Source organism: Myripristis murdjan, chromosome 24, assembly GCF_902150065.1.
Source record: "Myripristis murdjan chromosome 24, fMyrMur1.1, whole genome shotgun sequence".
NCBI lineage: Eukaryota > Metazoa > Chordata > Actinopteri > Holocentriformes > Holocentridae > Myripristis > Myripristis murdjan.
Window position 1 is genome coordinate 20,377,559 of NC_044003.1, and position 61,800 is coordinate 20,439,358.

Below are 61,800 nucleotides of genomic sequence, written 5' to 3' on the forward strand. Positions count from 1 at the left end.
CCAACAGAGCCATTCATAATGAGGCAAAGGAGAAAAAAATAAATAAATAAAAGAGATGAGGGAAAAGAGAGGACTGACAATGAGGGAAGGGAAGGCGAAAGGACAAGAGGAGGAGGAGGAGGAGGGAGAGGAAGGGAAGGGGGGGGGGGTGTTGAGATGGAGAGAGCAGGGGAGGGTGACTCAGAGGATGGGGGAGGGAGCACGACAGAGGAGATGAGAGGGGAGAAAAGGAGTGGGAGGAGAAGACGAGGGCTTTTCTAGCACAATCAGTGGCGTGCAGGTTAGAGGGAGTAAACAAGGCCGCTGGCTCCGAGTGCCAGGCGGTCGGAGGGCTGTGACGCAGTGTGTCTGTCAGGGCGTGGGCTTGGGCTTATATGGTCATGCAGTATGCGTGCACGTGTGTGTGTGTGTGTGTGTGCAGTCATAGATTGTTTGTATCAGATTTTGTGTCCCCATATTTACAGATTTTAATTTGTGATGTTGCTCTGGACGTCTGGGTTTTTGTGCATGTGCAAGGCCATTGCAGTGTTTTGGGTATTTATGTGTGTGTGTGTGTGTGTGTGTGTGAGAATGTGTGTGTGTGTGTGTGTGTTTGTATGTATGTGTGTAGGTGTGTATGTGAGCATGTGTGTGTGTGTGTGTGTGTATGTGTGTAGGTGTGTGTGTGCATGTGTGTGTATGTGTTGCGGGGGTGGACTATATACTGTGCGTATGGTCCTGTAAGGAGAAGTGCTAATTTTCCAATTTTTTCATGTTGGTGTAGCCTACCTATTTGTTTATATGTGTTTTGTGTGTGTGTGTGTGTGTGTGTGTGTGTGTGTGTTTTCATATCTGAGCACATGAGCTGGGCTACGTTTGTTTGTATGTAGATACACCCTATTACTGTTCATCTATCAAACATAATAGGGGTGTTTGTTCCCCTTTTGAAGCCATCCCTGCCATTTGTAGCACTATTCTCTTCTCCTCCTCCTCCTCCTCCTCTCCTCTTCTCTCCTCCTTCTCTCCTCTCGTCTCCTCTCCTCCCCCGCTGTGTGTCGGTCTGAGCTCAGATCGGAGTGTGATGCTGCCAGCAGCACTGCAGTCTCCCAGCTCTGCTCCTGCACTGCTTACTCAGCACTCGGCGCTGCAACCCTTCACTTCCCAAAACAACCCGGTGGGACGGCTCACAAACACACAAACATACACACACATCCACACAAACACACACAGACACACACACACACAATCAACATAATTCTGTGACAGAGATGTTACCCAGATTGCCATGTTTTCAGTGTTTCTTTTCTCCAAAGAGGCCGTAACTACAAGTAACTGCAGTATGGAGGTAATAATTTTGTACATTTAAGGCTCCCATCACTCACAAATCCAGTCTCATTCATTTTTAATTCAATCGGTTGAATCACTGATTGAGCAGAGCACACACTGTGTCCATGTCTTAATAGGGTGGATGACAAAAAAGCTTCACAGTTGGAGGTTTGAAGATGATCCATCCCCTGAGTTGATGGTAAAGTGGGTCCTGTCCCTCTGTATCTGCTTCCCACAGCACCCATAACTGTAAACACAGCAGCAGAGGTATGGAAACGCTGCGTCTGGGAAAAACAATGGTGCAGTTGTACAGATCCTGGTTTACCATCCATTATTGATGAGGGAGTCATGTTTCAGATCAGCGTGACTGACAGCGCCTGACACGACAGGACTGCGTGCATGTGTGCAGATGCATGTGCACATACCTGTGTGTGCATGTTATTTTTTTCTTCATGACTGTTTTTGTCATTGCGTGTGCATGATCGAATTTTCATGCATGTGTGTTTGTGTATGTGCATGTGTGCGTGTGTATGTGTAGGCATGTGTGTGTACATATGTGTTTGGGTGTATATATCGCAGTGATTCATCATTAATTAGTGCAGGCTTGGCAGTCCCAGAGATCTCTTTTGCTTTCCCAGCTATAGATTCCAATTTGCTGCAGGCCTGGGACTTTTATTATGAGGGTATTGATTTGAATTTCATAGTGAGACCAATAACGCTGGGTGGTAAACAGAGCAGTGGCTCTTGGCTCAGGAAAACACTTGAATACTTGGGAAAGAGACCAAAAGGAGAGATATCTCACAGGATAGATTACAGCTGCGGTTTTCTACTGTAACACAGGTAACACAGAAAGGATTCAAGCGAGTTTTAGGATTTCAAAAGGGCTTTTGTAGAGAAAGATCATCACAGATCATCAACTCTGATGTGGGACAAAAACACTTAAATATACTGGTGTCATGTTACATCCAGTTTTTATTGAGCTATATACTGCAGGATCACCTCATACCATAATGTAACCACAGGTATAGATACAGATACATGACAAACTGAAGGTTTATCCAGTCTTTTATGTTGACAGCTATGCAGTTCCTGCAAAATAGATTTGTAAGTGATAACTTGGTTCTTTTTCCCCCTAAACTGTTGGGTTTTGCTTTTTACATTGTAGGTACAAATTTTCTGTTGCTGCCGTGAAACCATCTCCTTAGCATTGTTGACATTTATTAAAATCAGGGGGGTGCCAAAACTCAAGCTAGTTTGCTTGTTTCCGTTTGATTTTCAATAAAGACTACTAAATTCACGATATAATTTTACACTTTAGTGCCATCTAGTGGCCACTGCCATCCATATCTGTTTACAGACTCAAGAGGTCAGGAGTTTTAAGAGAACTACCATTTCAGTTATTATTATAACAGCAAATAATCCTGTTAAAAATAATAATTAATCCCACAGTACAAGGTTTACACATCAGATTAAAACTGTAAAAAGAAGCTTCAAGTAACATCAGATTAAGCAACGGCCACAGGAAACAAGGCAAACATATATTTTAGGCAACATGTATGCTGCAACTAGTCGTAATGCTCTGCTATTACCAGCATCAAGAAGGATGATAGTGAAGGACAGCGGTAAGAGTAGCCTGTGTTGACTGGTATTGATCAACAGCACTTGTAAACCCTGCTGATAATTTGCATATTTGAGCAAGTTATTTATTACATATTGTGCCTTGAACATCATTTAACAACATTTGGCACTGTGCGGCATCTACAGCAGTCATACAGAACATGGGCTTTTCCCTTCAGTAACAGTGGTTCCATCCTGTTGTCATGCAAATTTTATGCACATCTGCAATTTTGCAAAAAATTGTATCAAGATTATTTGTCTTCCAGCATGAGATATAAACATTCTTTCAAAAAATCTATCAGTTGTCAGTTGTTGTTGCCCTGCTGGCCGTAGTTCATGCTTTCCTTTGGAGACAAAAGCACAGAAAGGCACTTGGAAATATTGTAATGCACACACTAAAAGCCAAATAACCACAGTGGGTGCCTAAACATGGACGTGATGGTTTGTCTGACATTTCTTTCTAATGCCACTTGTGAACTGCTGTGGAATAAGAGTGAATCATTCATCAGTCACATCATGCCAAACCCAGGTCTGTATTTGACCAATACATTTAGACTATTTAACACACATTACACAATGAGTAAAAGCTTTTCTTTTTGCGCAGTATTTCACAATATTTAATTTCATGAACTTTTGCCATTTTCATTCATAATTTCTAATTCAATACATATTACTTTGCCAAAAAGGAAAACATAAAGGCTGACAAAGGTTGTTGGGAAAGCAGACCGTCAGGTCAGGTTGTTCTTCTAACAAGGACACAGTGTCATAGATGCGAGTCGCTACTTCATGCTCTGAAAAGCAAAATAAAACGCAGCCTCTCTGTTCATTACAGTGAGTCAAGGCACACCTCCAGGGAACACCGACGAGTGATGCTGGCGTCTGCGGAGATACGTGCACTGGGAGGCAGATTGACTAGAGTGAAGCTCCACTGGAACTGCTGGCAAAATGAGCAGAGAAAAGAACAAGAAACTGAACAGAGAACTGAACTGTGCATGCAGGCAGTTTGACGGCTCAACTGTAGCTGCAGTGAAGACGCAGGGTGGATTAAGTTTGCTTCCCAAATCACTGGTTTTACCGACCTGCCTTGATTGCACACATTATAGCTAAATCATGGGGACATTGTCAATGGATCACCTTCACAATGCTTGCAGAGGCACAATGATATTTTTTTAAGTTTGACATTCATGAAGAGTCAATAATGGTTAATTTATTGTTTGTTTACACAGCTACAGTTACACAAGTCGAGTAACAGCCAGTAGCCACTACAGCTCAGCCCACACCCCTTTGAAATGGTTTGCTCCACCCTCGCTGCTACACAAGTGTCCCAATAGAGCACACTTATAGCTCACCGAGGTCCCGTGAGTGAGTGTTGTTATCGCCCAAAGAGGTGCTTCACATCTAACAAAAAAAAAAATAACTAACACTAACAACTACATGTTAACCTTTGCAGTTCAGTTTATCATGATGTATATGAGCTTGTAGGTTAAACATTCACACGGCCATTCAGACATTCAAAATGTCAACGTCTCCCCTCAGGCTGCAGAACAGAAAAGTTTGTCAGAGTCAAGCTGTTATTCTGAGTTTGCATTTGGCTCCGTTACACTGCAGTATCAGCTGCTGCTTCCCCAAGCTGTCTCCATCAGTCGTTCAGAATAGAAGGGGAAGGAGAGATGGGCTCCAAGTCTCTCTCTCTCTCTCTCACACTCACACACACACACACACACACAGATTTGCGCACACACACCCTGCCTGTTGACAATGGTCTCCTCTGTGACCGGTGTCTCACCAGCAGTCAGGCTTCTGAGCAACACAGACACTTTAATCAAACATCACGCAGGAAAAACAGTCATGAAATATTAACGTCATATAAGGAATTGTCGACAGGCCTTTCCGATAAGCCTATAAATAATACAGAAGAATGTTATGTAAAAAAGGGAGGGTGGTGAGAAAAGAGATCAGATGTTTTGTAAGAGTGAGACCACAAGATAGGTCATACCTACAATAATCACAAACTAATCTCTTGGAGTTTTGCTTTCATGCTGGCATTTTTTTTTTTTTTTTTGCCAGAGTAGGTGGTAAATATTTCAATAATGGATATCTCATTTTAGGGAAAAAAAAACACTCTTTTCCCTCTTTCTTCTCTTGCATTTCACTGATATATTCCTCTTGTGTCTCAATGAAAAAAAAACATCTTATGGTCGAGTGACTACTCCAAAAAAGGGCCTCTTTTTCTATTTCTCTCTTTCTCCCTCCTTTTTTGTCGCTTGTGATTTTATTTCTCATTAACTTCACTTCCCTTAAAGCTGTGCACATCACATTTAGCATTCTCACTGTATTCTTTCACTGTGTGTTAATGATGCCGCAGCTGCACAGATGCAGCATGCAGGCGGAATAGCAAAGGAAAACATCAAACGAGCACCAAAATAATCGGTGTATCCTGGTGCTATCATGTAAGCCTGTGAACAGGAGAAACAAGGAAGTAGTGCAAGGTGATGAGACAAACAACAGGTAAAGGTTTCTCCCATGAGAGGATTGAGAGGAGCTGAAGTGCAGAGAGGAGGAGGAGGAGGAGAGTGAGGTGACTGAGAACGAAGGCAGATCCGCATGAGGGGTCGTGGGAGGTTAAGAGAGAGGAGGGCATTGTTTTTCAAGGCAGACACCAACAGGCTTAAGGTGAGAGGAGCGAAAGAAAAAGCGACAGAGGAGGTGAAAAGGTTTGTGGAAGGGAGGGATTCAGTCGGAGTCAGAGGTGACGGTGAGAGATTTTGAGAAAAACACAGAGATGAAACAGCACGGGCAACAGAAAAGAGATAAATGCAAATAGTTAAGAAATATCAAGACTAAGAGAAGCAAAAGCAAAGGAGGGAGGGAGAGAAAATGGGTGACAGGGAAGGGATGCTTTGATCTGGAGATGAAGGATGGGTGGAAAGGAGTTGCTGGAGGGTGGGGGTTTTTTGTAGAGGAGTGGATGGAGGAGTGGGGAAAAAAATAATAGAGGGGTGTTTTCCCAAAGCCAGGGAGCAGCCACTGCAGAGCCTGATGCGGAGTTGATTCTTGCCAGAGTTTTGTGCTGCTGCTGCTGCTGCTGCACCACAGAATTGATCAGGAGGAGAGCGGAGAGGAGAAAGGGGAGGAGAGTCAGACAGGTTGGGGGACAGGAGTTCTGTTCCACTGCAGTGGTGACTCTTTGCCCTCCCCCCACCTTTCTTTCACTTTCACAGACCCCCCGTATCTCTCCCTCTCCTGCTGTCTCTCTCACCAGTGTCTCCATCTATCTCTGTCTGCAAAGTTCATCCTTGTCTTTGACTCTCTCTCTCTCTCCCTCTCTTTGTGTCTGTCTCTCATCCTTAATTCTCCCCCGGCCGGGGATGTGTTTTCTGATACCTGGCGCCCCGCTGTCCAAAACTAATCTGGCATCCTCGCTGGGTGAAGTTGTCTCAGAGCTTTGCTGTTTTCAGGTTGCGCACAGCTAGCCAAAGACCCACACTTTTCCTTATTAGCTGCATCAGCGTCTGCCAAACAGTAACTTGCCACAATTGCGCCAGGCTCCTCTCCGGGTTTGTCTGCGATGCAGTTTTGAGGCAGTGGGGCTTGTTTGTTTGTGTATGTGTGGTACAGAGAGCGGTGGACTTTGCTCTCGTATTGTACAAGCCGGAAATTGTGCCATGTCACACCTGCTGCCCATATGGGTCACTGTCCTCAACCCCACTGATAATGAGTAATCGCTTCCTTTTGGTATCCGCCACTCTGTTTTTCATGTCTAATTCATAAGGAATGACACATCTGTTGGAAGCATGAACACCCATTCATCAAAGCTCAGCTAATTTTGTATACGTACATCGCAGATGAGCAGTAGTACAGTGCAGGACAGGATGTGTGCCAGTGAAATTACGCCTAGTTGTATGTGTCATGGTTTATTTTTAGCTTACCCCTATATTACGTCTTATTAATTCATGCAATCAACAGGGCACATTAGAGCTGTGGTTTGTGTCTATACTGTTGTCTGTGTGTGTGTGTGTGTGTGTGCGTGTGTGTGTGTGTGTGTGTTGCTGTTTCAATGGCAAAAGGAGGAGAGATACAGACAGTGAATCAGGGTGAGAGAGAGAGAGAGAGAGGGAGAGAGAGGAGCAGGAAACCAGACCAAACATGGGCACAGGTGACGCACAGAGGATGCCCAGTTTCCATAGCAACAGGCAGGTGCAAGGCAGTGGCAGCTTATCTCGCGCTCGATCTGCTGAGATGAAACATTTACATGCACATAGCGGCGCGAGCAGCAACACACACACACACACACACACACACGCACGCACGCACGCACACACACACACACACACACATGCACACACACACACACACACACACACACACACACACATGCACGCGCACACACACACTAAGACAAAGGCAGAGCTATGTAGCATGATGCACACAGGCCCATACACACACATGAAGAACAGCACTAAGATAAATGGTGAAAACACAAGCCATGACCAGAGCATGGCCGTGCACGCACACACACACACACACACACACACACACACACACAGAGGACTTGATTGGCCAACCAGAACCCTGACCTCGCTGACCCGACACACCGGGAAACACTTGACACTTGATGTTACAGGGGATACAGAGGGAGATGCATGACGGGAAGAGGTGATACAGGGGAGAAGGAGCAGAGGGGGGAGGGGTGGCATGGTGAGGGGACAGCAGAGGAAACGAAAAGGGTCAAGAGGAGGGAACAAGGGAATAGGGAGTGTAATGGAGGAGCAAAGGAGAAGGAAGGGGGTAGAAGGAGGAAATGGAAGCCCAGAAGAGGAGATAATGAGAGGGGAAGAGGAGAAAATGGGGCAAAGGAGAATGAAAGGGGGGTGAAATGCAACAGGGACAAGGATCAGAGAGGAAGGAGGTGAGGCAAAAGAGGTTTGTAGAGGAGGAGAGGCTAAGTGGGAAGAAAAAAGAAAAAGGAGAATGGAGAGTAAAATGGGTGGGAGATGAGAAAGGGAGGACTGGAGGTGAAGAAGAAATCAGTGAAGATGAATAAGAAGGGAGGAGAGGATTGTTTTAAACAAAACAAAAATAGAGAAGGAAAGCCCTGCAAACAAAAACTAAATTAGTTCCTCTTTATCCACCTCTGCTGCTCTCTGTTACTGATACAATTAACCGTCGTTTACCTCGACTCAGTGATGCTCTCTTGGGTCCAAATTGTCATAAAAAACAACGGAAGTGATATTTTTGTCCATCTTGACAGAGAACTCATTGCATTTCTCTGCTCATTGGGCAAATCAGAGCTAGTCGTGCATGCAGCAGGGCAATCTCAGCTGTTCAAACAGTCTCACACACACACACACACACACACACACACACACACACACGTATGTTAAGCACTCGTACACATATGCACATATGGCAGATTGAGAATGCGCACATTTTGTGTTCAGACGGCAGTAATGTGCCACTTCCTGTGAGCTAGCCAGGAGGGACGTTGGGTTCTGGGCCAGTGCACCGCGGCAACTCCTGTCCTGCTCTGTTCTGTTCTGTTTCCAACACAAATCCACTCCACCTACAGAGTCCACTGCAGCTGTACGACTGTGCAGAGTTACAGGTGAATCGCATCGTGCTCTGAGGGTTGCATGCTTTGGATGCAATACTTGATACTCAGTGGTGTCAGAATGACAGGAAAATTAGTAATGCATTTAAATTAGAGCTGTCACATGATACAATTTTAAAATAGCACTTAACTTCAGAATTTCAATAGTTAGTTGTATCTTTAATTGGATGCTTAATATGCCATATTGTTTTTATGTATAGTAGCTGAAACAGTTTATATATATATATATATATATATATATATATATATATATATATATGGCCCATTTCTTGAAATTTTGCTCCATTTCCCAGAACACTAACAAAAATGCAAAACAGCACACTCATCACTTCAAATTTCTATGTCAAAACCAAGCTCCCCTCTCAAAACCATATAATCCTCCATCTAAACCAAACTTTGCCTTCAGACATCACACACAAGCCATTAAATACATCATCAATACAAAATTTCAAGAATTCTGCCCCTTTTCACCTTTTTACACGATGAGCACAATATAAAAACAATACATGTTTACATTTTCAAAATGTGTACTGTAGTACAATGAACTGAAATTGTGTCAAAAAGTAAATGTACTGTAAAAATATGCAACTGACAAAGACCAGAGTAAAATAATTTACAAGTACTTAGTGATATAAACTAATGGAAAACAAACAAACAAAACAAAACACACACACACACACACACACACACACACACACACACACACAGACATACACATACACACACAGAAAAACACGTTATCCATAAAGACAGAAATGACATCTACTCTGCATCATCATCCTGTTTGTGGACTGGGTCACGACTGACAGTCTCATCAACATCACAAGTGATTTTGGACTAGTGAAACCTGCACTTGAACATTTCAGGGTAATGGTGTAGTTGATGGACACCTACATTAATTTGCATTTTATCCAATTTTCAAAATGCACTTAAAATATGTGAAACATTTTGGATGGAAACCCAGCTACCTGATGCAGCCTCACATTACTTTATGTTGCATCATGTAATGCTCTGCTCTCTCCTCTGCTCAGTTTCGCTGCTCACCGTCTCCTGCTCATCTCTGCTGATTCACAAATCCCACACATCAGCCTAACTCTGCTTTATGTCCGACACTGGTGAGGAGAGGAGAGGAAAGGAAAACAGGTCAAGTGCAAATAATGGCAGCAAAGAAATGAAAACAGTGAGGAACATGAAGGGATTGAGCACAGAGAAGAGGAGAGGAGAGGAGAGAAGAGAGGAGAAATTTTAGGAAAAGAAGCGAAAAAGGAGGCCAATGAGGTGTAGAGTTACAGACTGATGAGAATCGATTCTCCCTCTGACAACCATCCTCACCATCGGATACAAGACCTTCAGTCCCACACTTATCAACGTCGCCACTCACTCCGATCTATCAATACCTCAATTATCAGATTGAATATCTCTCTCCCCAGTGGGCAGGGTGAGACTGAAAGCTATTCTTCTTGCATAGCTCTGTTGATATACATTTGCTCACAGTTCAGTGCCTCTGCAAAGGCAAAACAACACATGAACCCTGTTGGTAATGAGAACGAATGAAGCACAGATCACCGAGGAGGGAATGCAGGGCCTTGAATATGTGAGTCGTGCATGTGAATCAGGCTTGCACAAGCATGAATTCACATTTAGAAAGAAAAAAGAAAAAGAAAAAAAAAATACAAAACTTGAATGTATACATGCACACCAATAAACTGTTACTATTCTGGATATTTGAGGATATTCACATGTTTTAATTTGGTAAACAAATTTGTGAAACACACAGTAAAAAGACTCATTAGGATAGTAACTTTTTATTTAAAAAAAAAAATGGTTTGTGCTATGACATACATTTATACTTAAGTGAAAAAACACACTATAATATAATATAATAGCAAAATAAAATGTGAATAAACCCACTGAACAAAAAACACATATAATCCAGTTTAGTACCTTTTTTCCAATTGCAAATTATGTCCCAAAAGGAAAACTTTGTCAACATGTGTTTTATCTAATAAGATAAAGTTTTCAGTTTGTTCTTGTCACTTACGTCATTTTATTGCCACAAAATGGGATTGTCAAGCAGACAGACGGACCAACACTGCTATCATAAATGTAGCATCAATACTTGGCGCCATTGTATCGATACAATATTGTCATGCAAAATATCACAATAATACACTGTATTGATTTTTTTCCCCCAGCCCAAACGTTTACATTGAACTCTGCTCCAGGGCGTCAGTCTGCTTGGTTGGCCTCTCAGCCTGCAGCGGACTGTGGTGTTGTTGATATGTACCGTCCCTATGAGTAACATTATCATGAACATTTGAAGCCGCTCGGAGTCAGTGTTATCATTCAGTGTTTGTGGCTAGCATCATGAAAAACCAAGTTACTGAAATGATGAAATCTCCCCTACAGAAAAATTTCATTTTCTTCAGACTGCTGGGACGATGCCAGTCTGAACCTACAATGCCACACAAGTGAGTGCCTGTTATCTGTTTACTTTCTGATTATCGTAAGACATTAGAGCAGACATTACACCATTAGTCACTACATGCTTCTGTAATAATGTGTGATTCAATGCGAGAGGAACAACTGACATTTATATGCACAACACAGCAACAACAAAAAATGATTTTTTGTTCATGTAAGTATTTCACAGTTGGAATTGCAAGAGTGGCAGCGCCTTAGCATCCTTAACTGAGGAACACACCTCTGCATCTAAGGAGGAGACCTTACACTCCCATAGGTGAACATCTAGTTGGCCACTTCCAGCTGTTTATAAAACTCAGTTGATGTTGATGAACTGGGAAGTGCTTTCAGCTTTGGCATGAATGAAGTCACATGTACAGCAAAGAGGTTGAACTTACTTGGAAAGATCCTTCACTGATGCATATGAGCTGCTAAACTGCGGGTCAGCATCATCTTCGCAGTTCTTTAGAGAACAGAAGATGATGTCCAGGCGGTCCGTCTTCTCCGAAACCCTATGAATAGCACCCAACACACACTGCTCAGTGCACCAGGGTTTACTGATGTGGTCATTCAGTTTCACCATGTGGATACTCCTCCTGTTAGAGCGAGACAAGCACTTGAAAGATCTGAAAGAGGACAATGAACGTACACGGTTTCAAATAACAACATACTACATCTTCCCAGTCCAGGTGTACAGCTTGGATCTAAGATTACTTCTCTATTATGTTACATCATCGCTGCATACTGAGATCAAAACAAGAGGACATATCAACAAACGTGGTCTTTCTGTCTGCCAGTAGCTTTACAAGCCAAGCCTGGGATGCTGTTTATAGCAGGAATCTAACATTAACAAACATCAGACTGATCATCAGAACATCAGACAATGTTAGTCGGCTGGGTACGGTTAGAAAATGCTTAATTCAGCTAACATTAGCATGGTGTGACACAATAAAGCATACTTACTTCAAAAAAAAAAAAAAAATGTGAGCAGAGTCACTGGATTACCCGCTAGTTTATCTGAACTCAAGATAACAAGAGATTTTGTTGAGCAAATTGTTATTATCGCTCCTCGGATCAACACCACTAGCTGTTGTTCAGGCTGACTTCCCTTTTGAATGACAGGTGGGCCAGACAGTGACCTGTCAATCTAAAGGTAGCCACACCTCAAATGCATACCCCACTTTAGTTTTTTTTTTTTTTTTTTTTTTTTTTTTAGCTCTAACTAGGGTAATAATTTTCAAATGATCATATTCCATTACCTGAAAAGAACACCTGAAAATAGCAATTTAGTTTCACATTTAATTGATTATCATTCAAAAGTTTAATTATTTGACACCTTTGAAATGCATCTTAATTACTAATTTAATAAACTGTTTGACTTACTTCACTTTTAATTAATCAGTTATATTGAAATAGCTCAATGAGAGCTCTACAGCGATGACTGTTAGTGTGTGCTTTAAATAAAAGAGTTGTCTAATGTTTAAGTAAGGTCCGAAATGAATTGTGCAAAGGAAAAAGAATAAGAAAGTGAATGAGCGAAGGAAGAAATGCAAGGTAAATTTTAAATGTCTTTTTAAATATCACTGTGTAAATCAATTTCTAAATTCAGTCTTTTTTTGTACATTTAATTGTTTAAATTGTTTAACTGTTGTATAGTCAAATAGTTTAGTAGATTGCTAATTTAAAAGTATTTCAATTAATCACTGTATAAATTGTTTAACTTAATTACTGATGATTAACAACTGTATTAGCCTATGATTTTTCAAGCAGAGTCCCCAGGCTCCACTTTGGAAACCACTGAGTTAGATAATCAGACAATGAGCCTATACACCTACATGTTTTGTAATGTGGGGTTTTGCACTGTGGGAAAGCTCGGTTTCCATGGCATCAGCAGGCTTATCTGGAATGTTCTTTGTAGTCATATAATATACACTGTAATATTTGCAATATGACACATAAACACAGCTTTTTTTTCTGAATGAAAAAGGCTGTGCTTCACTATTACCAAGGGGAAAAAAAAATACATTTAACCGAGGGAAATGCACATTTAATCCAACAGAACACGAGACCTTTTCAACACGACAGCCTAATCATATAGAACATGGTGTCGTGATAAGCTCTCCCGGTGATGAGAAACACTCTAATAGTGTGTTTGGTGGGATGACTAAGGGCTGACAACAGGGGGAGAAGAGGAGAGAAGAGAGAAGAAAAGAGAAGAGAAGAGAAGAGAAGAGAAGAGAAGAGAAGAGAAGAGAAGAGAAGAGAAGAGAAGAGAAGAGAAGAGAAGACAGAAAAGGAGAGGAGAGGAGAGGAGAGGAGAGGCAGATTTTAGTGCTGAGTCACAGCAAGTCTGCTGCTGCTGCTGCAGCACCCTCCCCCACGCTGAAGCACCCAGCCTGGCTGAATCTCTCATCCTGTCCTGCTTCTCTCTGTCTCTCTCTTTCTCTTTTTCTCTTTCACACACACTCATCAACTCCCTCTCTGTCAGTCTTACAGAGTGCGTTCCCTCTCTATCTATCCATCTCATGCACCCTCAGCCTATCCTAATCTTTTATCTTGTACTTCAGTCACAGTATATTTTTCCTCTCCCTTGCTCAGCCCTTTGCACCTTCTCCTCCTGACTACTGCTTTTCACATTGTCACTCTCTCACAATTTAACCCCCCCACATTTCCTTCACCTCTTCCAGCCACCCCCCACCCCCCACCACCACCTTCCATGTGAAGATTAATTAGAGAGAGAGAGAGAGAGAGAGAGAGAGAGAGAGAGAGATCAGAGTGCACCAGCTTGTCTAGTAGAGTTGATAATGCTGCGGCTAATCTTCTCCTCCACTTGCTGTATTTTGCTCTTTGACCACAAGACGAAGCACCACTAAGTCAAGCTCTCCATTCCCCCTGCACTCGAGACACTACAGACACATGCACACACACACACACACACACACACACACACACACACACACACACACATATACACACACGACCCCATTTGAGAAGTTAGACATTCTCTTTAATCTCTGTGAAAAGCGAAAATGCAACAAACTTTGAAAGAAAAGTGAAGAAAAGATGAGTTGTTCAGCACTCTTGTTACATTCACCCAATGGCAATATTCACTTTCTCTCTCTTTGTCTTAATTTGAACTATCAGCATCTTGGTATACACTTGAAATAGGTAGTTTTTGTGCTCATCCCATTGCTTGCTCTGTGATTATAAAAACATTATGTTGACTATCAGTGCAGACATGGAGCAACACACTCTGCTTGATAGTGCAGAATAAGTGAGTATGATATGACAGGGGACATAAATTATATTCTAAATAAAAAATATGGTGTAAGACAGTTGGGATCTGGGAAGATGTATGACTCACTCCGAACGCCAGGAACATAAGACTTGAACCAAAAGTATTAAGATGTCATTGAAATGTTAAATCTGAAGCTGCTATATTAACAATGAACTGGAAAAGATGACTAGCAAAAGTGACAAGGGCACTAACAGGAATTTTCCGGAAGAAAAGGCTACTTTGCCTGGTTCTGATAACCCTGCAAGAGAACAGATAATGTTAATCCGTAGTTTGAATAGGAATAATGAGAATAACATAAGGATTAATATAAATAAGTTCTCACATTCAGTGATGTTTTTCTCGCTCGTGTCTGCATGGGACTCAGCTGGCAGAAACGAGGACCAGATTTTTGGACAAATATGCTGAGTCACTGGAGGACACATTCAGTGATAAAAGAAATACATTAAAAAACGAATATAGCTGAGACATACAAAATCCTGGGCTATAGAGATATCTTCTGTTCTATTCTGTTCTATTCTATTCTATTCTGGACAGTTTTACATAGCTCTAGTTGGTTTTAAAAAATAATGTTTGGCATAACTGCATGGAAAACCTTTATTATAGAATGAATGAATGAATGTTCTTGTTCATGTCCCCATCATAACACAGCAATATAAAGAGCTAAGCAGAATATTCTGAATATTTCATTGAGTGTAGGTTATTGCAAATGTGACATGTTATCACACAATGGCCAACCAGCTGGTGATTTTTTTTTATTTTTTTTAGATAGAAAATGGAATTTAAAGATACTGAATATTGTTACTCGCCATCTGCAGCTTCAATCCAAAAATATTGGTACCTGCCTTTGCAAAGCCCTCATTGTTTAATTGTGCTTAACATTACAATCGATCATGCAGAGCTATAGTTGGTTAATTGTTTGTCTTCCAGTTTTACTTTGAATAATGGAATTATGAGAAACAATTATGTTTATGTCTAATGTAATAATCTAAATATTTTTCCATTCAAACATTTTCACAAGTATTTAGAATATGTTCAGTGTGGTTTTACAATAACTACTGTGGAATACCATGTTTTTTTTTTTTTGTGATCAAATGACTGCAATCTACATATGTCAGATCAGTGGTTCACCAACTTTTTGGTGAAAGACCCACAAACTGAAACACATCAGGCTGTGGACCCATAGTAGATGTAGATCCCCATCTGATAAGATTTACCTATTTCATTACTGTCTCTACTGTAGATTGGCAGAAGTGAAGAGTGTGAAACCTATGGAGAGTAGTCATTTTGATACATTCTCTCATTGGACTAAGTCTAGTCAATTAAATAATAGGGAAATTAAAATATTCACCATCCAACTCGGGACCCTGTGGAAGGACCCCTGAGGATCCCTGGACCCTAGTTTGGGAAACACTATCACCCTGTCTGTGTGTTCAACAGAAACCACAAACTGCCACCTCAGTCCGCTGATAATGTGCTTAGCTATTCTCCTGCAATGTTGTTTTAGAGGCGGATGAATGAACACAGAACCTGTGGAGACTTTTCATCACTTTGCGTGCGCACACACACACACACACACACACACACACACACACACACACACACAGAACCTCTCTCTCTCTCCCCATTCATATTACTTCACCTCTGGCTCTCCTCTCCAAATGGATTTTTCATGCAGAGTTATCATTATCATTAATTTAGCAGACAGGTTCGCTTCTGAGCAATTGAAGATACATTTGTTACAGTGCCAAGCACAGGCACAGCTGGGGAAAAGAGAGGAGGACATTCCCACAGTACTGGACCTACACACAACATGGACCGGGCCTCATAATGAAGTATCAGTCATTTATTGTATAGATTTATCGCAGTGATTGATCAGAAGCGCAAACGTCTTGTCATAATCCATGTGTTGAACAAAGAGCATTCTTCATCTGCAGCTGTGATTGTCTATATGAGATGTAAGATGCATGTTAGTGTGTGTGTGAGTGTGTGTGTGTGTGTATTCGTCAACTTTGGGTACCAGTGACTCATGACATCAAAAACAACATATCACAAACAATGAACACAACATACAGTTGTATGATTTAAAAAGAAGGGGAAAAAATCAAGATAATTATGTATTGTGTGATCTAAATGCCTTACATTTGCCAATTAAAAAAATTAATACACTCCCAGAATAAATGTATTTCATATGTATTTCTGTTGCTTATGTGTGGCTGTGATTGTTTGTCTTTCTGAGCATCAGTGTGTGTGTGTGAGTGTGTGTGTGTGTCTGTTTACACTAATAAGCAACAATGTTCGTGTGTGTGTGTGTGTGTGTGTGTGTGTGTGTGTGTGTGTGTTACCATAATAGCATCGCTGCCATGCAAGTCAAAGGTGGAGGAAAGAAATAGTGCTCTGAGCTGCGTGAAAAACCCACAAGTGATTTCGTCACTATGAGGTCAGGCTGCTCATTTCCCCTGAGTGACTGACTGACAGAGAAATGTGATGAACGGCAACTTAGACAATTTACTCACACCATTACATAACAAGAAGAGGAAATGGAGACTGTACAAACCATTAGGAAAAAACGGTTTAGTGTCGTGAGACAAAAGAATGAAAATCTGAATCCCCAAAGAAAAAGCTTGAAATTGAAATTCATGCCCTTTGAACTACTCCCCTGTCCACACTAAAAAAAAAAAAAAAATAGAGGTTTGGATGGTCAGTGTGGGCTAGATGGTGCTTTATAAGAGCATCACAATTTTATAAAGCATTCATTGTTCCACATAGCATCTGGTAGCTCCATAAAGAACAAAAATCCTTTGTTTATGTAAGGAATTTGTAGTTTCTCAAGTCCAACAGACCAACAGACTAACAAAACTGTAATGTTTTGGCAGTGAAGGGGCCTATCTATCTGTCTTTGGAAGAAGGTGGAATAAAAACAATAAAGTGTTTTTTTTCTAATGGATTTACAGCACTTGACATGTTTACAAAGGAGTTTTTTTTGTTTATTTGTTTATTTGTTTTTGTTTTGTTTTTTTTGCTGTAGCAGAAATACCTGAGAGTATGTTTTTTTTTTTTTTTTTTTTTTTTCTGTGATGCTGATGATGATTCAGCTCAGCATTAGGAGCAGCTAAATACTGGCAGCATCACTGATGTACCCTTAAACACTGTGAATAATGCCATCAAGGTTATAAGGACTTTTTTCCACAATGATTGCCAATGTATGCATACAAGCTGGATTTTTTCCCTCTCTCTTTTGGCACCACCATCCAATAGGTCTAATAGATTAAATATTCTGTGAGAATTGTCGGGTAAGGGGGAAAAAGGGGGAACCGTAACGTAACATTTAAAGGGATTTTGTTTACATACCTAGATGCCTCAAAGCAGCATAGTCATGGATAAACCACTAGGCCTGTGTTAATAAATGAACAAGTGTATATAATTATAAATAATTCATATCCTATCTATATCTGGCAGGCCTGCAGTGAGAAAAAGAATCATTTTCCATTTTCTAAATATTCAGTGGTTGCAGTGAGCTGTTACCCGTGTATCCACAGCCGCCCATTATTGCAAAGACTTGCAAAAGTCTCTCTTTCTCATTCACACACACTCTCTCTCTCTCCTTCCCTTCTTTCCCTCTCTCTCCTTTTTTGACAGATATCTATTAAAAGCTGTTGCTGACGTCAAAAGCGTCCGCCATCTTTGACGAGAGCTGCACTGCTTTCCCCCCATTGAAGAGGAACCGAGGAGGAATCAGCCAACGCACAGTGCCTTTGCAGCAACCCAGTCATATACTGAGAGAGGCTGATATCGGTTAGTTGTTGAAATACGCAGACATTTCCTCCCTATTACTGACTGCGGGGCACCGACAACGGGCACAGGTAAGAGAGAAACATTTTCTGTCCGGTTTTCACCATTTATATTTGATAACTGCATTTATTTTTTAAGGTAATGAAGCAAATGTGTGTTTTTATTTGTGAACTGTTAGCAGTGGAAGTCCGTATTCTGTGTTTTTATTCCTATCTGCCAGCCGCTATGATGGTGATGTTGATGCTGCTGCCTACGACTCGCTTTTTAGTTAAATTTCATTACAGCTGGAAATGAAATGGATGCTTTAAAGTGCTGTTGATGGAAAGATGGGGGGTAAAGAAAGGGGGAAGGAGGCAAGGGATGAAGGAGGCAAAGAAGGATGGAAGGAGCGGAGAAAGAGCAATACGTGACCCCCTGAGTGATAAATCTCAAACGCGCAGTGGATTGCTGAGAGGATGTATGCGGTGTGCTATAATGCGTATATTAGGTGTGGGCGTTTTCTGCGTTTCAGCACCTTGGACAGCGCCAGACCATCGAAGCTTTTTTTTAACCTTCCAGATGTAAAACATTACCTCGGGAAAAAACACATCGGTGAAACTGATGGAGTCGATTCTGTGTTCAAAAACCGCATTGTAAAGGGTCTCTGAAGGGGGAGGGGTTAGGGGGTTATTTGCGGAACATTTAGGCTATTTTGGGCAAATATTTGGTGGCGATTTGTTTTTTTTTTAAATGATCGATAGAGGCTCATCTGCTGCCTCGGTGCTGATAGTCAGTACGTACTGGTGATGTCGCAGTAAAATGGTGAATCATGACTCGATCTACTGCACTCGTGTCCGCCAGAAAGAAAAAAAAAAAAAAAAAAAAACATTCAACACAGTAGATTTACATGAAAACAAGCCCCATGCTGATTTGGGATGGGGTCGGAGACATCCCCCAGCTGAGACTGCGGTGCATGGGCTTTGCGACTGATTGAGGGAATATCATGTAATAGTAAACTGCGCCATGGTGAAGGAGGCTGGAGGAGGGTAGCCTATATAAACAAGGAGGGGAGGCATGATCCAAGTCCATGTTGACTCGTCGCTCCGTTTATTTATTTTACGCAGTGGCTTTGTATCATAAGCGGCGGCATCATTTGCCATATTTACGTGACGAGGCAGTGGCGGAGATGGTCGGCTGTGGTTTAGACGACGGGCGGGGGTTTGAGTGGAGAAAAAGCGGGGGAGGACCGCGGTGAAACCCGCACTACGACACCCCACCTCCCCCTCTCCCCCCCTCCTCACCATCCCATCCATCCCAGCCGTCTCCGTGGCGACTCACCTCCCTGTCGATGAGCCCCGCATCTCAGCAGCCAAAACTGTCTATCACGCATGGCGCACACGGACTGCGTGCTAAAGCCTCAGCCTGATGATCACTGCCTGGTGCAGAAGCAAATTGACTTGAGGCAATGCTTCAAGGTGCATCTGGGTATGGCAAGGTATATGGCGCCCCGTTCCCTACGCCATAGAGTGAATACAAATATGATCTGATCCGGAGAGCAAATATCAAATAAGGGACTGGAATGGATTTGGAAGCCAAATTTTTATAAGCCATTCAGCCGCAGCCAGGATCAATGTTTTTATTAAGCTGTGTGCATCTGTGCAATGCATTTTGTTGATTTAGAATTTACAAAAAATGATAAAATTCTGTCAGTGATCACAAATTGCTCCATCTGCTCCCCACAAATTCAGTAGACTTGAAGGTTTTGTTGCTAAATTATTGCAGATGCAATGACTTTTTGGCTCAGGATTTAGTGAATTGATGCCTTTGAATGAAACGCCATCAGGCCTGTCTGTCACGCACGATGCACAGTGGCTGCTGTGGCGTTCCAGCCTCGTGGTCCTGAATGCAGAAATAGCCCGAGACACAGGGAAGGACGACGTGATTGTTGTTGATCCTGACGTTTGACGTCGCTGCAGACCAGCTATTTAGGTCACATTGATCTCTTGCGCACCTGAAAATCTTGTAAAATGATAATACCCGTGGTAGGGAAGCTGTCATTTTCAGATACTATCTCTCTGATGGGGACTGGCATGACTTCAGATCAGTGCATTTTGCATTCTGCGCCATAACTTAATGGAGACATTAGCAGAAGATCACTTCATAGTCCCATAGGGCCTTATAAATCTGTGGTGTTTTGCAGTGACCTTAACATCATCATAATATTCAATTGCTTTGAAATTTTGCATAGTACTCATCTAAAATTAATTGAGGGGTTACTACAGTTCTTTTATGAATGGGTAGTAGCAGAGAAATATCAGCTCATATCTAAAGGACAAAGGCCACAGACACTGTCAGCTGTATGGTCAGGACAGAGGTGGACTATAGTCTATATGGAGAGCACAGTAAAGACCCCGGGATACTCAAGCTGTCATGACCACGACATCATATCGCCTTTATGCGGCTGCCACTGTTTGGACTGCAGAGAGGGAGAGAGAGGGACATCCACACAGAGAAACAGAGAGCGAGGGGGGCGGGTGTCAGGCCTCCTGCACACACTGTGAAGGGGCTTTTTCTCTGGATAAATGGTGACTCATGATACCATCACCATCCGCTGATTGTTTCCCAGAGACAGCGTGGCCGTCGCTCATCTTACTGGCGCGGTTTGATGCCTGCCTGTTGTACTGTGCCGAAATGAAGCTAAAGGCTTGAAGATCAGTGGGTTTGAAGGCTCAGCTGCCTGGCTGGCTAGCTGCGCAATGCGTGCTTTGGTGCAAGTACAGGGCTCACTTGTTTTTCCTCTAGCAAGCTGGACCTCTTCCATTTTTGGTTTGGACTTGTCTTCCCAGCTTACATCACTAAAAGATAAAAGTCAAATTGTGAATATAAAAAACAAGCATTCAGATTACCTAGAACGTATATTTATGGTTTAATGAAAAAACACTGTGCCTAAACCAATATACCAATACAATCTCAGAGGGCCTACTTTTTTGAAAGGTCCTAAACAGGCACAAACTAACCACTCATCATGCTCATGCATATCCAGCTGTACAAATCTCATTTAAAAACCTCATTTATACATGACGTTCTCACATTTGTCTTGATTGAAATGCAGATACAGATAACTGAATTAGACAATCCCATCCAGGCCAAAATAGCTGTTAATTCTCACACTATAACGCTCAGCTTTCCTCTAGTTTAAACTTGTATGATTAGTTATAACTTTTATGTCTTCACATTTTGTATAAAGCAAATATGTTATTCCATAATAGATTCTAGCAGTCATTTGCTAAGGAAGAGTGTTGCTTTTTTTTTTTTTTTTTTTTTTTTTTTTTAAATAGTAGCCATCCTACTTTGTAGTGTACCTTGAGGTCAGACTCAGAATCACAAAAGGCAAATTAAATGTTAACAATGTGGTGAGTCCAGAGCTGGAGGTGAAAAACATATCTTTTTCTGCAGCGGCAGGGTGGCCTAGCAGCAGCGAGACTCTGTTACATCAAAAAGGAGGGGGTTCATTCCCTGCAAAGTGCCCTGTCAAAGTGCCCTTGAGCAAGACACTGGACCCCAACCTGCTCTGTCCCTTGTAAGGCACTCTGGACAAGCCTGTCAGCTAAATGTCTTTCTGTCTGCCTGTCTTATATTCTACAGAAGTACATAACTGCCACATCACTGTGGTGCACTTTTTGCCTGCATGACAAACAAAATTGGCCTCATGGCTTCAGCAGAGCTTGTTCTGCTGCTGTCGCATTAGGAGGATGGCAGGGCCGAGTCCGAGATGGCATGTCCCTAATGAAATTTGGTGCGGGTGAACTGTGCTGTTCTCGCTCGCCCCTCTCTCTCCTCCTCTTCCAGCAGTGAGAGCTATTCTGGGTTCGTGGTCCAGAGGCAGGGGAGACATGGTTATTCTGTCTGGGATTACGACAAGGGATTATGTCTGGTTCTTGGAGATATCATAATGGGGTTATTCGTCAGTGTTCAGCGTCTTTATTTTCCGTGTGAAAAGCGTCCTGTGTGACCTACGCTGCTCTAGGCTTGGAAAAGATAGTTTTCAGGTTTATTTCTGTTTAAAGTGCTTTTACAGCAGCTGTGTGACTACAAAGGGCATTAGCTAAAAAGAAGAGAAGAGATAAGCAAACAAAGATCATACAAAATAGACAAGGGAATCAGCTTAACAAAGTAAAAGCTCGATTGCATTATCATTGTCGTGGCATAGGATTTATTTTTAAAGATTCAGATGCCTGCTTTAGTGAAAGATAAAAGCAAGGACCCTTTATTTTGAAGATGCCATGCTAGCAATATTAAATTTGTGTACTTGTCAGTGCGTGTGAGTGGCCTGAGAGCTTTGTGGTTGAGGCGCACCAGTTTCATTTTGGTGTTGTTTTCTGCCCTCAGCGGAGTTTCTTCACAGGAGCAATAGCTCAGTGTCAGCGAAAACAGCAAGTCAGGGTGAAGCAGGGTGTGTTTTTTTGTGTCCAGTCAGCCCCCATGGGGAAAGCGATCACTTTCTCTGAGACACTCTGCATGTAAACAAAAACACAGAGAAACAAAATGGCCGCTCCCGAGGCCTTGTAGCTGTGGTGGTGCAGAGAGGGAGGGCACGTTGGCGCATTGCCTCTCACACTGAACCACACTGTACAAGTGGACTGCAGATTTATATGATTTAAAAAGTAACTATGTTTCCTCTCATTATGACAAAGCACCAGTGTTTTTCTGTTATGTGTTTGGCACTTTGGGCTTGAGGTCACATGCCACAACTAGTTTTACTTCTTTCAGAAATACTAGTCTTTTCAGTATTTGGAAAGCTATCCATATGAAATTTTTTTTGTAAATCTAGCCAGGTTGATATCCCCATCCCATTGCTTTATGTTGAATAGTGAAATAGTTGTTATTGGGGATATAGACCAACTATGGACAATAATAGTCAAGATTACATTTTAAATGCTTTAAAAACAAGACATGAGAACAGCTTGACTTTTCTAAATTTGGTCTTGTTTATCTTACTTTAATGTTGCCTTATCTTGCAAGCCATACGACAGCTTTAGAGTGTGCTTTAGAGGGTGTTAATATTATCCTCCAAGTGATGTTCCCACTTTTGATGCCATTCTGGAGAGGAAATTCAAAAACTCCTCCAGCAGCTGAAACATTTGAACCTGCATTTATAAGACAGATCCATCTTTGAGGTCCATCCACTCTGCCGCCAGGCACTGTCAGCCTTCTGCCATCTGTCCTCTCTCACACAGGGGCGAGATCGCCATCCTTTTGATTAATGAAAGGCGTTTAGGAATACAGAAAACGAAAGTGATGAGAAAGAAAGGTAGAGAGGGAAATGAAAAAAGATGGTGAGAGTGAGAATATGACCAAGAGAAATTACCTGGAAGATAGCCAGTTTGAATTATTTGTAGAAATAATGATAAGATGGAAAACTGCATGCAACAAAGTGATATGAATGTCATCAATGTGCTGCTGCAAACATAACACATAACAAATGCATACTGTGGCTTCTATTCAGAGGGCCAGTCAAGGTCCAGATGATGGACAAGGCCTCACTGAAAATTTCATGAAGTATCCCGTGTCCTGAATAAACTATCAGTGTCAATTTTAATCCTTACAAAACAATCTGATATTGTTTTGGAACACAATCTTTGTCTGCTTGTGAGTGAGTGAGTGTGTGTGTGCGTGTGTGTGTGTGTGTGTGTGTGTGTGTGAGGGATATGATACAGACCGCTACAGTTTCACATTCAGCTGCATTTGCAAACATTGATTTCATCATAAAAATGGAGTTTTTACAGTGCTGAATTGTTGGCCTTCCCTACATGACTGAAGCGTTCACTGCCATGATAAACGCATGTATAGACAACTTATCCCGCCCCAGTGAAGCATAAAGTCACCAATTAATCTGCTCGGGTCAACATGAATATGTCCGCTGCTCTCTAGATTACATGACATTGTGTGTTCAGGTGCACAGACAATAAGACTGAGGACATATCACTCTGCGATCATGACACTGTATACAGAGCAGAGAGGGTTTTCATGAAAGGATCAATGGAGCGTTGTACTATAGATGAACGGTGTTTATTATTTTTTCTTTTCTTTTTTGGTGATGCTGTTGCTCTACCTCTGTCAGTCCGGCTGGGTAATTTATGTTGCTGCAGTGCAGCCGGCCAGGATTGTCAGTGCAGGTTACCCTCTGCAGTGCTTTTACATAAAGCTCTAACGGCGAGGTACCTACAGGATAGCAGGCATTTCTGTATCAAGCAAAGTGCAGTGTGTCATGAATGCATTTCAAGTACACTTTAAGTACATATGTGCTTTTACTGCATTTAAATGTGAAATGTTCTTGCAAAATAAAACAATATAGCTTACATTATGATATGCTACACATCTATCTAATGAATTTTACTAGCTATACAGTTGCTACAAAGGGTATTAAGCCCCTATAGGTTTACCATATTGTGTGTTTACAGCTAATTACACCATGTTCTAATTGTGATTATGTGTTCATAATACATTAACATGCCTCATAAGCAATGCCTCAAGTCAAGTGTCAGTATTATTGATCCTATTAGACTGATCAACAACAGCTGTTAACTGTAGAATGTAGATATTTAAAATTGAAAGAGTTTGCTCCTCTTTAGCTTTTTCAAGCCTCTCATTGTTGACTGTGTTCTTGTATAAAGCCAGCGAATAACACAATAATGACAGGGATGTTGGTTCAGATAAAGCTACATGGCAGCATACAGTCATTTATGAACAAGTGTAGGTAACAAGCTTTATTTACTGCGCTATAGACTGGGTACAAGTCCTAAATGTGAAACCAGTTCTTTATTGTCAAATATTGCTGAAATTTGCCTTACAGTAATAATTAAAATTAATTTTGCCTCACAGGTTCTGGTGCGTAGAAAACTGCAGTCCTGTCCTGAAATGTGTTGCATACTGAAATGCATTTCCATAGAGAACACTATTTACTTTTACTGCATATACATGATATGTTAATTACACAAATCAGATATTCAGTTCAGACAGCTATGGAAGGCCTCAGGTGGGGAATTTGATATTTTTTATGATGAGTGGATGCAGAAGGTATTTCTCAGCCCGTGGGTCCACCTAATTGCTTTTTAATATCTTTGTTTTTATGACTTATCAAATATTTAACAGGCTCTAATATGACACTGCAGTGGCCCGGCTGGTGAGGCCCACATTCATGAACGCGGCAGAAAGTGAGACACCCTTTAAAGCATTGAAGGCATCCTGATGGACTGTGAAATAAACCACAGGGGATCTTGCTCACTTAATGGAATTCCTTCTTGGAGTCTCCAAATGCGACCGCGTTCTTGAGTAAAAGCAATGTAATGAGGTGTCGTAATCCCGTATCATACAAACATGCGTCGCGCCAAAAAGCCAATGACCAAAGGGACCGTCAAAGGCATCAGTATTGATTTAGGCATTACAGTTTGATGGCCTATTACCAGAGCAGTACTAAAACACCAGAAATTGTACCTATGTGCTCTCAGCTTCCCTCGAAAGTTTCTTGCCTGGGATTCCATCAAACTTACAGATATAAAAAGGACATCTGCTGCATTTTTTTTCCCACCCGAAGAGCCTTCACATCTCAGCCCTGACTTTTATTACGTCGTAAAACAGGAGAGGTTGTGCTTCTAATTCAAAACAGGCTGCAGAGTCCTCTACAGTAATCGTTAGGTTGATTGCTGGCCATGTGCTCTTCTGCAAACCCTCTCCAAATCCCCCCAACCCCCTTAACCACCCCCATCTTGCCACAGCTAACGATAACCCCAGGGCGCCCCTCCTCTCTGTCATGTTTTGCTTGTCAGATGTCGTATCACCATGGCCCTCTAGCAACCACGGTGGCTGCCCAGGTGCACCTAATAGGTTGGGCGAGTGAGCCAGCCCGAACACCTTTATCTCCGGGAGACCACCGAGGGGACGGTGAACGAGGTTGAGGGGCATTGGCAGTGCTCATGTTTGGCTTGGTATGCTTTGAATACCGAATAATAGCGTTATCAAAGCAATAGTTTCAAAGTTAAGGGGGTATTCTTTATGGTTTTTCCTGTATCTTCTTTGTTGTTCCCCTCTTCCTAATAAGGATTAGAAAAATGTGACCTTGAAAAAATGGAATTTAACTCCAAGTCCCATATGTGCAGCACTCACCAGTCTCCTTTGAGAGATTCACGATCTTTTGGTTGCCCATTTCCATCCATCTCTGGGTCCCGCTGCTCCATACTCCAGTTGTTTGCAAGGAGCAGGAAGCTGATAAGGAGTTGGCTCAACACCGGTGGGGGGTGGGAGGTCAGCCTTAAATCACCAGGCTTGCCCTTATCCTCACCCACAGTCTATCTGGTCTTCTGTTAGCACATACAGCGGCAAGCGCCATCTGCAAAGGATCATAAATTACATGATGAGGAAAGACATTGTTTTCACATAGGTGCTGCATGGCAATCAATCAATTGTATGGCCAGGTTTTAACAGCTGGCAAAGCAAGAAAAAAAGAGTCGGTGAGGCAGAGGAATTCAAACACCATCCCATCCAAGGGAGATCACAAGATGAGAAAATGCACATTTTCTGAGAAATGGCTGACATGTCCAAAATATAAAAAATGTTGGTAAAGGACCCTAGAATAGGGAGACAAGAGTAAATCATTTGACATCTCCAACATCAGTGAGGCAGCCGTCGCTGGTCATATGGAAGGGAAAAAGCACCGTGATCTTGTGAAAGCATCGTCAGCACCGGGTGTCTCATTGTTTTTTGCTCAGCTTATGACCTATCTTAACCCACTGACCACAAGTCAACCTCCACACTGAATTAACTGAATGAATACAGAGTCTAACATGTAACAGTTGGAGTATTAAGTCTGGAATACTGAAATGGAAAATGTGTAGGAACCCTGAATATGAATCATGATGCAGAATAAGATATGGTCACCTCTGAAGCTTCCCTATGAAATCAAAGTCAGAGCTTTGATCTTATAGGAAGGATAGGATGCATGATATAGGAGTCTGTTTGGAATATCAAGTAGGTACCTCCGATCACTGATGTTTGAATTTGGCCCATGACACCTCAAGGTGGTGCTGAATAGTAATATCTAGCTTCCCAGAACCATAATCACTTACAGAACTGATCACACACATATACTCATGGACATAACACTCTTCATTTTCATTTCATTACTTTGGCTTACACCTAACCCATAACACCTCAGTCAGTTTCCAGTATTTCCAACCCCTGCTGGCCCTGATGGCTTCAAACATTTACTCAGAGGTGTGCATTGCATTGTAAGAGGACCGCAGCCCTGGTTTGAAACAGTTCCTTTGACAGAAGAGAAACCACAGTGTACCAACGGGCATCAGATAAAGAAATGGCAGACCCACTGGCCTGGAGCAGCACAAAACCACACTGGAGCCACAAACAGTCAGCCATGTAAAAGCAATCATATACCAGGATGGCCCTCTTTTGCTAAAATTCTCCTGCTGTCATGAGATACATAAACTCCACTTAGCCATGAGACAGACTTCTTTACTTTGAATCCTTTTAATCCGTACATTCTCCACTGCTAGAGCCATTGACTCCTCTTTTTTGATATTTTAGAAGATGCCTCAATGGCCTGACCAAAGGCTTGATCATGACCCTCAAACTCCTTGAGCAAACCGGCAGTGGACATAAGTGGCTATAAATCCAAACTTCCACATTTTTTCCTGTCGTTCTAGCAATGGTGTTGGGCCTTGACTGCTCATTGTATAAAGTTATCCTTTATGTAAAACAAAGACAATCTGAGGGGGGCCCCAGTCACCTCGTAGAGCACGTATTAAGGCTAAGTCCTTACCGCAATGATCTGAGTTTGAATCTGGCCCAGATCCCCTTTCTTTCCACTGCTTTTGTCTCTCTCTACTGTCACTATCAAATAAGCAGAAATGCTGTGGTATACACACACACACACACACACACACACACACACACACACAATTTGATGTATGTCTCTCATTAAACAATTTATTTCCATTCTATATCTCTACCATGCATGTCTAACTTGATCATATGGCAAGAGTAGATAACAGCTAATCCTCTATTTTTAAGGAACAGATGACCCTTTAAAAAGGCCTGTGGATGAATATATTCACTACAGGAGCAAAATAGCAAGAAAATACAATATAAAAAAAAAAGATGGAAAAATAGAAAATGGGGTTATGTACATTTATAGGCCAAAATTTCAGCAGTTATCACTTGATATGACTTAAAAGCTATATTTACCTATATCTTGTAGGTTTCTGAAGCTTTCTATGTTTGAGGATATGTGGGTATATCCACTTCTCGAGGTTTTACTGTGATCATGGAACAATATAGGTTGCTTCAATAATATATATATTCCCAGATGCCATGTTCTTTCTAGCTAAGCCTCTTGCTCACTACATTTCCACACTTAATTCATTGTCCCTGCCTAGCCAGAGAAATTGCTTTGGCGCCTCTTGCCAAAGTACTTCTTTCTTTTTGCTGCACTTGCCCAACAATATCCCTGTGTATGAATGCCAGTTTTGCCCCTCTGAACTGCTTGTTTTATCACTTCACTTTCATCCAGTCGCTATAGTTGCTGCATGTCTTACTGTTGTTTTTTTTTTTAATCTCTGCTAGCATCAGAGTTTTAATTCTTCTGTTAGCCATAAGTCAAGCACCACCTTCATAAGACACCGTGAAAATATAAGACATTACGTTGGCACTGCCTTGTAAAGTATTGTAAGCGGTTGTTTGGCCCAGATGCTGTGTGGCAATACAGACATTTCTGACAGCCGTAGGGTTGAACAGAATGAGAAATCACAATTTTGAAGAGATGTATGAGTATGGCGGTAAAAACATGGTGTTGTAATGCCACAGGCAAGCTAACAGCAAGGACAGATAATATTGCTTAGCCTGTGGCAGCGAATGTCTAATATATTTTGCATAATTCCAGGGGTGTAAGTTTTGATAATGCATACTGTTATGACAACGTAGCACCCAGTCCGCTCTTGTTTACTATAACTCAAGGATAAAGATTGCATGACAGATTTTATTTTTTCATGCAAAGTCGATGTTGTTTTGTATCTGCAGATAGTATGTGATATCATATGGCGAGTGCAAAGGATAAATACTGTGTAAGCGCTGTTTTTGTTCTCAATATTCTCCTGAAATAATTGTAGTATCAGTATAAGAGGAGAGCAAGTGATAATGCTGTTCCCTTCCCTTCCTCGTCAAATCAGGATTTGGCTGCTTGACAAACCCATGTGTCACAGCCACAGCGGAGAAGAAAGGCATGAAAAGGTCGCCCACACAAAGGTCCAGGTTCAGCATCCCAGCGAGGCCGTAACAGGGCAGCTTTTGAAGTGTTATACCCTCACTGAAGTAGATAGCTTGCACTGTTATGATCCGCCGGCTTCTACTATTTGGCCATGTGTTTCTCAGACGTGGGTGGTTACAGTGAGGCCAAATGAATAAGTGATGGGGTCTTTGACTTTTCCAGGTCAATAATGCATGACATTCTTTCAGGAGTGGGCCACTGGGATGCTGCTTCAGCACTTAATGCTAGGTCCTCTGCGTGGAGACAGAGAGCCGGAGCTGTAGTGACACTTTGGCTTGTTGTGTAATGTTGCATCATTGTTGTTATTAGCTAGTCTCGCTGCGGTTGCTGTGGGGGGAGGGTGGTGTCATGCAAGTGAAACGATAGCCGTCTTTTGAAACATCCAAACAAAACAACTTTCACTGAAGCGTGGACGGAGCGTGCGCTTTGTTGTGGTTCTTCCGAGCACCTAAAATGGCTGCCCTGGAAATATTACAAGGAAAACAAGTATCGTTGTGCATTGTCATCATTTTATATTTTTTAATGGCTTCCGTTTTAACTGTTTGAGCCAGATTAATATTCGAGTATAACCATTTTAATAGGAATGCCATGCCATGCATTCCAGCTGAGTGCATTTTGTCACTACAGTCATCTGTAAGGAGCGATAACAGCCACGACAAGCGAGGAATTCTAATAAGCTTTATGATATACGTCATATAATTTAACTAGATTTATTTTTCATATGGACAATTCAAATAAATCTACCGACATTGCTGTTAATGTGCTAGTTTTGGCCAGATGGCTACTTTAAAACTGCAGTTGTTTGAGATGACCTTTAAATGGATTTACGAAAGGCAATGTTTGTTCAAAAAGGAAAACGGCTCTGAATGTGACTGTATCCTCCTGTCTGAGGTCTGTTAAGAGGAAGTGTATGTACTGTAACTGCAGGAAAAAAAAAAAAACAATGATTGCAACAATATGATCATATGATCAGAAGATGGTCAGCAGAGCAGACTTGCCAACATATTAATAATGACAATATTTCATCTCTGTCAGACTGATAGATGTATTAAAACTCGGTTTTAATTCGGAACTGAATTGACCATAAAGCAAAACAGTTCAACTACGCCATCCATCAAAAACCTCTGTCCTTATAGAAAATGAAGAGCAATGTGTGGGATGCAAGGACAAAACCGAAGTGTCTGAGGCTGAAATTGGAAAGCAAACAAAATGGCAGCCAGCACACACACACACACACACACACACACAGAAAAAAAAGAGATGGATACAACTACAGATACAAACACACACACTGGCTGGCTTGATGTGCATGCAACAAACAACAAAACAAAGATCTATTGTCTATGTGGCTGGAAGCTACAGCAGTGATTCATCTTGCCCTGATGGCAGTTTTGTATCTACTGTAGTATTAATATGTCAGTGTTAAAGCCCACATAAAGATTGCTTTTTTCTCACCAGTAAATGTTCAGCAGTGTCAGGTGTACAAACGGCCTCCATGTAGCAACAGTCGTGTTAAAGTTACAGGTGCAGCCCAAATGTTGCAGTGATTTTTTTTTTTAAAAAGCAAAGGATTATATAAGCCTGAATAATATTCTACAACAGATAAGGGATGGACAAAAAATACATTTAAAACATGAGTGAGGTGCAGAGCTGCTGCATGGACACATGATAAAGAGAAGGCTGCACATGATGGATACTAGTACAGTTTTTTTGGTTTATTGTTGTTTATTGTTGGGATAGTTTTCTGATTTCAGTAGACATCGTCAGATTTATACAAGGATGAAACAGGATCAGGAGGAAGGCCTGAAAGAGAAAGAGATAGAGAGGAGAAAAATAAATGCGAAAGTGACATGGTAGAGGAGCTGGTGGGGGCTGGTGAACCTCCTCCAAGTGCGCTGTTCTCCGGGAGAATGCGTGGGGAATGGAAATAAGGGCATCTTCATATTTTTTTATTAGTGTTCCCATGGTTATTGTGCCGTTGCATTGCTTTGGAGGTAGTAAACAGGGGGGTGGATAGATGGATGGATGGATGGATAGATGAGTCATACCAAGTTGATTGTTATTTTGACAAAGTTGTTGTAACAGCATAGTGTAGAAATGCAGGTGTTGGATGCATTTCACTGAATTTTAGCTCCATCGATGAACGGTGTTAGTCTGGTAATTGTTTTGGAAGCCACACGTGCTCTAATCCCATAAACTAAATCATGATGTGAGCAAAACTCATTTCCCTTGGTGCTTGAGGCGAAATGGCTATCATAAAGAATATACAATGTGTATGTGTGTGTGTATGTGTGTGTGTGTGTATGTGTCAATGGGCATGCGTGTTGAGTGTATAGTTGTGTGTGTGTGTGTGTGTGTGTGTGTGTGTAGCCATGGTGTGTGACTTTAACTGTGTGTGAGTGTGTGCTTGAATATTATGGGGGAAAAAAGAAAAAAGAAAAAGGCTGAACCTGAAATTTATCAGCCAGTATTCGCAAAACATTCAAGCTTATTTCCTTAAAAAAAAAAAAAAAAAAAAGCTATTTTATAAGCAAATGTGTAGATATGACTCATAACTTGAATATAAACCCATAATGTTAACTATGCCAGCATTCAATATGGGAGAGTGGGTGGCATTTTTTTATTTTATATTATTTATTTATTTGTTTACTCTTTAAAGGTTGATATCTTCATTTAGAGCAAACCTCTTTTTTTTTCTCTCTTGGCTTTAAATTTCTGATTCGCTGCCGCCTTCTCCACCAGCTCAGGGTCAATAGGTCAGTCCACTGATAGAAACACAGGAGCTGAGGATGTGTGTGTACATCAGTGGAAAGAAGTACAATATATTTCCCTGGGTGATTTTGAAATTCTGCCAACACAGGTTTCTAATGGATTTAGGAATAGTCATGGATATTTCAGTATTAACATTAATAACAGTCATAAAACTGATTGTATGTTGCCATTCTAGTGTTAAATGCCCTGCATTTGCCTGACATTTATTATATTTATTTATTTATTTATTTATTATTTTAGTGTTACTGTGACAGAGCAACACATCAAGGTCCATTCATCCATGTCTGTGTGTATAATTGTGTCGTTTATGTCCACGTGTATGTAGACATAAAATTATTCAAATTAGGTGTGTTAGTAACTGGGGATTTCTTTTAAAATTCAACCAAGAGGATAAACAAAGAAGTTAGTTGAGTCCTCTCATGTTTTCCTTCATCCGTGAACAAGGGAGAGGTTTTTGAAATGTGTGCCAACGATGGGGGCGCCAGTGCTGTGTGCGTGCGTGTGTGTGTGTGTGTGTGTGTGTGTTGGACAGAATTTTGAATGGTTGCAGGGATTAAGAGATAGTTTACAGAAGACAACTAGATCTTAAGATGCCTAATGTCTGCTGCTTGTAGTCAGATTTGGCAGAGTTTGGCAGTAACACAGTCGTCTCAAACTGGGTTCACCATCACTTTAAGACCAATCTGTACAGCTTTTCGTGATGATGATGATTATTATTTGCTATTTTATTTTATTTGTTATTTTACAGTTACTTAGCAACACATTTCATTCTTATTTCATTCTTGTATGCCGACATCATGTTAGTTTGCAGTAATGCTGATATCGCCTCCTAATTTGTAGCTACCAAACTGCAAGCTCACAAATGACCCAGCAACCTAGTATTCTCAGCATTTTTGGACTAACAGGGCAGAGTGTGTGTACTGGGAGTGTGTTGGTGTGTCAGTGGTGTGTGTGTGTACAGTTGATGGGTTACCAAATGAAACAGGGGCACGTTGAGCAAGCTGTGTGGCAGGCACATGTCTGCCGAAACGAAGGGAGTTAATCTGTGTAAACAAATCGAGCAATCCGTTAGTGTGTGTAACATTTCCCAAACTAATATAAAAGACATTACAGGGTGTGTAAAGGTAAAGGGTTACATGTAAAAGGATTACTGTAGTCTGATTACAAGATAAGGTGGTTACAGTTGCGACAAAAACCAAGCAATCAGATTTCACAGGGAAGGTGATTATGTGTCGGAATAGTTGGAGGAGCTGCCAATGAAAGAGCTGGCAAGTAACAGATTACACGTAACAGGATTGCAGTAATGTCATTACACAAACCTTAATCCGTTACAGCTACAGGAATAAAATAATAATCAGATTAGATATGACGATTTCTTGCCAGATTAGCGCAGTGTGGGAACAGATTAATGTCATTATCATTTAATTTGTGCAAAAACACATTGTATTTTGAGAATGGCTATTCTGGTACAAATCTTCTGATAGATAAGAAACGTGTGCACCATAAGCGCTCCTAGAAATGGAGTTGGGAGACATACAGCTCCCTATCAGATAACGCACAAAACATAAATGGAGATTCTCACTCAAAATACTCACCTATAGTGAGTTTTTTTTTTTTTTTTTCTGTGTGTGTGTGCAGGAATATTCATTTTTGCTATGATATACTGGTTTTAGGTTTCATTCCCCCAACTTTATCGCCCCAACTCCAGACAGCCACACACTGCTCTGTGCCAAATTAAAAATGTAAAATTCCTCTCAGAAGGGGGATTTTCTGGCCCACATTTTCTTAGATGGGAATCCCCAGACAAAAGCCTGTTCTTATATCACGAGGTGGGATGGTAGGCTGGCCCGCCTGTTGAAGACACAACTCTTCAACTCAAAGGTAATGTAATCCTTAAACAAGCATGATCCCTGCCAAATTCCTCCCAACCTGCTGACTCACTGTAAACTGACCAGGGTCTTAATCCTTAAAATGTGAATATTTCCTGATAACTACTTGACAGGAACACAGATAAAAGACATGATCCGCCATTTCTCACCATTTGATCATGACTACATGTCAGAGCCTTGCAGGCCTCCTTGTGTGTTTGGATAGTTCTAACATGCTTAATATTATCAAAACTGCATAAACCACAGTGTGTAGCAGTGCCTTCCCCCATATAAAAAAAAAAAAAAAAAGCTGAATGAATGAATTTACTGGCTCAGAGCAGAAAAGAGATTTTTTTTTTCATGTTTGATATCATATTACTGTAATCCTGTAGCACTTAATCTGTTTATCCCAGTTTTTTTAAATCATGAATTAGTGCACTGAGTTATCCAACACATGTAATCTAATTACTGTAAACATTTTATAGTGTAATATCATTGCTGTTACTAATGTGAATCTAACAGAGTAATCAAGGAGTATTGGATTGATTATATCAAATACAAACAATGATCTTGCCTTTATGTAATCTGAGTAAAGAAGTTTCACAGCATCGCATTTGTACCTATTTACAAACAACAGCCAACATTTTCCTCACTTTTCCATTTCCTCACTTGCACTGTGTACACTTTGACCAAGATAAACCAAGACTCAAAATCATAAAATATTGATGAAGCACAAACTCCAAACCCCAAAATACACAGTGATGCACTGATTATGAAATCATGTTGTTTCTCCTGTTTCCTTCAACCTTTTATTTATTTATTTATTTTTATGCCTCTGTGTTTTCGAGCACCCAATGATGAACTTGTACCAGGGCCAGAAGTGGAGGATTTAAAAGGAGCCACTAGTCCTGAGGGCAGCTAATATACAAAATGTGAGAGATGTAAATGAGATTTAAAATAAAAGGTCAGCGCGGCCTATTAAAACTTAATTGCCTGAATTTGGTTATATAACCAGCCGATGCCCTCTCTTCCTGCAGCAACTCATTTTGAAGTGCGTTTTGGATCTGACTTGATTCAAACATTAAGCACTGCGCCGCACGATCCGCTTTGGAGATTTATATAACCCAACATGGCCGCTGTTGATGTGAAGCGATGCAGGAGAGGAAAAGGAAAAAAGAGAGAGAAATCAGAGAGAGAGAGAGAGAGAGAGAGAGAGAGAGAGAATGGGCTGTGGAGAGCTGGTATAAACAACATGGCTGTTTACCGTGCCGCTGTCACACAAAGGACAGCTGTGATGTTACTGTATTTAGATGAAATAATAAGTGAATTACGACTACAATGCTGTTTGACTGAATCATTTTCAATTCAACACACGATTACGGAGTAAATTATATCTGCAGCAGATCTGTGCAAACTGTCAGCGGGGTCTCTGAGGATGTCAGTGAATATGTGTAACAGTTCATGACTTAATCAATCACATCCATTGTCCTACAGAGATGATTCCTCATAGCTCCCCATGAACAGACAAGTTCTTTGATTCATATTTTAGAATCCTGCTATCTACACTTGAGACAGTGTTTTATAATATAATATATTATAGTATCTTATTTCATTGTATTGTATTTTACTTTATTTTTCAATTGTGGTTGATTTTTTCAGTTTTACTTTTTTTTTTTTTTTTTAGATTTAATATAGTTTTAATTTAGTTTCACTTCTATTTGTAGCATTTCTGGTAGAGGGGATTTTTTTCAACGGTATAATAAGAGAAGCTTAGATTATTTATTTTGTATATGTTTGCAACAGCTGGGCATATGAACGGTAAATAATGAATTTATTTAAGAAAAACAAAGAGCCAAGATACTTAAAACAACTGGCGAAAAAAAATGCAATCTTTTTGAAAATGCATTAAAAAAAATCAATGATAATGATGATAATAATAAACATTTGATGTAATGAAGCACATGTCTTTATTTTATTTTTGAATTACTAGTGGACAAGATAGTTTTAGTTCAGTTTTAGTTTTCTGTCAAAGTCTTATTTTGTTTGTATTTCAGTTTTTCCACACCTGTTGGCTTTAGTTTTAGTTGAATGATCTCCATGACATGAGCATGGCTGAATCCACTGAAGCCGAAGGTGGCACACTCAGAGAGACATTTATGATTTAAACCATGACACGGTCGCCAAGGCAGTGAAAACAGCTTCATCCTGCACATTTTGCAGTGAGACATGTGCAGAAGTTGTCGTGAATCTCTCTGGACACGTGTGGGCGAAGCTGCCACGTATGGTACAGTCAAACCTCCGAGGCAGAATATCAACTGATCACCAACATGAGACGTGATCAGGTGGGCGATGAAGACTCCCGAACATCTCACTCCGTACTTTCCCAAATTTTACCCAATATTTTTTTTTTGCTGTTTCCCTGTTGTTTGTAGCAGAACATTTTTTAAGTAATTATTTCCATGTCAGTGACATTTCGAACCCAGTTTTGCCTCTGCAGCAGGACGCAGAGCTAAAACACTCTTTCCTTGGGTCCCTCATTATTCTGAAAGCACTATTCCTAAAATGCAAATGTTGTGGATGGCCATTAATAAGATACATTCGGTAATATACCTTCAATCATTTGTTTTGCAAAATGTCATTTGTACACGTTGATTTCTGAAGAGTATAACTTGTGAATGACAAATAGTATTTTAAGTTAGATGTGCCCCCTCCAACCCCCTTTTTTATTACACAAGCAATACATTTTTGTTTTAAGTAACCCTTATCTTTTGTGATGACTGTGATTTTCTGTGATCATCTGGAAATATAGTAATTGAGCTGTAAGACACATTTCTTAGCAACTGGACCACAGTAGAATCACATCGTATTGCATCGTATCACTTTCTACAATGCCATATCATTTTGTATGGTATCATATCATAGACCATTTTGTATAAATTAAGTTGTAATAAACTCTGAATCCTGTTAAAAGCGATGACAATGTCACAAGTTAATCATGAATGAAACAAACATAAACAAAGACAGTACTGAGGTGGCAGGTCGTGTCGCAGGTTGTGTTAAACCTTCATTCTAGATGAGTATTTGCCAGCTGAGTAATTAACCTTGCAGACACAAGGATACACTCTTCTTAATTTTCATCACTGACAGATGCTACGTACTGTACATCACTCCAATTTAATCATTCATCATCCCATCCCTTTGGGAAGCACAGGCAGTTAAACTTTATTCCTAAGGGGGTTTAAGGTATTTGTCAAATTAAGCTTGGATAGTGCTTTATAAGGATGTCTTGTAGATTATCTCTCACTCAATCAACACGACAGGTTTGCGATGCTTGTAGAAAGGCCCAGCTATTGCGGTGGCAGTATTTCAGGATCTACAGAGAGGGAGGACTCATGGCCACAGGGCTAACAGGCAGTTTATGTCTCTCTGTGGCTAATCCTCTGAAATCCCAGTCAACCCTGTCTGTCTGAGACTGGCATTCCTCTGCAAACATCAGTCGCCTGCTCCCTTCCCATTCACTCCCAAACAAACAAACACCGCTGCTCCCTAATCCATTATACTGGCTGCAACTGTAAACACAAGCCAGGGAGACAGCAGCTCCCAAATGGCTACTGCACTTATTTCTAGTTTTTCACAGCAGGGCTTTTATACTCATGATCCCAGAGGCTCTGCAGGATACAAAATATTCCATGGCTTTACAAATGTCTCATTTGTCACATGCCACCCCCCTTGTTCTCCCATTTTTCTTGTCACCCAGCAGTGTTTTATAGTTTACACACCAGGCGTTTTGCTGACACTCTTACGCAGAGCGAGTGAGTGAGCAGGTAGCACACTGCACTATATCTTAACAGGGTGCATGACTGTTGATGGATGTATTGGTCGTGTTTGGGATACAGCAAATGACACTTAAGATAGGAGGCAGTCACAAGGCCACCCTGCTGCAAGAGGCATGTGAAAGCATGTAGAGCTAAATGAGTCTAAAAAAAAATCATCCCATGAAAATAACTTCATGACTGGCCAAAATGCTGGTCCGCACTCCTTCTGCATCAAATCTACATCCTGTTTGTCGCTAATCCTCCAAATTCTCCATCCTCGCTGGCCCGTCTGAGCCCGACATTCTTCTGCCAACATCAGTCGCCTTCTCCTTTCGCGTTCCGTCCCAAACAAACACACAAACAAACGCTGCCGCTGGTGCTTCCTAATCCTCCATTACACTAGCACCAAATGTACAAAGCGGGTCCTGCAGCTCAGAGGACTGCAGTGCACCATGATGATGTTGTGGGTTTGAATCCTGCAAGTGATCGTTGGCGCATGGTGTTCTCTTCACTCCTGCCAGGCTTTGATTACCACCTTTACTATACCATCTGTGAATCTGTCTTTTAATATTGGCTCGCCAAATGTCCAAAGCCTACACACGTCTGTCCAGTTCTCTGAGAGTCTTTATGCCTGTACTACAGCATCAATCCCTCATCCAGCCAGCCATCCTTAAGTTTCTCTTTGTGTGTGTCTTTCTCTGTGTTTTTTTTTTCCTCAGTCCTCCCCGGATTCCCACTAGGATCTTCTCATCCCTGTTGGAGACCAGCTCCACCCCCCACATCCAGCAGCCATGGCAGAAGACGCGGACATGCGCAATGAGCTGTCGGATATGCAGCAACGCGCAGACCAGCTGGCCGATGAGGTGAGAACAGCGCGTTCCCTCAATCGCAGCAGTATGAATTTTGATGGCACGCTCTTGTATTGCAATTATGTTGGCACACACACACACACACACACACACACATACACACAATGTACATAGTCACAGACACAGGCTGCAGGACTTTCTAAGGCAAACATGCACACACACATTAAGACACACTTGAATATGAGAGAGAAGACCGTTATTACAAAAAGGCTCGGCAACTTAAAATAGCTGTCTTCATTTTCCAATTCATACTTTCATTACTTTACTATCTCACAACAGAAGCCCAAAATGTAGGGTTTATTTATCACAGTTATGCCATTTGTGCACTATCTATGTTCTGTCTTAAAAATATATATGAAAGAGTCATTTGCAAAAACAGATAAATGTCATTTTTGAAAAAAAATGCAACACAAAAGATTTTGCTGCAAAAGCTCATATCACCTATGCACTGGCCTACTAAGGCATACTGCAATTATTTTTAAAAAATGTATACTCTGAAAATAAAATAAGTAAATATTATAGAGATGAATACAATTGGAGATATCTGTTTTTGCAAATATATTTTATTCCAGCAATCGCATGACAGCAAACTTTACCTCTATTACTCTTTAACTTTTTCAACTCAAGATCTAGTTCAAAACAGTTGCAGTTCTCGAATCTTGCGCTGCATCATCTTGTAGGTTGTTGGTTACCTTGGGCCACCAGATGTGACTATTAGCTGCAGTCTGCATGTGTGAGTGTGTGTGTGTGTGTGTGTGTGTGTGTGTGTGTGTGTGTGTGTGTGTGTGCCAGATGAAGAGCGAATCCACCTGCATCTGACTTTATATAACACTGTTTTGAATGTGTGTGTGTGTGTGTGTGTGTGTGTGTGTGTGTGTGTGTGTGTGTGTGTGTGATTGCAAGTGCAAATGAACACATGCATTCACAAACATTCACGCATACACAAGTGTCTCTATCTGGACAAGAGAAATTGTTTGAGTATTCATGTGCACGTTTCTGTGTGTGTGTGTGTGTGTGTGTGTGTGAGTGAGTGAGTTTATAGGTGTGCGTGCGCACGTATGTGTGTGTGCATATCAGTCAGAGTGAGAGAAAAACAGGGAAAAAAAGCCTCAGTTGTGGCCCGCAGCAAATCAGCCCGCACCCCTCCAGCCTCACATATGACTCACACTGGCACAGCTGAGCAGAATATTAAACACACGCAGACACACATGCACGCACACGCGCACACACACACAGATATGCAAACATGGGGCTTGCACAAAATGGCGGCGTCAGAATAACAGTTTCCTCTACAGTGCACGGTGCTGACTTAGATGGGCGATCAAAAATGTGGAGCGAGCACCAAGTTGTATAACAGCCATTACAGATCAAAGGACAGAGGAGGGCAACTGCAGAAATGTCAGCGGAGGGGAAATGTGGTCACTTAACAGGAAGGTGGGATAGAAGAGGAAGCGATGAGAAGAGTGAGGAATGAGAAGAAAAAAGGAGATGAGCTGCCAAAAAATCTTTATGTAATTGTGTCTCATTTGAAGTCTGAAAAATCCTGTTTGTCTTAAAACAAGTGGGAAAAAAAGAATCAGGCATATCAGCCCACTAGTATTAAGAAAATTATTTAACTGACACTTGATTGGGAAATTCTGGAAACAAGTTGACCAGTATTGGAAGCAATTTGGATTATTTCAGCCTCCTGGTAGACTTTTCCAATTGTTTTAAGGAAAACAAATGGAAATGAAACTAAACGACTTGTTAAGACGGAGATTTTTGCAAGATGAGGAGAAGAGGAAAGGCTTGAACTGGCTCTGTATTAACGCTGGCCACTCAAATCTCTTCCCTCACCTCGTCCTTTCATCGTCTCCTTCCTCCTTCCTCGCTCATTCGATTCCTTCCCCTCCCCCCTCTCCTGCTTCCACCCCTGCGGGGGATCAGCGGCGCTCACACTGAGCAAAGCGAAGCGGCGCTCATGTAAGAGGACCCAGATATCACCGAGTGGCGAGTGGCCCCAGCCAGCGAGCCGAGTTCTGCAGCCTCACGCTTTTTAGAAGGGAAATTGGAAAATGCAACTAACACAGCGCAGGCTAAGAATAACCACCCGCAGTCGGGGAGAAGGAGGATAGAGGAGGGGGATCAAAGAGAGCTTTTATTATGAGAGTGTGGTTATTTTTGTTGGCAGGGCTGTTGCATGATTGTTTAAGTCGGTTCTGCAATGCTTTTGCTTTGAAAAATAATATTTAAAAAAAAACGGATCCCAAATCTTGTACTGTACACATCTGATCAATAGTGTAATCTTACATAACATATTGTTAGCTGCTTAAATCTTCTCAGAAATCAGTCAGTGATTGATACTGTAAATGTATCAATAACTGACTGACAGCCAGAGCGCTGTGCTGCCAGTGCCAGTGATCTGGCTCTGTGAGTGAGATATTGATCCCTGTGTGTGCCGGCGATCGTTCAAAGTGGCTCCACTTTGTTGTGATAAGAGCTTGCCAAAACACAATATTGCAAACATGCATGAATCAAATCACAATTAACGGATGATATGAATTAGAGTTGTACTTTGATTTTATACAAGCTGGAGAAAGACACGCTGCCACCTCAGTGCCACCAAAATGGGATTTAAATAAACCTCTCATTCAGAGAATTCAGACACTGTAACAGCAATGTGCATAACCAAACAGGATATCACTCACTCCTCACACAAGATCTGTTCCAGATATTATGCTTCATACAGTGGTGGCCAAATAGCAAGTGTGTAAAAATGTGAATTTTATGATGACTGTAACTGTTTGGCAAATCTAAAAGAGTAACTTGTTAACTTTCTCTGTCTTTTATTTCTCCACAGTCACTGGAGAGCACTCGTCGCATGCTGCAGCTGGTTGAGGAGGTAAGAGAAGCCCATAACTCTATGAATTATGGCTCCCCTCTGGTGCAAAAAGTTTGATTGTAATTCACAGTTTAATTAGACAGTAATAAAATCTGACACAAAATGTGACACAGGAGAGACGGGAAGTTAATGCTGTGACATTGCAAGTCCATCATGTCCCGGCTAAATATTCTGCAACAACAGAGCAGCGCAGGGCTATAGCTTTAGACTTCAGCGAACTCCTGCTCCAGGACTAAAATTACTGTAATTGGACAGTGAGAAAAGGTAACAAAATGGGACATAATAGGCTTTGTGACCTCCAATGAGGTGGTGGTTCACCTGATTTTGACAGCATAATAAAACATAATAAAGAATTAATAGAGAAGTTAATTAAGGGACAAATGAGAAAACTGCAGCAACCAGCCCATCGTTTCCTCACTGTTCAGCCTTTATTATTTAATTTTTAGTATTTGAACTGAATGGTTTGGTCCCAATTAAAGCATGCACTGTCTGAAAAAGGTGATTCACAGTGTTTTACAAAGACGCTTTACAACTGGTAACATTTGCAGGACTATTTTATTGATTGAATCCTCTGCATTTTAGTAAATGCTGTTTGATGAAATTCAGAAAACAGTATTGTCCTAAAGTGGATAACTCTCCAATTACCGTGTAATTATGCAAATGAGGAGCCGGAAGTACCAAGAATCTCTCAGTCACAGTCACTGTTCAGTGTCCCCAGTGACCAATAATAACATCATCAAATGCCGTCAAAACTGCAGTAAAGACGGACAGATGAACAGAAACAGAGCAACACACCTGATATTTATGTCTGTGGTACTGAGTGTGTTTTGGTGCTGAGTCCAGCAAGGACAGCACAAGGTCCTTACTGGAACTTTATCTCTACACATCTATGACAAGCAAATATTGATTTGTCAAAGATGAGCCAATGGAAGAGAGTGGACAACAGAAACTTCAAGCTCATTGATGAACCATTGATTGAAATTGCTAAAGGAATGTGATTACCTTATAAATTATGGTTGTAACTAGAAGGCACTTCAATGGATCTCTTGACCCTGCAAGCAAGGACATAGCTAGCCCGGATTCAGATCATCACTAAAATATAATCAATTATTCCTTGGCACCAAAAGGCCTGTCTGCCCCCTGAGTTTCATGAAAATTCATTCAGTTTTTTTTTTTTTTTTTTTTTTTTTTTTTTTTTCATATCCTGTAGACAGAGAGATAAACAAACTAACTAAAAAGGGTGAAAGCATAGAAATTATGATAAAACACTGTCATCATGACCTGACAACACTTTAGGGGGCAGGTGATGGAGAAGAGGTCACTGTTGAAAGAAATTCAGACATCTCCTTCAGCATCTGTCACATGATATTTTTCACTCTTACTGCTGGTACCCAGTAGTCCTAAGGCGGTGCCAAGTGAAGCATGAGTCAACTGAATTATGGTGTGAATAACACATTAAAGGATATGACGCCAATCCCTGCTAACGTCAGGGCGAGAGAAAGAAAAATAGACACTCACACAGATGTGCGGAGCTGCCTGACTATTATTTGTTTTTCATCTTTTGTCTCATGAATTCCTGTTGCAATTTAAATGCCTTGGCAATATTGCTCATGTAACATTGATGCCAGTAAAGTGTATTTTATTGCACTGAGGGTGAAACAAGGAGAGACAGAGCGAGAGAAACCAGCAGACTGGGAGTGAGACATGGCAACAAGCAGCCAGACAGGGGAAGGAGGGACTGAAAGGGAGAGTGAAGGACTGAGGGAGTGAGGGAATGTGGACAGCTGGAGGGGAGGGCTGACAAGCTCCTGCTGCATATCTCAAGGTCATATTGATCATCAGTCAACATATCTCACCGCGCAGCACCGCCCCACAGCTACCGCAGGCGAGGAGGGATGGAAAGGGAGAGAGGGAGGGATGGAAGGAGAGTAAGACGGAGCGAGAGTGAGAGGAGAAAGTTTACAGCGCCTCTGGGGCGGCAATCAGATGGAAAGATGGAGGGGGGGGCAAGAGGAGGGTGATGAATACAACTCTGATGAGACACAAGGAGAGTGAAACCAACACTGAGATGAGAAAATGGAGGGTAATGTGAAAAACAACAACAACAAAGCCAGAGAGGCACTTGATTTGATCAGTCAGATGATTATGTTTCATCATTTATGTCGCATATGTAATGATGATCCCCTATAAAAAGAAAAAGTCTCTTGTTTGAGGCTTGGCTCTCGCTTGAGGCATGTCAATTTGCAGCCCATCCATAGATAATGCCAGAATCACAGAGGTATCCATCAGATTTGCATCAGGAAGCAGCATCGAACCATCTCCCGTCCTGTATGGGATTTTGTGGCTGATTATTCCTAGGAGTTTCCCCCAAGGGACACATTTCAACTACTTTGGGATTCCTCTCAGAATGAGGCATGCTAAATTACAGAATAATTTATATGCTGCTGAGTTTCCTTATTGCTCTCCTCTCACCCCTCAAACATCAATGCCAGCTTTCCTCCTAAGGAGACAGGGGTGTGTGTGCACAAACACATGCGCGCACACACACACACACACACACACATACACATACACACACACACACCATAATCTTATTTATGCCTATCAAGCAGAGCCAGGTGCCACATCTTAGCACTGCGGTGCTATATTTCTAAGAAGCAGGGAGGAAGAAGACTTGTGTGTGTGCTAGTTTCGCTATCCTCCACCCTCACACACTCTTTCTACACAGCATCCAAAGCTGTAGCCAAGCCAGCCTATCAGTGACTAATAGCTTTACTGTTGAATGCCCATGCAGGCTCAGCTGTTCAGATGTTTCACAGTCAGGGAGAAATTAAAGTGAGATTTTTAATGCGTATGAGGTACAGCAAGGACATACAGCAGCCTGTCTCCCAATATGCCCCACTGTGCCTCATTTGAACTGAACTGAATTGTCTTAAATTGTGAATTACTTGCAAGAAAGATGCAGTAATAATCCTAAAAATTCTGTGATGGGTTTGGGCTAGTTCAAGATTAACCAGACTTGAACGGATAGTGGGCGGATTTGGATTCTGTGTTATTAACTGTGACATTTGTACAAAGAAACCCATATGTCATGGTTTTATTTTAATGAGAAACCTTCCTTTGGTGTCAGCATTATTATGGCTAACCCCCTGGGAGCTATTTGGCATGTTTCCTACTTAAGGTTATATGGCCAAATGACCTTTGCCCTTTTAATCAATACCAAACCACATGCTCATGTTGGGGGAGCAATATCCTCTAATTTGTTCCTGCAGGAGAAAGGAAAAGTAAATAAAGAGATTTTGAGATACCCTAACTCTGAATTAAACCAAATTAGCAATTATACTGGATGGGTAATAGAGTTTGGCTATTCAGAGGATGTGTTAAGGCTTTATCTGTGAGTTATAAGGCTTTAATCACAGGTATCATAAGCCAAAACATATTATGACGGCACTGTAATATTTAATCAACATAATACACACAAATTGCCTTCATGATAACAGGAGAATGCCCTCTGGAGTTCCTGATCCATCTAGAGAAGATAACGAGAGAACAAAATAATCTCATTTTCCTCAATAGTTTGCATGTGTCCTAGCATCCGTGTTTGGCACCATCATGGAGGTCCAATGGATAATTAAAGCATATGATTGCTTAACATATAAAAAGCAGGCTTAAGAAAAGAGGAAAAAAAGAAAAGGGGGGGTGGGCACAGTCCATTAATGTTGTAAATAAAAGTAAACAGTCTGACAAGGTAGGAGATTTCTTTCCAAATTTAGGACCAGGTTTCAGGAAACTGTCTTGCCTTGTATAGTTCTTGCCTTTTTAGTCCTTGTCTCTATTTGAAGGAAGGTTGAAGCATGATAAATATCAAAATTTGGCATTGTTGGCTGGTTAATAAATCAACAAGCCAAAAAGCTAAGTTAGTAGCCACTGCTAACATTAGTTTTTGCATAGTGAGTAAATGAAGCATTTTTGAAGCACACTCAAACATAGGCACACATTAGATGAAGTGGGTAGTTTTAATGGCTTTTACTTTGCTTACTGAAACATTTTGACCCTGCTAAAACTTTGTGCTTGTGGATTAGTGCTCGGAAGCGGTCGAAAACAGCGATTCATTCGTAAATATTCCACCGCTATCAAACACAGCACAGAAATCAAAGCAGACCTGTTCAATTCTGTCAGTGAGGCCTTACAAGTCTTTTAGTCATTTAGAAATGAAAACAACTGTTCTCAGACGCTGTTGCTTAAGCTTTGTGGACCCTCAATTTGGTGCCAAACAGTGTGTTACATCACCTGAAGCACTCTGTGGCTTTCCTCATAGTACTCAGCAGCTTTGGTGTGAAAATGTGTAACAGCATGAGTGTAAGCTGGTCATTGAAATGAAAAAACTAAAAAAAAAAAACTAAAAAAAAAAAAAATACAAATAGACTCACAGGTATAACAGATTTGCAATACATTATTATCCCTATCTACTATTTGCCGCTGTGATTAAAATGTTGCAATTATGTAACAACGATATTTAAGGCCTCCAATGCAATTCAAAAGAAGCCTTAGTGTGCATGTTTATATGCTCAAGATTATAGTACCTTCTAAAAGTTATATTTATAGTATAACAGTGTTTTTGTCATTTTTAGTATGATCCGCAGTGTGATCTGTAATCTTAGAGTCTTTGTACAGTGATTTTAGACATTAGCAGACAAAGAATAACATCAATGGAAATATGAACTCAATCACAAAGCTCACTTTTATACACAGTTGGTGTTTATGTTACAGTTTTGTAATTCTCTACAATACCAACATCAAACACCATGTCTTTTAAATCTTATTCCAAGAAGAGGCATGCTGTCGTTTACTGTGGATCTTTTTTTTTTATCATGCTGCAAAAGAGCAATGTGGCATCTCCAACCCTGATTCTGCAGTGTTGTCTCGTGATGTTTGAACGCAAATGTTGAAACCAAAGAAACATGTGGTGGGCATTGCGTACATTACGGCCTCTGCTCTGTGGAGGCATAGCTTTTCATTGTCTTCACTGACTTTTGCATTTTGTCAGTGAGGACAGAGGACGAGGTGGTTTGCAGCTGTAAAACAGATTTGTTGATGTTGGAAAGGGCGCAAGGTAAAATAGCAGCAGGTACTATGCAAGCTGTTGTATCTCATCTTACTAATTTCTGTTTCTTTGCTTTCCTCTGTTCTCATTTTCCTCGCCTGCACCCCTCCGTTCTCCCCGGTGCTTTTGGGGGAATAGAGCAAAGATGCCGGCATCAGGACTTTGGTTATGCTGGACGAGCAGGGAGGTAAGTCTGCAAGAGGGGACATGGCAGTGGCAGCGTTTAGAAATTGAAAGCATATAGGTCTTTGTAACTAAGATATTCACAATAATGACTTAGGTATGATGATTTCATAACTAATAATAAGTACAGTTACACTCACATACTATGAGTGCATTGATGACATTAGAGGAGTCAGCTTTAAGAAAATTACGGTATCAAAATATTTGTGAATGGATGGATTGTTTCATGTGCAGTTGCTTGTATTCATTTAAATGCATTTCCAAACTAACCCATTTTTCCTGATTTTGTTCCTTAAGTAATAATTGGACTTTTATTTAATTAATGCATGGTTGATTTGAGTTTCCTTTGGTCAAGGGTGCCACATCGGCTAACACTTTTGGAAGGTTCTACTTCTTTTCACTTTTTCCTTTCAGCTTAACTTTATTCTTTTACCCTTTGTTTCCTTTGGCTAACATTATTCTTTTTGGTTTGCCTAACTGCATTTTTAATTTGCCAGCAGCTTTTTCTTTTCTTTTTTTTAATTATTTCCTAACAGATTCCTTTACCAATGACAAAAAAGGAAATCTTGAAACATGAAAAGTGCCAAATATTAACTGATCCACTGAGGAATAATCAATGCCAGCCACTGCAGTGCCAAAACCTCCACAGCTCAACATCAACATAAATTATTTCTTTGTTTGTCCCTATGGCAACCAATAGCAGGGTGAGTTCTAGCCTGGGCTTGGATCTGTTTGTGCTGTTAGTCTGCTTCAGAGTCATTGCACAAAACAGTTTGGACATAAAAATGTTTTTATTTGCTGCCATGCTGGCGCTGCAATCTGTTTCTATAACCATAACTAAGTAACTTTGAATTCAGTGCCAACAGCTGCTTAGTATTTTGGGCACTTCACCTAGGTGATGTTTTAAAGCTTGTAGCCAGCACATCTGAATGCCAAATAAGCAGCAACGACATGGCCAAAAGTTGTATAAACACATGTTGTAATGTGGTTCTGGTCAGTACCTGTTATTTCTTCAGAGAAAGGGAAGGAAAGTATTTCTACTGACCACCACTGCCAGCCTAAATGCCCAAACAGATCTAAGAACAGCTAGACAGGGCACCACTGCCCAGATGACATGCCAAAGGTACAGATATGGAAAAGGTGGATAAAACAAGCGATCGATTTAGCTGGTAACGACAAAATAGTCACTCACTCCCCCTAATAATTCATGACCTACTTTTGTACAATCCCTGGTTCAATGCAGCTTTGCTGATATAAACCCACAATCCATTTTGTCCATATCCAATCCAGAATATCCACAGCACAGTACGTATTAATTCCTCTACAACAAACAGTTAGGCACCTTGTCTAGTTGAAACAGCTGGTATGAAAATATAAAAAGGTGCAGGGCAGAACTGTCTCAGCGGGTTGTTGCCGAAACAGAGAGAACAAGAAGCATCATCTCTGGCCGAGCTCTCCCATTGGCTAGGGGACCTGTAAAGCTATCCACCAATCCTGTAAAGCCTTAAGGCCCGAGACTGTTAATTGCACCAACATTGTTGTTTGCCCAGGGGGATGAAAGCTCTATACCTCCCTGGTCCCTCTATCCTTTGATGATCCATCTATCTCCTCATCCCTTCCACTGCGCTACTGTGCACCGAAAGGATCACCACTCCAAAGCCAATTGTAACGGCTGACTGGACACATAGCCGGCCGTAAGCCTCAGCTGACCTATAACCCTGCTATATTGATTTTTGTGGAGGCAGAGAAGCCTCTCGTGTGTATAGTACTTGATGCTGGAGACAGTTATTGGAGTTAAAGGGTGTATAGATTTACTGTGGCTGAAATAAAGAAGCAGCAGGGAACAAAAAAAAAAAATGTCTTTTAGAAACTGGCCAGGTGCTTTTTGCTCCAAACACTTCTTAATGAGTGCAGCATGTTCAGTATCTTCACCCCCACTTCACTGCTGCTTGCATGTAATAACACTGACTCAACAAGGACCATTTCTTGGTTGAATATATTTACATAAATGCATGCCAACCAGGGATTTTACAAATCTGGAAAAAGTCAATGAACTAGTTTCTGAGTCTGCTCCATATTTTACTGAGCCTCACACTTGTACTAATGTGTATTTCCTTAACCACAATAAAAAGGGAAATTTGTATGTTTCATATAGTATAACATTAGTTTCCCTTCCTCCGACCCTCCATCCACCACATCAGCATGACAAAAGCCCTGCCACTCACAAACCAGCATCCGACTATACTTAAAATCCTTTCAGTTACTTTGAGCATTTACTATTGCAAAGACAGACTTGCAGTTTTGGGAGTCAGGTTTATACACTTCATTGAGATTTAGTAAATCACCAAAAATGGTACTTGAAAGAATTTTAAGTAGTCTCTTTAAGATAGTCTTGACTTTAAAATGACATGCTCATGCCTTGATCCACAGCCCATACTAACCATGTAGCTGCTCATCTCTGAGAGCAGAGTTTCTCATCTCTAGTCCTATTTGGTTGCATATTTATTTCTCATCTAAGTATTAACATGAATGACTCCACTAATCAACGTGGTTTGCAGACTGGCTGAGCTACTGAGTTGTTTGTGCTAGGGCTCGGTCAGAGCAGAACAGAAATCGCAAAGTGAGGCAAAGTTGGTCATTTTTACTGTTGGGAGTCATGTCAACGTAAACTGGGACTATAAATAAAAGCTGGCAGTCTCTTACTTTGCCTTCTGTTGATTTGTAAAAGAGGGAGATGACTTCACAGCAAAAAAAAAAAAAAAAAAAAAAAAAAAGACCAACTTTAGCTCACTGTTCCAGTTCTTATGCTCCAGTTGTAGATCTGGATGGAGTTGAGAAATTCTACACAAGTGGGAATTTGTCAGTTTTGCATGATGCTAACGCCCCAGCAAACAGCTCTTGAGGAAGACCTCTCCTTTTTTTTTTGTTATCTTAAAATTATTCCACCCAATGGAGTTTAACAATGATTGCTATGAATACACAGTCGCAAGGATTTGAACTGCAAAGCAACAATCTTTTAAACTCTCATTCTCGACACTTGGACACGTAGGAAGTGTCACAAGGAGAGATGATGAGTAAAATCAGTAAATGTCAGTGCTGAAAGATTTCTATTTACTGAATTCACCAAGTTATTACATTGTATTGAAAATAATTCAATCACTGTCATAATTTGATTTTGTGCTCATACACACACCATTCTCAGGCCTTAAAGATCCAGTGAGTGCACACGATTGTATTTGAGCAGACCAAATCGATGGGTGTGCTCAGTAGAAATTCATTTTAGCTCAGTCATAGTCTCTCACCCTCACACACGCGCATGCACACACAAATGCTCGCTCACACCACGCATGCATGTGCACACACAGACACACAAGAGGACAACACACAGAGAACTCAGTTGCTGCTCATCATAACTCATATTTCTGTCAATCAGTCAATGAAATTCATTCCACTACTGTCATCCCTTTGTCCTGACCAGAGCAACTCGATCGTGTTGAAGATGGCATGAACCATATCAACCAAGACATGAAGGAAGCCGAGAAAAATTTAAAAGATTTAGGGAAATGCTGTGGGCTTTTCATATGTCCGTGTAACAAGTAGGTACTGACAACGTGCCCCAAAGGTTCTTTGCATATGTGGTGGCGTCCAGTTTTTCCTCTTTTTTTTTTCTTTCGTCACAGTGAGTGTCTGAAGTTGTTGTCTTCTCTCCTTTGTCTTCTCTTTCTCTCTCTCTCTCTTCCTCCCTCTCTTTTCTCGTGCTTCGTTCTGTGGGGGATAAATGACTTGTGTTTAATCAGAGCAACTGGAGCGCATCGAGGAGGGAATGGACCAAATCAATAAGGACATGAAGGATGCAGAAAAGAATTTGAACGATCTAGGGAAATTCTGTGGTCTTTGCTCCTGTCCATGTAACAAGTAGGTGCTGCTTGCCTGCCTGCCTGCCTGCCATTAAAAATAAGACAAAAATAATATCTAAAAAAAAAAAGCAATAATAATAGTTATAATAAACGAGGTAGAAGTGACATCATGATGGCCATCAGCCAATAGTCCGCTCTGCTCCAACTCCAGCTAGACAACTGACTCCGCCCCTTTCACATCTTGCCATGATGAGCTCTTATATACTTTCTTGCATACACACTCATGCAACTGCAGGCACACACAGCAGCCTTGGGTTCTTATCTGCTGGACCACTGGACTGGATTCCAGATATATCCCAAAATCCTTAGCTCGACAGCTGTGAATATCCCAGGAGTCCATCAGTCAAGGCCAGTCATTCAATCACTGGTCTCAAGGAAGAGACATTAATGCTTCCAAATGACACACTGCAGCTTATAAACTCTATACTCGAACATACCCACTTCTTTTCAGTTGTTACTGCCTTTATGCAGGCAAGCTAGACCTGCGCATACACAATTAGACCAGCAAGACGCAAACCCAATAAACCCAAGCTCACAAAGTCCAGTCCTCCACACAAGCTCTCCTCCACTCAGCCAAGGCCATAGTTCATCAACAAGTGCCTCTTTAAATACCCTTCTGCCAAGTGCCCTTCTCCAAGTGCCCTATTTTCTAAGCCTCCACTTCTCCTAACACCTTTATGATGGGAATCATCTTCATACAGGTGTAGCCATCATAGAAGTCCCACTCTGAACATACATATTTGCTCCACTCCTGAATAAGGATTAAAAAAAAAAAAAAAAAAAAGATTCTTGAGTATTAATGCAGGCAAAATGCAAGCTGATGTTGAGGGGGGGACTTCTGCAATGGATACGACTGTAGCTGCTCTCCCATCGCCTGAGGTTTAAAACCACTTAGATACATTGAAAAGAGCAGGGCTGGGGTTCCCAAAGCATCTTGGCACTCAGATCATGTTGAGATCTTGACTGAGAATGGGACAATCAATGATCTTGGTGCTGAAATGCCTTTGGGAAGCCTGGTCCAGGACTGTTTGACACTTCTCCTCATCTGCATGATCTCTACTACCACCACGCCGCTCTAACATCCAGTAGATCCTCACCTTTTGCAGGCAACAAGACTTTTTTTTTTTTTTTTTTTACCCCAAACGCACCCTCCTCCCCCATTTTTGAACCACCAAGCGCCAATGACATGGAATGACTGGCGAGCATGATCCTTTGAATGCTCATGCATGCATGACGATGCAACTCATAATAGCAATGCTACACATGATGACATTTTATATGCTAAGATCATGATGCTGATATTATGAACAGTGATGGTGATGATGACAATGATGATGATGATGATGCTGATGATGATGCTGATGCTGATGGTGATTCAATTCTTCTATGTTTCATTTGACAAGAACTGTAAAGGGCCTGGGGCTTTTTCCGGTAAAGTGAACAACTCGGGAAGGGGGGGCTTTTAGATAAAGTGGGGATAAAGAGGTGATTGCGGTAGTAATTTAGTACTTTTTACCACAAGTAATCTTTAATTATTAAAATAAAAGTTTGTGGAACAAAACATGATTTAAATAAATAAATAAATAGGAAGCTGAAATGGGTGAAATGTAGGCCTACATAAACTTTTACCATAAACCATAAACACTATTAAAGATGTTATTTACTTGTTCTAACGTGTACTATCAGATTATGCGTTTTTGGTAATATAGCAGAGTTAAGAATATTATTATTTTGTTTTATGATGAAGGAACATAGGATCAAGGGAACACAGTGTTGTTTCCAGTTTGAAAAAAATTACCTTGAGGGAATATAGGGCTCAGGGAACAAAAATGCACTTCCAATGTGCAGATTCCAACCTTAATTTGGCATTGTGACTCATTTTCAATACTGGACCAAATTCAGACTATGACAATAATACCATATAAAGAGGCAGGAAAATGATTATGATCCTACTGATGTGACAAAAACAAAAGAAACCAAAAAGATGAGTAAACAGGAGAAGAATCTATTTGGCACAAGCCAGTCTGAAGCTGTGACCACATCACAGTGACACAACAATGAGGATATGATGCTTTGTTCTTTACCTACTTGCACAAAACAAACAAGAAAAACTGAGCAGGAGTGAACTGTGTTGTCACACGGAGCTGGAAACTGGGTTACGACGCATGCGCGGTGAGGATTTTCAGCTACATTCACTCTGTAAAATGGGTACATCATGCCACCGCGCATGCACGGAGTCTTCTCCTTGTCTTTGCGCGGCTCCACATGACGATACAGCCCACTGCTGCTTTGTTTTTCCCCTCTAGTTCTGCTGCAATTTCTCTGCAGTACCACCCCTCCCGCAGAGCACTGTGCTAATTTAGCCATTTATCCTGCACTGGCTGTTCCACACTACTGTTAGCTAAGCTCCCTCTCCCCTCGGGAAACTCACTCACATGTAGGTCAGCCATATCAGATAGCGGCATGATAGCCTGCCGGGAAGTTGACTCAAACTGAATGCACAGATAGATGGATGCTAGAGAGACAAACGGGGGGAAAAAATAGCTGTATTTCTTTCACCTCACAGAAAACGAGACATCATTCCCTTTATAAGCTGCTCGCTGCTTGTCTCTCAGGTGCTAATGCCTTCAGAGTCCCAGCTGCCCATCAGAATTGGCTGACTCCAGGCTTTTTGGTCCTAATTCCTCTGGATTCTTGGTGTCTATGTGCCAGCATCACTGGATTTCATTGCTGGATAGATCAACTTGCAGGTCACTCAGGGAATGAATTAAATGGAATGAGTTCACTTTCACCAAGGGATCTGCAAGGCCCATACGATCTAATCAGATCATCTCAGTTCAATCATAGGAAAGCTGATTAGTGGAGTGCATTATATCCATTCTGAGGCAGCAGAGAAGCAAATAGCACAGGAACGCAAAGTGGATATCAAATGAGAGGAAGGTGAGGGGAGAAAGGAAAGGAAAGGATTTGGTAGGAGAAGTGAAGAAAGCAAGACAGGGAAATAAACTACATACAACACAAAGGAACAAAAGGAATAGAAGATGGAGGCTGAAAAGGAGCTAAAATATAAAAAGCGAAAAGGACTCAGACAAGGGGGGGTGTGTGTGTTTACCACGCTGGTGTGTGTCAGCAGGGACAGGGAGCTAAGCAGAGCCTTGCCTCAGTCCATTTCTATTAATAAACCCAGTGTAGGAGGCTGAGCCATCGCCATCCCTGATACTGCTAGAATACATCCTCACAGCACTCCAAGGTTACACAAAACTCAGCGGCCGATGCAACAATGCAGGGAAAGAGGAGACAGAACATCCTTGAATGGATGGGGAAAAAAGGTGTAGAGAGATGAAATAATGCTCCAGGCTCTGCCTTTTTCCATTTTGAACAGAAATACTAAGACTGGGTGTGCAGGAAGGTCAGTGTTAAACATATTCAGAGGTGAAAGGTTTTGGTTTGTACCTGTATGCCAAGCTGCTCAGCCGTGTGGATAGTGCATTTATCCAAAGTGCCTTAAATAATACGATTGCCGTGCCCACTGAGAACAACAAATAAAATTCAAAATAAAACGATAAGCTTTAACTACTAATTCCCCGCCCCTGTCATTTGTGCCAAAACAGCTGCTGAATCTCAGTTTGAATTTTGACAGGCAGAGTGAGGTGACATTTACAGAGCTGTGATTACACATCATGTTAGCACAGCTGTATTTGTCAGTGTGCTCTCTCCTCCTGAGAGAGAACGGAAGCGAGATAAATCCCATGCTTTGGTTTAGGGATGTGGTACTGTCACATTCTTCATCATACAGTACTCTGGCCTCCTCTGCCTTAATGCTACCTGACACCCCAGCTTGTCCACAACTCCCAAACTGGAAAAGAAGCATTGACATTTAAGAGAAACTGAGAAAACTAAAAAAAAAAAAACGAGCATTAGTAATAATAACAGTTAATAATGGTGTTATTCTCTTTGACTCCCTCCAGTTTCTTGTTTTGTTTCCTTTTTTCTTTTTGCAGTTTGTTCTTCACATTAATCGTCGTCCCTCCTAACGGTGTGACAGTCCTGTAACCTCTGTGTTTTGTGTCTGCCAAAAGCTTGTCTCCTCTCTGTTTTCTGTCACATTTAACTGTGGAAGGGGGAGGGGGAGGTGGGGATTCAATATTGTAATGACATGCTAGCAGGTTGGTTACCAAAAGGAAAGGGCATTGTCACACACAGAGTCATCCCAAATGTTGCAGCTATGAAAAAATACACGCCTATATTACACGTAATTCAGATTTGATTCCAGCTCGAGAAAGGTATGTGACTTAGCATACAAAGCTTGCCTGATTTTGACCAGTATGTTATATACCTATGAGATATAACATCGCTCAAATTACTATTGTGAATTGATCCCATAAGATATCAACAGAATGAGCTTGTACCTACCAAACCAACTTACCTATTTACCAACCAATCCATGCCTGCTATGCTTTGCTTGACTTAGTCTAGTCCCCACTGTTACTCATATATTTATGTGCTGGATGCATGATACCAGATAACACCTGTGTGTCAGCTGATCACATTATTTACTGATATATGCTGTTACAGTACCTCAAATCCAAGGCTCTCTTGGTAGATCTCTCTAATGGGAAGCCAGCTTGATTGAGGTAAATGATGAGTCATGTGGTTGAACGGCTGAGTAATCGTCTTCCCCGTTGTTGCCGGTGGCCAGGATGAAGAGCGGAGGCAGCAAGGCCTGGGGCAACAACCAGGACGGGGTGGTGGCCAGCCAGCCCGCCCGCGTGGTGGATGAGCGTGAACAGATGGCCATCAGTGGAGGCTTCATCCGCAGGTAAGAGGGGTTTGAGAGGATGGTGGAAGATGGGGTTTAATCAGCTGAACGCCTGAAATAGAAAATGCACGAGAGGAGAAAGAGAGGGTGATGTGAAAACATCCTCATGGGGAGAAATGGTGACAGAGAAAGAGGTGTGAGCGAGAAAACATGAGTGTTATCCATGAAATCATACCATCAGTATGATTCAGACGATCAGACGATCATAGAGGGACTAAATGTGGAGGAGAGAGAAAAAGCAAAGTGATTTGATATATTAGACTGCAAATCAGTGACTAAAGCTCCTTTTCCATTACATGGTATCTACTCTACTTGCCTCGACTCTAGCCCCTTTTTCTGAGTTTCCATTAGGCAAAAGTTTGGGATATTATGTGGTACTGGATACTATTTTTGGAACCACCTTCATTGAAATTCCACACGAGCTGAGCAGATACTAAAAGGTGACATGAAACGCTCCAGACCAGAGAAACTGAACAGCAAAGCCCTGCCAGTTGCTTCTTACAACAAGGAAATGAGAGAGAAATAAGACAAGAGCAAATTCGCTTTGGAAACATGTAGAATTATCTCATCACAGTAGCAGATTTTTTCACTCGTTTTGACAAAAAAAAAAAAAAAAATCAAGATTTTTAACACTGAATGTTAAGATAGAGGATATGACAGTCAAGAAGCATTAAGGAAAATGTCTCATTTCTTTACTTATCACTCCTCTATTCCGCATGAATATTTTATGGGTTTACACCTTTTTTTTTTTTATCACAACAACATTGCTAGTATTCAGTATTTGGCTGATAACTGGTTATAACAGGGCATTAGTGTTAGAGGATCACATAAGATTTCTCTCTATAATGGATTAATGAATTTTACTCTGTAATTCCATAAAGAATTCATTGGGCCCAGTACTTAGTAAAAGCCAATACCATGTTTAGTATCAGAGGGGAAGAACTGGAATTACTGTCATCTAATTTCCCCCTAAAAATCCCTGTTTACAGTCCCAAAGGGTTTTACAGGCCACACATGTTTACAGGAAACAAAACAGGACCACATCCCTGACTTACTCCTCATCGTGAGCAAGAAAAACTACTTGAAAGATGAGGAAAGGTTCCATGAAACTTAATCAACATCTGAGGAGAAATTGGGTTGTTGTGGCAACAGCAGCAACAATAATAGCACACAGACACAGAATATCAAAATAGCAAATAACAATAAAAACGACAAGAACACAACAGAAAACAGAATATCAACAAGTGTGCAAATGTTTGAGTTATTATGCAACCAGCGTCCCAGCGACAAGCTGTCTGATCTGAGGTCAGATTCTGCTCTCTTGAGACACGGAGAGCATTGGAGGTGAATCACAGGTGAGGGCCTCACAGAGGGAGAGGCCGCTGCCTCACTGAACTCAGGCAACATGGCAATATGTGCTGTGTACCTGTGTGTGCTTGTGTTTGTGTGCACATGAGCCATTTTAAATGTACCTGTGTGTGTGTGTGTGTGTAGGGTAACAGACGATGCCCGGGAAAATGAGATGGACGAGAACCTGGAGCAGGTGGGTGGCATCATCGGTAACCTGCGCCATATGGCCCTGGACATGGGCAACGAGATCGACACTCAGAACCGCCAGATCGACAGGATCATGGAGAAGGTACACACACACACACATACACACACACACATGAGAAATCTATGTTTCATATATCTCCAATTAGAGTTATTTGGTTTGGTTTTGAAAAAGCTACTCAACTCAACAGCGGCAGAAATTTCTGAACCCACAGAGGAGCGTGTAATCTTTCAGTTGAAGTTAAAACTACAATTAACTGCAAACAGTGATGATGTGTGACGCATACCATCTTACACATCAATATTTCTCCCAGAAATGTTTTATTTTCTACTTACATTACCTGATTTTAGGTAGCTTTATTCCATGGAGATGAGGATTAATCCTTATCAGTGGAGACCTGGACGAGACAACTGCATCATGACAAAAAAAAAAAAAAAAAAAAAAAGCAGAAAAACAAGATTTCCTTATTTAACCTTTATGTGTCCAGGGAAGGTTCACTGAGCATACAGAGAGACCCGTCATCACCTAGTCCACTCCTCTGAAATGCAGTGGAAAGATTGAAAAACTAACATTCAGATCATGCAGTTCTCTGACTTTCCATCGCAAACAACTCAGATAAAGTTCTTTTAAGGAGAATGGAAGCTCCTGAAGGCTTCACGCTCCACTCCATCGGGTGAAATATGACAGTCTGCACCGACAGTAGAGAGGGACAAACGTCATGAGCAGAAGTCAGCGCAAGTTAGCCAGGCCTTTCGGCCAAGGGCAGACACATGCCCATCCGTGTCACAGCGGCCAGGCATTTGCGAAGGACACGAGAGAAAAAACTGCTAGATTTTACTGTCACCTTAGCAGCAGCTTCTGCCGATTCCACTAGTAAGGAAGGTGACTGGAAAGTAGCAGGATAAACACAATCAACAAAGCATCTCCTTGAATGGGTGAATGGAGGTGTTTGGACCAAATGTAAAATTACACACTGATTAATTTATCAACACATCTCCTTTAGGGGATACTTTTTGCGAAAGATTACTGTCTGATCTGAAGATGACTGTCTCAGGCTCTGTGCGGTCCTGTTAGGAGCCCACGGGGGCACGGAACTGCAGGCCTTCGCAGGTCACATAGAGAGGCAGCCATTAGAAATGACATTTACAGTTTTATTCATCAGTACTGCGGGATTTTCAGCTCATCAATTCAGCAACAATTCCTGGTGGGTGTAGAAGCAACAGTGCAGCCGCAGTGCAGCAGCAGCGTAGAGAGGGGACTTGTGTCTACAGAGCAGTGTTTTCCTGAAATTTGTTCCTTCTGCTGTGAAAAGGCTATTTCTCTTAGAGTGCCTGTGATGGAAGTTTTCTCACCGACCGTCTTCTTTTCTCCACCCAGGCTGATTCCAACAAGACCAGGATTGACGAGGCCAACCAGCGCGCCACAAAGATGCTGGGCAGTGGCTAAACTCCCACAGCCGAGAGCGTTATCCTCCCAGCTTCCCGCGCCGCACGTCAACAGGCGCTGACATGCTTTCATCATGGTATTGACCTTCTAGGTTTGCACACATGCACATATCACCTCCCCTCCCCATTGTAAATGTTGTTCTGTGTGTCGTCTGTCGAGCTTTTTCAAGATGATTGTCCTCGTAAAAAGATGATTTCTTATACTCCGTATATCATTCTTTCCAAAGGTTGTATATAGTGCTGACTTGATGGCTCTCTAGCTCACCTGTGAAATTTTTATTCTCTTTATCAAAAAATATATATATCATATATTATAATATATCATATATAATATATATATAAAAGTACACTGCTCTGGATGACAAGTATATAATAGGAATGCGATACAAGCTGTTTGTTTTTGTTATTTTTTCCTTTTCAGTATCTCAGTATTGTCTTAGTAAAACTGTGTCATTCCATTTAGGCTACTGTCATGCTCCTTACTTTGATGTTGTCACGACAAAGGGAGCGGGCTGATGGGAAAACATGAATAAAGATATATTAAGCAACGGTTCAGACGAAGAGCACTTACAATCAGAGGCAGTCTTTGGTTCATTTTCTTTCCATCGCAATCATATTGAGTTCCAGTTTAGACAATGTGCAACTAGACTCTCTGTAGCTGTATTAGACATTGCATTCCAAGTGATGTGAATTGTGCGTTCTCTGCATGACAAATGGTAGATTTTAGAGTCTTATAAATAAAACCTGTCTGAAAAATATATATAAAAAAAATGATAACATGGCAGTAGCAAATTGACAAAACGCATGCTCAGTATTAGGACACAGTTGATCGTTCCATACTCCTGCAAGTTTGCAATAGTGCCACTCTTTCTGTCTCGATATATTTACCAACTGTGACCATCTCGTTGTAAAATAATGCAAAAGGGATCAAAAAACTGAAGAAATAAAGATGACAAAAAAAATGAGGACTTGGGGTTGTATTGCAAAAAAAAATGACCTGTTTTCTAAATGATTATGCAGTTCAGTGATGAAGATGTTGATTATGTGCTGAAAGATGGGGACTGGTTGTGTACTGTAACATAGGTTTTGGATGCTCTGAAAAAAAAAATAAACGTTTGCAATGTAAAGCAAAGACGCATATTTCTGAGAGACCTTACTTTTATAAGAAGACTGTATCTGTAAGTTTATTCTCCCCGTGTGGTTTGTTATTGGTTAAAATAATAATAATAATACTAATAATAATGAATAACAATGACAACTATACTCTGAAACAAAAAAATTACATACAAAGGGTTTTTTTGTTGCTTCTGTACTTTAGAGCTATGCACACCAAATCGCCAAAATGTCGAGTAGTTAGAGTAAGATGAATAAATACCTAAACCTGAATGACACAATAGGTTAAACTGTGAGATTGATGTCCTCAACGCATGTAATATTAAAGACTCCCTCTCTGTATCCTGTCAGTGTGTGAAGTGGTGGACATTTTGTAGCTAGCTGAATTGATTAAAAGTAATAAACCCTGGTCGTACCCGTGTCTGTCTTTATTGCTCCTGTCAGTCCACAGGGTTTTTGTCTCTCTCCAAACTGTAGCGAGCAGCCATCCATGCCGGGGATGTTATTTTTACAAGAAAAGTAAAAAAAAAAAAAAAAGAAACACTTGGTTTAATCATTCTTACATGTGTTTTATCCCCTATGGGAACATGGCATAGTCCGGACAAGAGGTGTCGTACTAAAAAATCATCATGAACACACTGACAATCAACAGACAGAACATTTGGTGGTCATGTAGTTTGTGTGCAGCTATCGATGTGCAGATCATTAAGTATCCACGCTTCATTATTTGAGGTTTTATTTGAAGTGCTTCTTTAAAATGCTGTACATACATTCAGGATTTTTTTTTTCAAAGAAAGTTCATAGTCAGTTTCTTTTTTTTTTTTTTTTTTAATCTAGAGGATCCAGTCTTGCTATGTTTAAAATAAATTGCTTAAATGATGGCAAGACTGTTTTCTTTTTCAAAACAAAATGTTATTTTTTCATCCACTTCTTGACTTGACTAAAATGAAAATGAACTTAATCTAACACTTTACAATCCTGAGAGCGTTAATTCAAAAGCATTAATTGCATATTTTTTCCTCCAAGGCACAGCACAAAGTCTGTCACATACCTAGACAGCTGTTCTAGAAAGAGCGTCATGTTGATGAGGATATTCAAGAGAAGTTACCCTTTACTTGGGATTATGCACCATTCATTTTTTCTGACAGTTAAGTTTTTCCAAGGGAATATCTTTGATGTGTTTCACCTTCTAGTTTGTGTTGGATGTCAACTGTACTTTTCACTTTTAAACAGCTGATGCTCAAAGTTTTATCAAACACCTGATACTGACTACACCGTTACTGCATTGAGGTTTGTAGAATAGAATAGAATAAAATAGAGTAGAATAGATCTTTGTTTAACTCCCAAAACAGACACATTCACCACATGAGTCAGACAAAAGTCCAGGAAGTACAATACTGGAGGAACTCGTCTGATTTCTCACACAAAACTGTCAGGTTGACTCAGTAAAACTGTCACTTACAGCCACCAGTAACAAAGTGTAACAAGTAACAAAAAGGTAAAAACTCTCTCAAATTTTCAGTTTGATAAAATCAAGCTGGGAAGGCAGACAAAATAGCGATGACGCCTACAAGCAGCAGCTTCCATTAGTTAAAATTAAAATTGCTGAAACATGAAAGCATTTATTTTTTTTATTTTTTTTTCAGATCTGGAAGATATCTTCTAATTTTGTGAGTCCAACTTATTATTTCAACAAAAGTAATAATCCTTTGGGTATAAAAGACCAAATTCATGCTTCAAAAAACCACATAATATTTTTCTTGTTCACAATCCGTGTAGCAGCCTCAAATTTATTCTCTGCACAACTACAGAGCCAGGAACTTTCATTAGACCAACACATCAAAGTACAATTGACCACATCTAGAGCATGAAATACTGTGGTGTGCACACAAGATAAATCTCATGCCTTGTTTTGCTTCATTTTCACCGTTATTTCCATTATTTCGTGCTTACAATTTAAGAATCCATGCAAACAAATGAACAAGTAGTTGCAATTTAACAAAAAGTGCCTTCTCTTTTTAAAGGACATGTTTTATTTATTTTAGTTTAATCAGCAAGTTTG

At 41.0% G+C, this 61,800-nt stretch overlaps 1 protein-coding gene across 1 annotated transcript; it reads left to right on the forward strand.

The window, feature by feature from the left end:
* Positions 1 to 17,982: 17,982 nt before the first annotated feature.
* Positions 17,983 to 60,147, forward strand: snap25a (synaptosome associated protein 25a). The gene is made up of 8 exons (XM_030047036.1): positions 17,983 to 18,154; positions 38,572 to 38,715; positions 41,561 to 41,602; positions 46,845 to 46,893; positions 50,687 to 50,804; positions 55,506 to 55,625; positions 57,120 to 57,264; positions 58,558 to 60,147. The coding sequence occupies exons 2-8, from the start codon at positions 38,644 to 38,646 to the stop codon at positions 58,624 to 58,626; spliced, it is 615 nt and encodes a 204-aa protein (XP_029902896.1). The 5' UTR covers positions 17,983 to 18,154; positions 38,572 to 38,643; the 3' UTR covers positions 58,627 to 60,147.
* The last annotated feature ends 1,653 nt before the right edge of the window (positions 60,148 to 61,800 follow it).

Coding starts and splice junctions, on each gene's coding strand:
- snap25a (XM_030047036.1), top strand. CDS start 38,644: ATGGCAGAAGACGCGGACATGCGCAATGAGCTGTCGGATATGCAGCAA. Junction 46,894..50,686: donor TATGCTGGACGAGCAGGGAG/GTAAGTCTGCAA, acceptor GTGTTTAATCAG/AGCAACTGGAGCGCATCGAG. Junction 57,265..58,557: donor TCGACAGGATCATGGAGAAG/GTACACACACAC, acceptor TTCTCCACCCAG/GCTGATTCCAACAAGACCAG.